Source organism: Macaca mulatta, chromosome 2, assembly GCF_049350105.2.
Source record: "Macaca mulatta isolate MMU2019108-1 chromosome 2, T2T-MMU8v2.0, whole genome shotgun sequence".
Taxonomy (NCBI): Eukaryota; Metazoa; Chordata; class Mammalia; order Primates; family Cercopithecidae; genus Macaca; species Macaca mulatta.
In genome coordinates, this window is record NC_133407.1 from 103,730,539 (window position 1) to 103,787,319 (window position 56,781).

General features: G+C 41.8%; 1 protein-coding gene across 5 annotated transcripts; it reads left to right on the forward strand.

Annotated features, from left to right (window-relative positions):
* The first annotated feature begins 212 nt into the window (after nucleotides 1-212).
* ENTPD3 (ectonucleoside triphosphate diphosphohydrolase 3) lies at nucleotides 213-40,249 on the forward strand. Of its 5 annotated transcripts, none has more exons than XM_077991001.1 (12): nucleotides 213-292; nucleotides 629-751; nucleotides 1,079-1,130; nucleotides 3,632-3,759; nucleotides 12,363-12,480; nucleotides 24,263-24,413; nucleotides 27,119-27,278; nucleotides 28,276-28,509; nucleotides 34,452-34,724; nucleotides 34,893-35,003; nucleotides 35,440-35,577; nucleotides 38,896-40,249. In XM_077991001.1, the coding sequence occupies exons 2-12, from the start codon at nucleotides 749-751 to the stop codon at nucleotides 39,130-39,132; spliced, it is 1,605 nt and encodes a 534-aa protein (XP_077847127.1). In that variant the 5' UTR covers nucleotides 213-292; nucleotides 629-748; the 3' UTR covers nucleotides 39,133-40,249.
* The last annotated feature ends 16,532 nt before the right edge of the window (nucleotides 40,250-56,781 follow it).

Consider the following 56,781-nt stretch of genomic DNA (forward strand, 5'->3'; position numbering starts at 1 on the left):
GGCTCTCGGGGCAGGCAGGGTCGGTCTTTCGGCAAGAGGCGCGCTCTCTCTCCCTTCCCCTTCCATCGAGGGCTGGGTGTGAAGGTGAGAGCAACCAGAAAAGAAGGTGAAGAGGCCCTTGGCCTTGACACGGACGCGGGAGGAGGTCCCAGGCCGAGGCCGCCCCGCCCCCGCCGCCGCCCCGCCTCACCCGGCGCCGCCTCCCGTGTTCTAGGTTGACACCTCCTCAGCGCTGGCCGCCGGCAGCCTCTGCGGCAGCGCTAGTCGCCTCCTCCGAATCGGCTCCGCACAGGTAAGGTCAAGGCACCCGGCGCCTGAGCTGCCAAGGAAGGAGTCGGGGGTGCTGCGTGAGACTAAGAGTTAAGGGGCAAGGAAACAAAATCGGATTTCCTCAGAGGGCCAGAGGAAGAGACTGAAGCACGCGAGCCCTAAATCCTTGGGCGGGGGGAGGTGGTCCCTGCCATGCCCACGACGGGTGGGCGCGTCTTTACCGACTGCCTGCACGGATCCGCAGATGTGCTGGGCGCTTAGATGCCTGCGGCTATGCAGAGACGCAGTCCAGAGCGCTGACCCCAGATCCTGGTGGGGGCTGGATCCCAGGGCCCCGACATCCCTTTGCAATTTCCAGCCAGCAGCTAAAGACTCCCCTCCCGGGGCTTTAAAGAGAGGCTCCAGGCTCGCGATCCACGAACACACAAAAACCTTCCTTGCTGATGTTCTGAAGAAAAGCCCCGCCTCAGCCCTATGAATGGTAATAATAGGGGGAAGATTTATTCTTTCTTGGGTGTGTGTACAGGTGGAACAATCTGCAGAAAAAGACCTTTTTTTCGGAAAATCTTTTCAGTTTGAAGTTTCAGCAAATCTATGTTTGATTTCCTTGCATTTGGGGAGATGACATGGAATTTAAGCTCCAGCTTTGGGGCTGTCTCTGAAGTCCTGGGTTGGGCTGACCTTTCCCGGGATGAGGTTTTGATTTGGAGGAAGTAGAATGGGTTTTGTCTGAACCTGTGCTCGTTCTTTAAACTTCTGAGGTCGGGGGCCGTGGACTTACTGACATCCTGTCTTCTCTCACCTGCAGCTGGGAGAAAAGATGTTCACTGTGCTGACCCGCCAACCATGTGAGCAAGCAGGTTAGTATCTCTCAGCAGGCAGCAAGCGTGGTTTTGCCAAATCGCAAGAGAATCCCAGGTTCGGCCCACAGTTTTTCATCCATATCCCCTGCAAATTATTGTTTAACTTTGTTGGTTTGAGACTCAGTATTCAACTGGGTTTCGTCACTGGCATTCCTCAAATAAAAGTAATGCTCTTCATCAAAGCCACACAAAACAAGGACTAACATGCATGTTTCACTTAAAAGGTTTTTCCGGTTTGTATAATCCATTAATTTGGCCCTTGTGGTTTCCCTTACCTAGCTGTATGTAAGGTTTGCTTTAGAATACTGTATTGTTGATTTTGTGATCAATTGTAAAGTACTTGGATCTTTCCTGTATTCCCATCCAAATGTTGCTGGCACAGTGCCTACAACACCCCCACCCCTCACCGTGGGTCAGTGTTGTTATGATTGATACTGCAGGCAGGAGTGCGGGATTTTCTCAAACTCGCAGGCACCAGCGCGCGCGCACACACACAGACACACACACACACACACACACACACACACACACATACACACACTTCTAAGCTTGCCCCGCCTGTCTCTAGAGTACTTTTTGGAGTTGCTCATGTGGAAGCCCAGAAGCCTCTGGCTTCTCCACGCTCAGGTAGGTACCTTGCAATTACCATGTTTGTCCAGCCCTAATGACAGCGCAGCTCTAGGCTGCATTTCCTAAATGAATAAGACCTGGTCTTGTCCATTTTGCTTTGTAATAAGCTTTTCTGCTGGGACAAGGGTTTGCTTAAGGTAATCATAGCTTTTTACTTGAAAACTGCTGAAACACAGAAGACTTAGGAGGCCAGCCACGTAGCTGTGGTCAGGAAACTGCATACATATCACACACTCCTTCCCCATGGATAGACATTCTTTAGTCATGCCCCTGAACTGGGTATTCTTGTCTTCTAAAAGGATATGATTTTAGGATAGTAAGGGCAATCTATGTGAACTTTTATTTTTGTAAAGGGAGATTGCACGTGAGGAGCTGTTTTCCTTTGATTTTTAGGTTTTCCCCCGAAACACTTTGAAATGTTAACACAGAGATTGTAACATCACTCATATAGACTAACCTGTTACATTCCTTCCAAAGGAAAAGTTTAACTTGGCAGATTAAATTTCTACCACATTTTATTAGGGGGAAAAAAATCCCTTAAACTTCTATAGCTGACACTGACAAATGCATTCTTTGAAAGCTGATGCAAAAGTTCGCCTCTGTGGATTAACTGGTTCCTGGCTGGTTCTTGTACTTTTATTTGGAATCACAGAAAAGTGATATAGGACCTCTTCATATGCTCTGCAGGTCAACTCCATGGCAGTTGGCTCTCCTTTCCATTGCTATTACCCACAATTCTGTAATGAGTAACCTTGTGTCTAAGTCATTTTACACATGTGGAGCTGGTTCTGTGGGATATTTTTCCAAAAGTTTGATTGTGAGTCAGATGGCATGCTTATTTGCAGTTCTGATAAATATTGACAAACTGCCCTCCATTGATGCTGTACTAGTTTACACTTTCAATGACAAGGTAGGAGGATTAAGGTGTTAAGTGACCAACTTTGACACCAAGAAGTGTCTGTGACTGCAGCTACACTGCAGGGGAATCAGCTGAGATGGAAAGAGTTAGTTGTTCTGAGCCACGAAGACCTACTGCGTGACTGCCCTCCTGTAGCAAATGTTGTGATGTGACTGAATTTGTGGGCTGAATCTAATTATATCCTGGGTGCATAGACACGCCCTTTTTTTCTTCTGGGCAAATGTCTTACAGAAATAATGAAAGGGTAAAGCATAGGTTATGATGATCTAGGAATAATGTTCTGGAATAAGACAGGATCTATCAAATTGCTGTTCAGTTGATCTTCCTATAATGATGAAAATGTTATATGGCTGTACTGTCCAATATAGTAGCCACTAGCCCACACGTGGTTATTGAACACTGGAAATGTGGCTAGTAAGATTGAGAGACTGCGTTTTTATTTTATTTTATTTTAATTAATTTACATTTAGATAGCCAATTGATTAGATATATATTGGAATTCGATGAATCTAGTGATCCTTCTATTAGTGTTCATCATATTTCAACCATTTGGGTGTCATTTATGCTTATGTCCCAGTAGTTCTACCAAGACTATTATTATTAAGAAAGAAAGAAAGAAAGAAAAAAGAAAAAAGTAAAACGAATGTTATTGTAATTCATCTCAGGGATAACCACAATATCAGAAAACTAGACCATGCATACCTTCCCTGCAACACTGTTTTAGTACACAATTTGTGAGGAAGGGCAAATGCGTACTGTTTGTCCTTCCCCCAAAACTGGGGAGAAGGGGAGCTTATTTGCTACTCCGTCTTAGAAGTGTGGGTCTCGCTAACACCAAAGAAAGTGGTTTATGCATGTGATTATGGGGCCAGTCCATCGATTCTACAAAGAATACCAGTGCCTGGTTTTTACCTTCCCCTCAAGTGCCTTCTGGGTCTTCTCGTTTTAGGCCTCAAAGCCCTCTACCGAACTCCAACCATTATTGCCTTGGTGGTCTTGCTTGTGAGTATTGTGGTGCTTGTGAGTATCACTGTCATCCAGATCCACAAACAAGAGGTCCTCCCTCCAGGACTGAAGGTAAGTGTGAAAGGACTGGCAACAAAGGGAAGAAATGGGCATAAAGGGGAAGAAATCAATTATTCCAAAACCATGAGTTAGAAGAGCAGAAAATCCTTTCCCCCACCCTCATTTCTGGCTTCAGCCAGGAGAAGGCAGTGTAAGACTCAAGGGAGAAGGTCTGGACATGCTGGGTTTGTGATATTTGAGGCTACAAATTGAGGGTAGTGACACCTTCTCCAAAGACTGTGCTGTCTTGCTTTGACTTCTGACTCCAAAGCTAAAATTTGTAACCAAAAGTTGCAGATGGCTATCAAAGATTTACCAGTTCAGCCAGGTGCAGTGGCTCATGCCTGTAGTCCTGGCACTTTGGGAGGCTGAGGCAGGTGGATCGCTTGAGCCCAGGAGTTCGAGACTTGCCTGGGCAACATGGTGAAACCCGTCTCTACCAAAAAAATAAAAAATAAAAATAAAAATAAAAAAAATTTACTGGTTAGTACAGTTTCCATTTTGACCAGTTTATTTGTTCTCCCAAGCACACAACCCTGATAATGAGTAAAGACCAAGGCTGAGCACAGTGGCTCATGTCTGCAATTTCAGCACTTTGGGAGGCCAAAGCAGAAGGATTGCTTAAGCCCAGGAGTTTAAGACCAACCTGGGCAATTAGAGAGACTCCATCTCTACCAAAAAAAAAATTTCCAAAAAAAGGAAAAAACAAGTCAAGACCAGGAGACCAAGGCACCTCTTCTGGCCTAGGCTGAGTGAACAAAAAAAATCAAGAACTTGAGAAGGTCTCCTTGAGCTCTATTTGTGCTGCTACTCTTGAGTCTAGAACATGTGCTGTGATCCTTCCAATACTTCGCTCAACAACCCCGCCCCCACCAAAAAAAATTACTCAGGACCTTGTGCTTAGTCCCAGAGGCCCCTCTTAGCTCTCAACAAGTCCATCACCAAATGATCTTTAGGCTCAGAATCATAATACATCCCCCAAGCTTGGCTCTGAGGATGCCGTTGGAGACGGGAGGTGATTCCATGAGAGGCTGATAAAGGAAAGGTGAAGCGAGTTGATGAGTCCTTCAATCATTTTAGGTAGGGGTCAGCAAACATTTCTCACAAAGGGTCAAATAGTACATATTTTAGGCTTTGAGGTCCATTTATAGTCTCTGTTTTATAACTCTTCTTTGTTTTTCGACTCATTAAAATTGTACAAACCCTTCTTAGTTGTGCCGTAGGGACCAGGTAATTCAGCCATGTTCTTTGAATCTCATTTAACCTTTACACTTGACCTCGCAAGTCTTTTCCATATCTTCCTACTGTTAGTGGCTATTCAAAGGTAATATTTGAAATACATAGACTTTTTAAAAGAAAAGAAACTAATATTGTTTTGGACTCTAAGGATGGGTTTGAGCTAACATTCTAAGGTGGCTTTTCTAAAAGATTAGAGTAAAATCTCCAGTAGATAATATAATAGCATTTAGTTCCTTGATAAGATATTTTATTTAAGAATCTCAGCCCTCATTAATAACACAAATAAAAAAGAAAAAAAAAAAACAACCTTATGCAATCACCCAATAATGAGAAGAAAGCAAATTACCCGATTGTCCAAAGATACTAGCTAAGGCCTAAAAGAAGCTGTTTTCCCAAGCTCCAGGCACTGCCTTTTATAAACTACGTATATAAAATTGGGACTTTGGGAGGCCGAGGCAGACGGATCATGAGGTCAGGAGATTGAGACCATCCTGGCTAACATGGTGAAACCCCGTCTCTACTAAAAATACAAAAAGTTAGCCAGGCCTGGTGGTGGGCACCTGTAGTCCCAGTTAGCTACTCAGGAGGCTGAGGCAAGAGAATGGCATGAACCTGGGAGGCGAAGCTTGCAGTGAGCCAAGATGGTGCCACTGCACTCCAGCCTGGGCGACAGAGCGAGACTCCATCTCAAAAAAAAAAAAAAAAAAGGACTGCAAGTAAGAGTAATATGTTTTTTATTTTGAGACAGAGTCTTGCTCCGTCCCCTAGGCTGGAGAGCAGTGGCGCGATCTTGGCTCACCACAACCTCCACCTCCTCAGTTCAAGTGATTCTACTGCCTCAGCCTCCCAAGTAGCTAGGATCACAGGTGCCCGCCACCACACCCAGCTATTTTTTTTGTTGTATTTTTAGTACAGACCATGTTAGTACATCACTGTGTTGGCCAAACTAGTGTTGAACGCCTGACCTCAGGTGATCCACCCACCTCGGCCTCCCAGAGTGCTGGGATTACAGGCATGCGTCACCGCGCCCAGCTGCAACTAAGAGTAATATCTCTTTACACTTCGTATAGTGCTATTCAGTTAAGTGAGCACTTGTCCCTGATTATGTCACTTAGGTCTTATGCCAACCATAGAAGGTGGGCCGGGTTTGGTCAGTGAATGACAGATCCTGAACTGAAACCTGGTCCTTTGTGTTCCCAAGGCCAGGGCTCTCTTCACTGTCTCCCACTTCTCCCTGACCCTGAGTTCCGAATGGAGATCCAAGTGGAGGGAAGGGATTGACCTCAGATAGGAGAACACTTCTTGCTTTGCACAGGAGTGAAGGTAGGGAGGCTGGATGCAGATGCAGGAAGGTTTGTTGAATTGAGGGCGAGGAGTTAAGCCTAATACCACCCTTAGACCCTGATAGCTGGGCTGCCTGCCCTGGGCCCCACATTTCAGAAAGACCAGCTCTAGCTGCACTTCAGGGTTATCTCTCTCTATGACCCAAAGGAATATGCTTACCCAGAGCCCATACTTCCCCTTCTAGAACATACTGTGGTGCCCAAGACTTCAGAATCTAGGGTCTTCATGGACCTCCAGAAGGTGGACATCACCAGTGGTCTGAGGGGTGGCCAAGAGGCAGCTGCTTACAGGGAGTGTAAACAGAGCATAGCCGTGTGGTCTGAACTGTCCCCACACAGATGCATGGGCTCTTTATTCTGTAGATTTGCCAGGGGTGGGAAGAGAACAGGTTTGGGAAAGTGACAGGGCAGAAGCCTCTATTCATAAAATTTTGTCTCTAATCCTACAAATGTTAGAAATGGGCTGGTTAAGGCAGTTGCCAGCTGATGGCTTCTACTTGTTCTGGACAGTAACAGGCAAGCCCTCTGTTCTTGCTGGAAGACTAGAAAATGAGTAGAGAAAATCAGATGGAAGACTAGTAAAATGAGTAGAGAAAAATAGATCCCTGGGCAGTCTAGAGGGCACTGTTGAAGGAGAAGACCACACATGTTGAATGCTAGTGTCTTAGGTTGGGCTCTCCAAGTCAAAGACATACATGCAAGTAGATCATCTGGGGATGATCCCGGGAAACACTGGTGTGGGACTAGGGAGCTGAGATGGGCAGGCAGCCAAGAGAGGGCCTGTTATGCAGCAGGTCAGCACTGTGGGCAACTGGGACTCAGTCCTGCTTGGGACCCTGTGAGATGGTACAGAGACCTCAAAGTTGTCCCATATCAAGGGGCATACAGGCATGTACCTCCCAGATATCCCACTCAAGGGCATATTTATCTACCAACTTCCATCAGTCATTAGCTGAGAGGCTGCTCCCTGGATGTTAACTCTCTAGTCTTTCTGGCATATTTTGTGATCAGGTAGACTCGGGCCACTAGATAAAGCCTTCAGGCAGGTGGAAGATGGATGGTTGTACATCACAGTAGTAAGGTCTGAGGGGATGTGGGCAGAGAATTGCCAGTGACTACTCCATGTAAATAATATTGTTACTATCCCTGTATTGCAGATGAGAAAACAGGAAAAGAAAGGGCAAATAGCTTCCTGTAGTTACACAGATTGAAAACAGCAGAACTGGTGTAAAGGAAAGAAAAGAGAACAGACAACAGTGGTCTTAAACAAGGGTTTGGAGGAACCAGGAGACACACCCTCCACCAATTAGCAGGCAGTTCAAAGAGGGGATTTTAAATCTCTTCTGAATCTTGCTAACAGACCCTAGCCACCATTGCGAGGGGCAGGAAATTGTAAAACATGGGAAGATGAGCTCGGAAGGTCCATTCTGCTTAATTGGGTGGATTAAATGTGAGAAAAGACAGATGTTCTGGGCCAGTTGAACCAGAAACAGAATGACAGCTTTGGAAGAGAGTGTTCCACATGCAGTTTTTCTCAGGATATGGAGAGATCTGTCTTTTTTTGTTTTGAAGAGCATTGCAGGTGATGAAGTTGAGCAAATACGAGGGATTTTACATTATTTGTTATGTTTATTTTTTTATACCATGAGCCCTGTTTTGCTTTTGTGTGCAGCTGACAGTTGGTTCTAAAGGGCCAGCTCTACAACAGCCTATCTGGAGGGCTCTGAAATGTTACAGGGGATTCTCATGCAAGGTCATACCTGGCTATTAAATCTAACCTTGGCTTGCCTAACCTTGGCTTATGTGAGGTTATGGGCAGAACTATTAAAACGCAGTCAAGGGGCAAAAATGTCCAAGTCTCTTGTGTTACTGGTCTGACTTGCTCCACAAGCTTGAAGAGTAAACATGATGCCATCACTTGTAATTTTCACTCAGCCCCCACTCCCGCGCTTTATTATCATGAAGTCCAACACCTTCCTCTTGAGGCTTCGCCCTCCCTACCCTTTAGAACTTTAGAGCTTCTCAGCCCAGTAATCAATACTATTGAACTGTCTCTTGCAGCCATGTGATGTCACTGCTGAAGATGGGTTCTGCACAGTCTTAAAGTTTTAAGGATGGGCTTTTCCACTGTGACCTGCTCAGTCCACATTAGTTCCCCACACTAGGTTCAAGATCATAAGCCATTTTAGTCTACACTCCCATGCTCAGCCATTACTCTCCAAAGCACAACCACTGGCCCAGTCTGTGTTGAAATCATTCCCTCATTGAGCCTTGCTCATCAGCGTGGATTTCTGGTGCCTTGTAGCTCACCCTGGTCTATTTCTTGGAGAGCAAGAGTTGAATACTTAGTTTCTTTTTTCTTTTCTTTTTTTTTTTTCAGAAAAACTCGGGCTCCTTATAAAAATGGGTCCTCTTTTCCAGCCAGATCTGCACACCCCTTAACTAAGAGTTTACTTTCAAGGGACTTTTTGTTTAAATAAGAAAGTCTGCAAAGCGCCTGATTACTGAACAGTCACACCATTAGACTTGGTTTCCTTGGAGCTCAGTGAAAACATCATGGCTCTGAGTACAAGTTTTAGAGTCCGTTAGACTCAGGCTTGATCCGAGGTCTGTGATCTTGGGCATTTATGTACTACTGTAAGCCTCAGTTTGCCCATGTGTTGAATGATATGATATGATATGACATGACATGACATATGTCTTATACAGGCAATAACACAAAGCACTTTCTGCAGTGCCTAGAATAAGTGCTGGACAAGATTTATTACTACTACTATTCTTATTATCATAGTAATAATGATAATAATAATAAACAAATCTAAGAAAGTTGACCTTATGACTCTGCTTTTGCTATTGCTTTAGACAGATCACCCAATCCTTAAGTGTTGGACCACGGAGACTGGCCCTTTCAGTTAACATTAATTGCATTCACTGTTAGATAGAGAGTAATTTAGCCAATTTCCTGATTCTATACATTTCTAAACTGAAAGACTGTTTCCTTTTAGTTAACCCACTGCTTCAGATCCACATTCAAGCCATGATTTTTTCTGACACTGCATTAGACAGAAGATTACTTATTACTTTTTATCCAAACATCAACTGGCTAGCTGAACTGAAATTGATTCCCATCCCCTCTCCCCCAAAAGAATCACACTGAGTTTCACTGTTTAGGCAAAAGAGCTCTGAAAACTGGTTAAAGACCATTTTTCCCACTTTCAAAAATGTGAGTAAATGATGGTAGGGCTAGAAGAGTGTGAGTCAGTAGAGGTGGGCCTACATCAGCAGGTGCCGGAGGGACAGTTGTTTCTCCAGTCTCACAGAGCAAAGTCTGGGTGCCGCAGATCCTGGTGAAAGCTGGATCCCAGCTGGAGTTACAAATGATAATGGATTCGATTCTTCTCTGATCTTGGCCCAGCAGCCCTGAGCTTCACACACAGGGAAGACATGCACCCTTTTAGAAGGGTTGGAATAAAGATTTGAGGAAAGGAAGGTGATAGTTTTTCACTTATTCTCTCTCTCCTCTTGTTTTATGGGTCAGCACCAGGTGTGGCAGGGCCAGTTGGAGTGGTGGTGATCAGGAGGGAGGAAAGAAAGCAGACCAAGAATATAGAGGCCCGGACCTCTTTAATTTAGTGCCTGGTTTCCTTCTTGCCTTCAGTTTCAACCTGTTCTTTAATCTCATTGTGAGTCGCTGACTGTGACAGATTATGAACAATGCCACCCTTGTTCCCCATGAGGGATGTCAGGTCAGGATCCCGATCAATGTTCATCATACTGAAGGGCTGAGATTAAGAGACTGTCCAAATTCGCATACCAGTGGACACAGATGTTCTATTTCAAAATAATGGAGAGGCTATGATTCAGGAGCTGGAGCAACTTTTTAAAAATTTGGTCCCATTTCAAACAAAACAAGCATTTGTAATACAGATAATAAAAAGTTGGAAACCTCCTAAATGTATAGGATCAGGAAATTGGTTAAATTACTCTGTATCTAACAGTGAATACAATGAATGTATGAAAATGGTGATATGAATCTGTTTCTACTGTCAGGAAGACATGTTCATGATATACTTTTAAGAAAAGAGCATTGCATGGTCAGATGCGGCGGCTCATGCCTGTAATACCAGCAGCATTTTGGGAGGCCGAGGTGGGTGAATCACTTGAGCCCAGGAGTTCGAGACCAGGCTGGGAAACATGACTTAACCGTCTTTACAAAAAATACAAAAATTAGCCAGGTGTGATGGTGCACGCCTGTAATCCCAGCCACTCGAGAAGCTGGGGCTGAGAATCGATTGAGCCTGAGAAGTTGAGGCTGCAGTGAGTCATGATGGCACCACTGCATATATACAATGATATATGTATATATCCAGATACATATATACATATATCATTAGAAAAGATATAACAAGGGCTAACGCAATATCTGGATTTGAGGGATACTTTGTTTTCTTTTCTGTTTTTCTTGTTTTGTGATTTTATTTGTTTATTTTGTTTGACTGGCTTTTCTATATATGCTAATAGCCTGCATTTATGAGTAGCCACTAAGCATCAGGCATATAGCCTTCTATTTACTTCTGCAAATAAGTCCTCTAAAAATGAGGGAACCCGGAAAGGTCAGGCAACTTACCCAGGCCAGCATCATAAAATCAAGAATCTATCTGAGTCAGCCTGCCTCCAGACCCAGCTTCATCATCTTCTGTGGGACAGGCTAGGTTAACCCAAAGGTGGTGGAGTGGGGGACTTCAGGCCACCCTGAAGGCCTCTGGATGCCCTGGGATGACTGTGAGCACAAGCAGATACTCGGCTTCGATATGCATTGCTAATTCCAAACTCTATAGGCTACTAATACATGCTCTTTCCTGGTCAGGTTTGGTCCAGAGCCTGGGCTGGGCCAAACCTGCAGGTGAAGCTTTCTAGTGCCTGCTCAAGTTGGGCAAATCGGTCCAGGACTCTCAGCCTACTCTCCTGCACACAGGCAGCCCCAGCACTGCCCAGCAACACCTGCCTGTTCGTTTGTTGACATACACATTGCCAAAGTGGGATCAATATGTCAATATTATTTTATTTTGCTTTTTTTCTCCTTAATTATGAATACTTTAATTCTGAGCACTGATGCAGGTATTAACATGCCTCAGCCGGGCACAGTGGCTCACATCTGTAATCCCAGCACTTTGGGAGGCCAAGGCGGGTGGATCACCTGAGGTCGGGAGTTTGAGACCAGCCTGCCCAACATGGTGAAACCCCATCTCTACTAAAAATACAAAAATTAGCCAGGGATGGTGGCAGACACCTATAATCCCAGCTACTTAGGAGGCTGAGGCAGGAGAATCTCTTGAACCTGGGAGGCAGAGGTTGCAGTGAGCTGAGATCGTGCCATTGCACTCCAGCCTGGGTGACGAGAGTGAAATTCCATCTCAAAAAAAGAAAAAAAGAAATGCCTCTGCCATGTGAAAAACTTCCTATAGCTTCTTCCTACGCTTTCATTTTGGTTGTTTATTTTTAGACTGATAAACCTAGAAGTTTGGAAATATAGGGCATCCAGGTGACTATTCATTTTCCTTCTGAGATGAAGATGGCTTTTGTACCTCCCCCCAGAGGTCTAAATGAGGAAGAACCAGGCAACCCGATTGTATACAAGATCTATGAAGTACAATTCTCAACCTTGGCTGAGTGTTGGACTCACCTGGGACTTTTAAAACCTGTTGATGCCTGAGTCCACTCTCAGAGATTCTGATTTAATTGGTATGGGGTGTAGCCTTGGCACTGGGGGATTTTTTAAGCTCTCCAGGTGATTCTAATGCATGGCAAAGTGATAATTATTTCCTGGAACCTGCCCTACCTTTCTTCATCCTCTTCCTCCACAATCCAAGGAGACAAAATTGGTTTGGAGGAAATAGTTTTTCTTATTGATCAGTCCTTCCCTAAGTGAAGCAGTGCGGATTAAGGTACTCAGGGTTTTCAGTGGCCCACCGAGAAAGCAGTGATCAGAGGAGTCCCGCCCATTTCTGACTCTCCCTTTCCCTTTTTATTCAGTATGGTATTGTGCTGGATGCCGGGTCTTCTAGAACCACAGTCTACGTGTATCAATGGCCAGCAGAGAAAGAGAATAATACCGGAGTGGTCAGTCAAACCTTCAAATGTAGTGTGAAAGGTAAGGACTGAAGTGTGTCTGGGAGTTGCAATGGGAAGCAAGGTGAAGTTCTAAGTGTCTTGGAGGCCTGGAGAGGTCCTTAGATGTTGCTGGGAGGCAGGGAATGAGCATTGGACTGGGAGCCAGGAAATAGGAGATCTTGTGCTAGTGCTGCTACTCATCAGTGGAATAAACTTGCTCTAGTCACTTCCCTTCTCTGGGCCTCAAGTTTTTAATCTGTATACATGGGAAGGGGTGGCGTCAAGAACTGTGGATGGTCTGAGATTTTACCCTGCCATATTTTCATGGGTGCTGGAAGACATAAGACTCCTGGTTCAGAAACAAAGGATAATTTGTTACTCACAGGAGTAGCCCAGAGTATCAGCATTTTCTTACACTGGTACTGATTCCCAATTTGCCCAGGATGATGGAAAGAGGGACAGAGAGTATGCACTCATGCAATAGGTTCTGTCATAGGAAAGGAAGTCTGGGATTTTAGAGAAGCATTTATAATGGGCAGTGAGCATGTCTGCCTTTTGCTGTGGAGGGAAACACAAGGAACACATGGAAAGCTGTCTTCCAACAGTGATAAGGAGTAGTCGTGTGTACTGACGGGCAGGCAGAGAGAGAATGACAATATATAAACAAATGGACATGGCTCTGTTCCAGTAAAGCTTTATTTATGGACACTGAAATTTTGAATTTCATATAATTCTCACATCATGAAATGTAATTCTTCTTGTAAATTTTTTCCCAACATTAAAAAATGTAAAAACTCTCTTAGCTCACAGGCTGTACAAAAAAAAGGTGGTATACTGGATTTGGCTCATGGGGTGCCAGCCCTTGAAACGGAGTATTAGCAGCAATGATAATAAATGATCCTCCATGCAGCTCCCTGCCTTTTCCACAGCATATTCTGAGTTTTATATTAACTGTTTCCTTGTTCTTTATAGTTTCGTCTTATGTATGTAGTGTTTCTGTTTTTTAAAACAAAATCAAACATGTATTCATATAAATGGAATCAACATATTTTATGCTGTATTTGCTTTGTTCACTAACAACATTGGATTTTTAAGATTCATCGGTGTTGGCCGGGCGCGGTGGCTCAAGCCTGTAATCCCAGCACTTTGGGAGGCCGAGACGGGTGGATCACGAGGTCAGGAGATCGAGACCATCCTGGCTAACACGGTGAAACCCCGTCTCTACTAAAAAAAATACAAAAAACTAGCCGGGCGAGGTGGCAGGCACCTGTAGTCCCAGCTACTGGGGAGGCTGAGGCAGGAGAATGGTGTAAACCCAGGAGGCGGAGCTTGCAGTGAGCTGAGATCTGGCCACTGCACTCCAGCCTGGGCGACAGAGCGAGACTCTGCCTCAAAAAAAAACAAAAAAACAAAAACAAAAACAAAAAAAAAGATTCATCTGTGTTGATATGAGTAACTATCTTGCTCATTTTTTTTTTTTTTTTTTTTTTTTTGAGACAGTCTCCCTCTGTTGCCCAGGCTGGAGTGCAGTGGCACAGTCTTGGCTCACTGCAATCTCTGCCTCCTGAGTTCAAGCGATTCTCCTGCCTCAGCCTCCCAAGTAGCCGGGATTACAGGTGCCTGCCACCACACCTGGCTAATTTTTGTATTTTTAGTAGAGATGGGGCTTCACCATGTTGGCCAGGCTGGCCTCGAACTCCTGACCTCAAGTGATCCACCGGCCTTGGTCTCCCAAAGCCCTGGGATTACATGCATGAGCCATTGCACCCAGCCTCATTTTTCCTTGTTGATAGGCATTTGTATTTTCTTGGTTACTTAATATCTTTACATATATTTATAGCTATTTCTGTTTTCTGTGAAATGCATGTTCATGTCTTTTGTTCATTTTTCTATTGAATTATTGAATTTTTCTTACTAATTCATTGAAATCTTTATAAATATTCTAAATATGAATTCTTTGCCATTAATATTATCATATTATTGCTAATATCTTCTCACAGTTTGTAGTTTGTCTTTTTAGTTTGTGATGTCTCTTGATGAATAGAGGTTCTTGATTCTTATGTAAATACAACCATCAATATTCCCTTTTGTGGCTTGCTTTTTTGTATGTTTTATTTAAGAAATCCTTTCCTATCTTGAGGTCATACAGACATTTTTCTATGAAAAGTGTTATAATTTTGCCTTTTACAATTAAGTAATTAGTTGAAGTAATCGAGCCTAGTTAGGGAGTGTGTATAATTAGGAGTGTGTATAATTAGTCCAAGTAATCGAGCCTAGTTAGGGAGTGTGTATATGTGTAAGCCTTTTTCAAAGCCACTTATCTTCCTCATTCGAGCATTAGGATTTTTGAGTTGGCCTGTAGCCTCCCAACCAGGGTGTTCTGAATGTGCCCAGTGTATCCTTGAGCCCACAGGACCACAAGTTAGAGACTCCAGACCTGTCCTCCCAGCCCAGCAACCTCCTTTGTTTCCCTCAGTGAGCTGCCAAAACATTGTAAGTTCATGGGGATCATGGCACTGAAAAACTTGGGGAGCAGAGTTAGTCTTTCTCACTGGGAGACCAAGAGTCTTCTTTGGATAATCAGTGAATTCTGCATCCGCCCTCCGAGGAGGGCAGCCAGGAGCTTGCCTACCCTGATGCACAGGTGTTCCAGGTTAGGATCTCCAGAAGCAGATGTAGAGACAGATTATGGAATGCAAGGTGGTTATTAGAGATGCACCATTATAGCAGAAAGCAGGCAGAGAGAAGGATTGGACAAAAAAAGAAGTCAAACTTCAACTCAGGCCTGATGAAGCTTCAACTGATCTGTTATGCTGCACTGGGTTGAAATGATGTGAAGTGGCTTGGCTGTAATACCCCTGTTGCTGCCACTCATCGGATGTTTGCCACCCTGGAAAGAGCAACATCTTGAGCAAGGCAGCTCTCTGCAGCTCAGGCAGACCCTGAAGAAGCTGACAGCTGGAACAATAAGTCTATTTGAAGGGGTATTTGCACGGCATGTTTTTGGGTTCACTACACAGGGGACTTGGATATTTTCCCTTCTTCTTTTTTTCTTTTTGAGATAGGGTCTCACTCTGTCTTCCAGGCTGGAGTGCAGTGGCACAATCATGGCTCGCTGCAGCCTAGACTTCCTGGGTTCAAGCAGTCCTCCTATCTCAGCCTCCTGAGTAGCTGGGACTACAGACAGTGCCACCACATCTGGCTAATTTTATTTTTTGTAGAGATGGGGTCTTACTATGTTGCCCAGGCTGGTCTTGAATTTCTGGGCTCAAGCCATCCTCCTGCCTCAGCCTCCCAAAGTGCTGAGATTACAGGTGTGAGCCACTGCACCCAGCAGATATTTTCTGAGTGTTGCTTGCACTGTTATCCACAAGACACAGGCAGCTGTAGCCCTGCTGTGACCTCAACCAGCAATTCTCTATCTGCTCGGGTAACTCCTGAGCAATTTCCTCACCTTCAACCATGAAATAGGACAGCAGGCTGCTCCTTTCAAAGAGACTACGTGCTCTGAGTAAAGAGAAGAGAGTGTAAGATCGAGATTAAGACTTCACCTCATCCCTACTGTGTGAACCTTGGAAAGTTATCTAACCTCTCTGAGTCTTGACTTCCTCATCTCTAAAGTAAAAAACGTAATAGTAGTTATACCTACCCCATAGGAGTGATTTGAAGATTAAATGACATAATATATGTAAAAGAAATGCCTGGCATACAGTAAGTGCTCAATAAGCATTAGCTGTTATTCGTGGGGCACCACAATCCAGAGCTCCTGGTGGATCCTCTTACCACTTGTTACTCTGTCCCACAGTTACAAGATCTCTGTTTTTAGACCCAGGAGGGCAATTCAATCAAGTTAGTCTTGACAGCCTTACGACTGTGGGGAAAAATAAGACTTACGTGGGGAGGTGTTACAGCAGTCCCTCAGGGGAAGGGTTCCTTGGCCCACCCTGGATGGCATATGTGATTTGAGGAGGCACAGAGTCATGGAGGCCACAGCACATCCATAAATGATCTTCCCTTCTTTGATCACAGTAGTCTCAGGGATCCATATATACTCTGAGTGAACAGAAGACCACAAACTAAAGCTTAAATTACAGAGTTGAAGTTCAGCAAGTGTCATCCCCTCAAAGACTTGTGGCTTCTCCAAGGATAATTTGGGTTTCTGGTTCCTCTGTTGCAAACTTCCCAGGACTCCCCTGTCTTGGCCAAACAGAAGAGGGTGATGAATGCTTGCTCACCCAGCAGGGATTCCCAGATGCCTAGGCCCTCAGAAATTTCTTTCTAGTAGGTATCAACCCCCAGTTGCTACTGTTTTCCATGAGTTCATTGCCTTTGCTGGCGGTTTCTGTGCTGGTGTCTGTGCCTCTGGCTGCTTGTGGCGAAGCCACCCCCTGGAGGTGCTGGATTCTCTGCATATGTCTCATCTCATCTGCAGTACTCATGCCTGCTGCTGCCTTTCCCCACAAGGGACATTCACAATGTCTTTCCTTTAAACCAGTAACTAAAAATTACTTAAGCTCCACTAGAGCCTAAACTTAACTATCTCCTACATTAAAATCCCTCAAAGAGTTGCATCAGAAACCAGGTCACCATAGCATTAAAAAACATCCTTTGCCACTGGGCGCAGTGGCTCATGCCTGTAATCCCAGCACTTTGGGAGGCTGAGGTGGGTGGATCACCTGAGGTCAGGAGTTTGAGACCAGCCTGGCCAACATGATGAAACTCTATCTCTACTAAAAATACAAAAATTAGCCAGGCGTGGTGGTGGGCGCCTGTAATCCCAGCTACTCGGGAGGCTGAAGCAGGAGAATTGCTTGAACCCAGAAGGCAGAGGTTGCAGTGAGTGGAAATCACACCACTGTCCTGCAGTCTGGGTGACAGAGTGAGACTCCATTTCAAAAAAAAAAAAATCCTTTGCCAATAGTTGGCCGGAGCTCAAGCTGAGGCGCGTGTCTTGGCTTCTGTTTCCCCTCAAGTAAGTTTTGTGACATCTGTTTAACCCTCTCTCCCCATATTGAAATAGCAATTTCCGTGCTCCTCTCATGGGACCAAGTATCCAAGTCCAAGTATCCTAGGAGCCTGTGAATCCTATCTCCTTTTCCCTCTGGGAGGCTTAATAGACCTTATGCAAACAGGCTCTCTGGTGACATACTCCCAAGGTTTCACCATTCTATCTTGCCTCTCACCAGCCGCTATCCAGAGACCAGCTGTTGCAGATTATATTTTGTTTAGCCCAGATTGGACTAGCCAATCTCCTTACTGTAGAGATGTATGGTGGTTTGAAAGTCTCATTGATTGATTGATTTAATAAATATGTATTAGGTGCCTGCTGTTTGATACGAACTGTTCTTGGCACCAGGAATTCAGAAATAAACAATATATACAAAATCTGTGGTTATGTGTTATGAGACTTGCATTCCAATGAAGAAAATAGACAAAAAAATAAAGGGCATATAACGAGTGTCAGGGAGACATGATGTGAAGAGAAATCAGGCAGGGTGGGAAATAGAAAGTGATCATGCTGTTTTGAACAGGACTGTCAGGGAAGTATGAAGAATATGACAGCTAAGCAGAGACAAAAGTGAGATGAGACAGTGAGCCATGTAAATGTCTGGGAGAAGAACATGCTGAGCAGAGGCATGGTAAGGGAAAAGGCCAAGCGTGGAAGCTGCTCAGCATTTTCTAGGAAAAGCCAAGGGGCCAGTGTGGCTGGAAGAAAGATGAGAAATGAGACTGAAGCTATAGCCAAGGCCAGCTCCTTGGAGGGCCTTGAGGTGTCATAAGGGTTTGACTGTGACTCAGATGAAGTTTCTTCAAAGTATATTGGGAAGCCATTAGAAGATTCTAACCAGGGAACTAATATGATATGACTTCTGTTTTTAACGGATCGCTCAGTTGATATAGAACATGTAGTCAGGGGCTAAGATGGGAAGCGAGGACACCAGTTAAGTGCTGTTAAATCAGTATAGGTGAGAGATTAAGTGATGGTCAATTTGTCCTTGACTGGTGCTTCTCAACACAAGGTGAATTTGTCTCCCAGGAAACATTTTGCAATGTCTGGAGATCTTTTTGATTGTCATGACTAGGTCTGTGGTGCTGCTAGCATCTAGTGCATAGAGGACATTTCTCATCTTTCTTCCAGCCACACTGGCCCCTTGGCTTTTCCTAGAAAATGCTGAGCAGCTTCCACGCTTGGCCTTTTCCCTTGCCATTCTACAATGTTCTAAGCATTGTACAATGCACAGAACAGCCTCCACAACAAAGAATTATCTACCCCAAAATGTCAGTAGCACCAAGGTTGAGAAACCTTGGTTTACGAGGTTCTGGGGAAGGGGGTGAGAAGTGCTTAGATTTGCAAGGTATTTTGAAGGTAGGACCAACATGATTTTATGATGGACTTGATGTGAGGCATCTGAGTTGATACTGCATGAGCAAGAGTTTGGATATAAGCAACTGTGTGCATCACAACACCATTTACTGAGATTGGGGAACACTGGGAATGGAGCATACTGGGGGCAGGGCAAGACTTAAAGAGTTTGGTTTTGGGCATATTAAGTTGGAGATGGCTATAAATCATGTGAGTCAGGGGACAGCAAACTTTTTTCTGTAAAGAGTTAGACGATAAATATTTTAGACTTGTGGGCCATATGGTCTCTGTCATAACTGCTCAACTCTGCCCCTTTAGCATGAAAACAGCCATAGACAATGTGTAGATGAATTAGCATGTTTGTATTTCAAAAAAAAAAAACTTTACTTATGGACACTGACATTTTCTTATAATTTTCATGTCATGAAATGCTGTTCTTCATTTGATTTTTTGCCAACTACTTGAAAATGTAAAAATTATTCTTCACTCGCAATCCATACAAAAACAGGTATTGAGTCAAATACCTTCCTCACTCCTGATCTATATAGTGAGTGTGGTTGTCAGATAGGCAAGTCAGGAGTTCAGGGGATGGGGAGGTTGAAGAAATAAAGCTGAGGGTCATCAGAATACAGATGATATCCAGCCCCAGCTCATCTAGGGAGTGAGTAGATACTAAAGAAAAGAGATCTGAGGACTTAGCCTTACACACTCCAGTACTGAGAGGCTGGGGAGAGGAGGAGGATCCAGCAAATGAACTTAGGAGGAATGGCAGCCAGTAAGGGGAGAAGAAGTTCAGAACCCAAATCCAAGGTATTTGAAGAAAGAGGAAGTGCACAATTAGGTAAAAAGTGATGGGGAGCTTATAACCTAAGAAGTTAGACAGACATGATATGCCCTCAGTGTGGTGATGTACAGTAGGAAAAACCTAGCACACCTAGGAAGTGCTCTTGCCAAAAAATCAAACCTGAATCTGATCACATTTCTAGAAATTAACTCCCAGTTTATAAAAAACACAGGAGATAAAGGAACATGTTCAATGACACCTCACGGATCCAATCAGCAAAATCCAAAATGAGAGAGCTACTCCATTAAAATTATTTCTTTAATAAATAAATGGCAAGAAAAAAGGGGGTCATGAAGACTGTTACAGAATAAAGAATCTTTTTTTTTTTTTTTTTTGAGGCGGAGTCTCGCTCTGTCGCCCAGGCTGGAGTGCAGTGGCGCGATCTCGGCTCACTGCAAGCTCCGCCTCCCGGGTTCCCGCCATTCTCCTGCCTCAGCCTCCCGAGTAGCTGGGACTACAGGCGCCGCCACCACGCCCGGCTAATTTTTTTGTATTTTTAGTGGAGACGGGGTTTCATTGTGTTAGCCAGGATGGTCTCGATCTCCTGACCTCGTGATCCGCCCGCCTCGGCCTCCCAAAGTGCTGGGATTACAGGCTTGAGCCACCGCGCCCGGCCAGAATCTTAAAAAACATCCAAATGCACGTACAAGGTATGGACTTTGGTTTCTTCATCACACTATAAAGAAAAAGTTAGTTATTCTGGGAAATTTGAACACTGACGTGTCTTTAATAATATTAAGAACTTTTTTAGGAGTGATTTTTTTCTTAGGTATCATGGTTATACTTTTCAGAGTCCTTCCCTCTTCAAAACATATACTAACGTGTTTGCTGATGAATTAATATAATGCCTGGGATTTTCTTTACAATAATTCATAGAGATGGAAAAAAGAAAGCATATAGATGAAAATAAGGTGGGCTGTGTATTGATTAACTGTTGAAGCTGAATGATCAGTGTATGGGGATTCATTTTACTAGTTTCACAGAAAAGAATTATGAGGAACGTGAACACTTACCTGTGATGTTCAGCACAGTTTTGTTGTTTTTATTGGCATTGTGGAAAGAAAACCCTGTTAAATAACCTGTCACATAAGAATATGCCTGAGAGCTTAATCTGACATTTTATTTACTGAGAGAGTTGTGTCTTTTTTAAAATAACTTTCTAATTACAAAATAATATATTTTCATTGTGTGAAAATCAGAAAACATAGGTAAATAAAATGGAACCAGGCACAATGGTGTGCACCTATATTCCCAGCTACTCAGGAGGCTGAGGCAGAAGGATCACTTGAGCCTAGGAGTTTGAGACCAGCCTGGGCAACATAGCAAGACCTCATCTTCATCTAAAAGTAGAAAAGGAAGTAAGATCATCCATAATCCTTCACACCAGAGGGGAAAATAATTCTTTTTTTAGGATTAATATATTTTTGTATTAAAAATTATTCATACAGGCTGGGTGCAATGGCTCACTCCTATAATCCCAGCACTTCAGGAGGCCAAGCAAATCAACTGAAGTCAGGAGTTTGAGACCAGCCTGGCCAACATGGTGAAACTCCGTCTCTCCTAAAAATACAAAATTAGCCGGGTCTGTTGCTGCATACCTGTAGTCCCAGCTACTTGGGAGGCTGAGGCAGGAGAATCACTTGAACCTGGGAGGTGGAGGTTGCAGTGAGCCAAGATGATGCCATTGCACTCTAGCCTGGGTGACAAGAGCAAAAAATTCCGTCTCAAAAAAAAAAAAAATATATATATATACACACACACACACACACACACATAAAAAATATATATATTTATTTAATTGTTGTTATTAGTGTTTCTTACAGCTACTTCAGTTCTGAACTCCTGAGATCAAGCCACCAAGCTCATTAAGCCCAGGGCTTATGGTGCTGTCATTTGTCTGTTGTAGGAGGTCATTCCCCCAGGAGAGAAGATTACATTAGAGGCTCTCTCCTTGGCCAAGGTTGGGAAAGCCTGTCCTTGCTTCTCTGGCACTGTCGATGAAATCCACATGTCTGTGCATCTTAATGGACACATCCAAGTAAAACTTGTAATTAGAGAGCTCAGGGTTTTTTTTATTGGTTTGTGGTAGTTAGAAGATGGGTGGGAAAGGTTAAGAAAGGGCCGTTGAAGGAGGCAGTGGCTCTACCAATTCCAAAGAAGGAAGTTTCCAGAGGGACCATATTCCCTCCATCTTCCTTGTCTGTCCTATACTTAGTCTTCCTTCAAGTAGGACTTATTTAAACTCAGAGCCTGGACTGGGAGAACAAATTAAGTTACATTCATGCAATGGCATGCAATGCAACTGTAAAAAGAAATGAAGAATATTTATATACTGCTATGGAGTGGCTACTAGGAAGTATTGTTGAATGCAAAAAAAAAAGTGGAGAAAGGTATATATAGTAAATTACCATTTATCTAGAAGTTGGGGTGATTAAAAATATATGTACTTGCTTATTTTAAACAAACATTGGTTAAACTTTTTTTAAAAAAGAAACTACTTACAGGAAGAGGAGACAAGGAGAGAATCTAGATGTCTCTGAATATACCTAGTTTTGTAGATCTGATGTTAGAACTATGTAATTATTTTAATAACTATAAAACAATATCGCTTTTTAAAAAGTAATTCCTAAAACTCAAAAGTAAAATGCAACAGGCCAGGCATGGTGTCTCACACCCGTAATCCCAGCAATTTGGAAGGCCGAGGAGGGTGGATCACTTGAGGCCAGGAGTTCGAGACCAGCCTGGCCAACATGGCGAAACTCTGTCTTTACAAAAAATACAAAAATTAGCCAGGCAAGGTGGCATGCGCTTGTAATGCCAACTACTTGGGAGGCTGAGGCACAAGAATCGCTTGAATCTGGAAGACGGAGGTTGTAGTGAGCCAAGATCACACCACTGCACTCCAGCCTAGGTGACGGAGCGAGACTCCATCTCAGAAAAAAAAAAAGAAGATATCACCATTTGCAACCCCTAATGAAATAATGGATCTAAGCCATTTTCATTGATAATGCTAACAGCACAGAAAAAGAGACAACCAGACACTGTGCCTCCTATTATAAGTCCACACTAATCCCTATATATTTTTTTAAAAATTCAAACCTGATCTGATCAAGCCTCTACATTCAATTAACAATTTATAGAAATACAAAGGACCAAGAAAGATGTTCATTGAATTATGAGGGTACAATCGACAAACTCAAGACTGTGGAAATTCTTCAGGATAGAGAAATTGCAATAAAAACTTTTAATAATTAGGAGGAAAAATAGAAAGGGAAGGCAGAACCAATAGACAGAAAGAGACTTAAGATTGCACTGTACGGAATTTATTGGGATCCTGACTCATACAAATGAGGAAAGGGTGGTGGATGGAGGAAGAAGGAGGGAGGAAGAGGAGGAGAAGGAAGAGAAAGAGAGAGGATGAGAATGAGAATGGATATGGAGGCAATGTGAACCATGACTAGATAGTTCATGATATTAAGAAATTATTTTTTTGGCCAGGCATAGTGGCTCACGCCGGTAATCCCAGCACTGTGGGAGGTCGAGGCAGGTGGATCACCTGAGGTCAGGAGTTCAAGACCAGCCTGGGCAACATGGTGAAACCGTGTCTCTACAAAAAAAAAAAACAAAAATTAGCCAGGTGTGGTGGTGCACACCTGTAATCCCAGGTACTCAGGAAACTGAGGCAGGAGAATCACTTGAACCTGAGAGGTGGAGGTTGTAGTGAGCCGAGATCATGCCACTGCAATCCAGCCTGGGCGACAGAGCAAGACTGCCTCAAAAAAAAAAAAGAGAGAGAAAAAAGAAAAAAAAAAGAAAAGAAAAATAAATTATTTTTAATTTGTACAGGTATAATAATTCAACTGTAGTTAGGGCTTTTTCAAAGAATTTTTACTTTTTGTGATACACACTGAAATATGGGAATTAAATGACACATCTGCAGTTTGCTTGGTGGGGAACAAGTGGAAGACTGTACAGATGAAATAAGAGTCGATTATTGTTGAAGCTGGGAGATAGATGCATGAGTTTCAATATACTATTCTCTCTACTTTTACTTATATTTGAAATTTTTATAATGAAAACATTTTTTTTGTTTCCTGAAACGGAGTCTGGCTCTGTCGCCCAGGCTGGAGTGCAGTGGCCGGATCTCAGCCCACTGCAAGCTCCGCCTCCCAGGTTTACGCCATTCTCCTGCCTCAGCCTCCCGAGTAGCTGGGACTACAGGTGCCCGCCACCTCGCTCGGCTAGTTTTTTGTATTCTTTAGTAGAGACGGTGTTTCACGGTGTTAGCCAGGGTGGTCTCGATCTCCTGACCTCGTGATCCGCCCGTCTCGGCCTCCCAAAGTGCTGGGATTACAGGCTTGAGCCACCGCGCCCAGCCGAAAACATTTTTTAAAAGTAGGCCCTGGCTTACTTTTTTCACAATTGTAATTCATTCCTTTAGAGGTTGCAAGTAGACTGATCAGTGTGACCATATAGGACTTACCACATCCAGCTGTTTTCAACCCCCTACCAAACCCCAATAATTTTCAAAGCCAGTCTGTTTTTTATTTAAAGGTTGTATTACCGCTGTTGGTTCCTGGAAATGCTGACAGATGCTGACTGCTTGCTTTTCAGGCTCTGGAATCTCCAGCTATGGAAATAACCCCCAAGATGTCCCCAAAGCCTTTGAGGATTGTATGCAAAAAGTCAAGGGGCAGGTTCCATTTCACCTCCACGGCTCCACCCCCATTCACCTGGGAGCCACAGCTGGGATGCGCTTGCTGAGGTAAAGGCTAAGTGGCACAAAGGGGCCCATTTGACAAAAATAACCAAGAATGTGTTGAACCTTGCCAAGAATGTAAGTCTATTTCTGGGAACAACCCTCGCCCCCCAAAAAGAAGCCATATTCTGCCATAAATTTGGGCTTTAAAGATTGGGAAACTTTTAGTCTTTATTTTAATACCCAGAAAGAAACAGTTCTAAAATTGTTTCCCTCTCACTTGGTGATTTTACTGGGAACTTTGAAAAAGAGAGAGGTAATATGAAATCCGCTCATGGGATATAACTCTACTGCTTTGGAAAAGTAGCTGTTTTGACACTTGGTATTTTGACACCTGTGGACAACCAGCTAAGTTTGGTAGTAAGTACAACCCATAGCTATGTAGCTTCTGCTTGTGTACAAAAGACCACTGAAATCTGCTTTAAAACAATGGCATGTCTGCACCTCAAATCAGTCAAAGCTTTTGGAGTTGTTATGAAACAAGCATCTCATTTCACTCACTCAATTAGTTACTTCTAAATTTGTAGTCATGGCTTTTGGCCCAGTTGCATGTTTTTGAATGTCTTTTTTCTTTTTTCTCCATTATAGCATTTCCTTGACCTTGAAATTTAAAAAAAACAGTTTCCAAAAATAAACATCAAACTTAAATCTACTCAGAGTAGAGGCTACTCCAAGTGTTGGAATAAGGTTTTATCACAAGAAGACATCACTTATTCTGCTTCAAAGGCACTTTATGATTCCAAGCATGCAAAATTATCTATGTCGGAGTATTAAGAAAATAAAAAAAGAACAAACAGAGCTCCTTTAACATGATAATGAAAAGAAATCATGACGTGCTCTCCGTTAGACTGGGCCTTTTCCTTATAGTCTCATAATTCTCATTTCTAATCTGATTTCCTGGTTGACCACATTGAATGTGAAAAGAAGTCAGATTTCTTTGCTCACTCTTGGAATCTGCAGTGTATTTCTAAATTATTTCATTTACGTGTAATAGAAATGACTTAAAAACTCCTTCCTTTTGCCTTTTCTTTCTTATAAAAACAGTTCTTTCAACAAGGGTGGAACTGAAACCTTGTAATCTCAGAGAACACAGCAAGGCAGCCCCTTTACAGGCTCTTAATTCCATGGACCTAAAATCCTCATCTGCTGTAGTGGATGCTTCCTTAACACGACATGTGTGGAGCTACTTATAGAAAAGTCAGCTGCAGGATGTGCTCATGAAGTTTTCAACTTGGAGACTGAATGCTTAGGGCTTAATTTGTGAAATCCTTCTGCTTTCACTCTATTCAATTCACATTTTCAGGCTGAATTTCCCATTTCAGAATACATTAGGATGCTGTTTACCCTCCCTGGGATTTGACTTCAGGTAACAAGTTTCAGCACAGGACCTGAGCAATACCAACAATATGAATGGGATAAGTGACTACAATCAGAGAGAAATACTGGTCCAATTCCATTAAATGTCTGTAGAAGTTACTCTAAAATATCTTTGCTTTACCAGTAGTGTTTGTACCTATGTAAACTTCTTGGTTGAACTGGCTCTGACCTTATGACTTAAGTAGACTTCTACTACTCTAAAAACAAAAACAAAACAAACAAACAAACAGCTCTTAAGAACCTGACTTTTTTTTTGGTTGCTTCCCCTCCCTCCCCCAGTCTTTCAGTGAGAAATAATTAAAAGGCTCTGCAATTTACAGCTCATGACAAAAACCACGGAACAGAAAACTCACCCCTTAGGAAAAAGTGAATGTCTCCTTTGAATAAATTAAGTACTAACTTTTTCTTGTAAAACTGTTTTCTGATGATGATCTATTTCTTCTGAGGAACTAGCTGATATTTTAATTACTAGACAAGTAAAACAGAAAATAAAACAATTAATGAGAATTAGCTGGGATGAGAATTGATGAAACTGGGAAAACTCTGAATTATTTTCCAAGCAGTGATAACTGGCCACTGAATTGGAATGGATCCTGCTTATAGCCTTGCTCTTTCTTCTTCCTGATTGTCAGCCAGTGCCCCTGGCTGTCTTAACCCACGGATGAAAGAGGAAATAATCTCCCAAGCGAGCTCTTTCATAGCGTAAAATGGCAGCGATGGATGCCATAACATTCTGTCACTAGGGATAGAATGCTGTGTTGCCACTTGTCTAAGAGTCAGCACACCAGTGGTTTTTCAATCCAGTGACAGCCATGATGACTGTCATATCCCTTCATGCTAAAGCCCTCCCAAAGACTGAAGCAGAAACAGCTGAAAACTCAATGTTCTTCCTTTCCCCTTTCCTACTAAGCTCCCCTTCCTTCTTGTCAGATGAGGGTTCCTTCGTATGGTGCCTTCAAGAGATTATTTATGCCACTCTTATGCCTTCATCAATCTCCTTTCCTCTGCTGATCTGAGAGAGCAATGGCAGTTAAATAGGAGGCTCTTTTGATACATGAACAGATGATATAGGTGGGGAGAACAAATTGTACTTTTACTGAAAGCAATTTTCCTACTTGGCAGCTTGACAGGTAACAAGTGGATCCTGCCTTCACAGTTGCCCCAGAAGACTTCAACTTGCAAAAGGGATTGTGGTGTACAGCACACATCTGGAAAATCATTCATCCCCACCAGCAGGGAGATGGGGAAGTTTGCATTTTCACCTGAGTGAGACTATATATTTTAAGACTCTATTGTCTGGGCACTCAGACTTGTTTGTTTTGTGCCTTGCATAGGTTGCAAAATGAAACAGCAGCTAATGAAGTCCTTGAAAGCATCCAAAGCTACTTCAAGTCCCAGCCCTTTGACTTTAGGGGTGCTCAAATCATTTCTGGGCAAGAGGAAGGGGTATATGGATGGATTACGGCCAACTATTTAATGGGAAATTTCCTGGAGGTGTGTGGAAACAAATGCATGGTTTTTAATCTTACTGTTTATCCTATCTCTTGTGAGTGATAGCCTAAGTAGAGGTACACACCATTAGGGATATCTGTCCTGTATCACTCCTATCATGTAATGCATTAGGGAAATACCTATGAGACAATAGCTAAGAAAGACCTGTATAGCTGGGGAGAAAACATGGTCATAAATAGGACTAAATGCTTGGGAGGGAGGGAATCTCATCACTTTACTAGCTTGTAAGAAATTGAAGGGGGTGGGATCTAAATTTAACACTAGGCTATGGGTCTTTGGGAGGGCAGTTGAATAATCCTTCAGAGAGGCTCCATGACCATTTGAAATTTACAAAGCCCTCAGGAAGTCTGCATCCCTAAGTCCCCAGAGACAGGAGGAAGTCTTCACTCTGTGTTCCCAGGTCTCCTCACAGTCCAGTCCCTGCACTCCCTGCTCCCTTGGTGCAGAGGAAAGTTGATTCCAAGAGACAACTGCCATGTTACAGGGGGCACAAAACGGGAGTTACTCAGAGCATATCCAGCCCAAGACCTATTTTGTTCCCCTTCAAATGTATTTTAAATTTTTAAATAGTTACCAATAATTAACGTTTGGGAAATTTCACATAAAAATCCATACTTCTAGCTTCTTCTGACCTCCTCACTCCTCCCCAAAATCGGAGGAACTGGTCACAGTAGATGCACATTCCTGCCCGGTAATGGGAACAGAGTGTAATTCGTGGACTCTCCAGTTTGCCACAGACCCCACCACTCCCTGTTATACACCTAATCTACTTCACTCATTTATTACCTACCTATGTTACTTGCCCAGCTCTTGTAAGCACGTGAATTCACCACCTCTGAAAGAAAAGGAGAGAATTGGCCTCACATGCTCTCTCTGTCCTACTTCTTAGTAATAGGAGACGAGGCTTGGGTGGAGAACTTTGGGCAAACAGAGATGGTGCCTTTGGCTTTCTTTCTCACTTCCTTTTCCCACTGTGCAGAAGAACCTTTGGCATATGTGGGTGCACCCGCATGGAGTGGAAACCACGGGTGCCCTGGACTTAGGTGGTGCCTCCACCCAAATATCCTTCGTGGCAGGAGAGAAGGTGGATCTGAACACCAGCGACATCATGCAGGTGTCCCTGTATGGCTACGTGTACACGCTCTACACACACAGCTTCCAGTGCTATGGCCGGAATGAGGCTGAGAAGAAGTTTCTGGCAATGCTCCTGCAGGTACTTGAGTCGGGGGTAGGGGGTGGCAGGTGTTGTCTTGAGGGTTTGAGCTGAGGGGAGAATGCCCTGCCTTCTGGAGTCTGTCCTCTCCACTTCAATTGAAAGGTAGATGGAAATAACCCCATTTTCCAATTTACTCCTGGGGGTCCAAGTCCCTTTCCCCTCTCTCTCTCTTTCTTCCCCTCCCTCTCCCTCTCATGTTGCCCACTCCCAGTGAATTTGAGTAAGAAGTCTAGGGAATTTCCAGAGCTTCACATGTTTTGTAAATGACTCAAGACCTGGAATCCCTTTATGGACACAAACTGTTTTAAACCGGGAGCTAAATAAGCCTGAGATTTTTGAGACTCCCCTGGGTGTAGACAAAATAATATTAGTGGTCACAAGAGAAATGTGTGCTGAAGGGGGAGAGGGCAGAGCCTTCCCAGGCTTAGCCTCCTTTTAGATGGGTCTATATTAGGCAGGCTTGATACCCTTTATACGGTGGAACTTTAGAGCAACCACATTCCATCATGTTGATCAGTAATTCATTTGGTAAGTGTTTCAGAGCCCAGAAGGCTAATTCAGGCATCAGCTAGAAAGTTGTTGCTGATATTAAATTCAACATTATGTAGTGTGTGTTCATGAGGGCACTAACTCCATAGGTGAGACCCCAGACCCAAACGCTACTGCTCTGGGGACATCAATCTTAGCCATGGCTAGGTGGCTGAGAGGATGGGCCTTGACTACCTAGAGGGGTATGAGGAAATCAGAAGCCACAGATTCTGGCTTCTTACAGGACTCGAAGGCAGGGGAATTAGCCTAGGAACAAAATGGACACAACATCAGTAGGTTAACCCACATTCCTCCAACCTACTCTGATAACTGAAGACAGGAGCAGACTCTATCCTGCAGAAGAGTTGAGGGGGATCACAAAAGTGCATCTTCAGCAGGACTCACAACTTCAGACCCCTGCATTTACCCAGTGTTCATGCAGGGTGGGTTGTGGGAACTCAGCTTCCACTTCTGGCCCCTCCTCCAAACCTCTCCCCAATCCTCCCTGAAACGGCTGAGGCCCTGGGACACACGCATGGGACATTTATTGTCAGGAGAGTCTGAGCACTGCCTGGAAAGAACAGATGTGAGAAGCCTGCAGACAGCCCTCAACTACCCTTCTGTACTAATCCGTGCTCACACTGCTATAAAGAAATACCTGAAACTGGATAATTTATAAAGAAAAGAGGCTTGTTTAATTGGTTCATGGTTCTGTGGGCTGTACAGGTTTCTGCTTCTAGGGAGGCCTCAGGAAACTTACAGTCATAGTAGAAGGCAAAGGGGAAGCAAGCACTTCTCACATGCGGGAACAGGAGGGAAGACGCCACACACTTTTAAACAACCAGATCTCGTGACAACTCACTCACTATCATGAGAACAGCAAGGAGGAAATCTGCCCCCATGACCTAATCACCTCCCACCAGGCCCCTCCTCCAACAGTGGGATTACGATTTTACATGAGGCAAAGCCAAACTATGTCACCTTCCATGGCTCCCACCCCAACTTCCACTTCTCTCCCCAGTCAGCCAAACCAAGCCCTACAGGTAACTCAATCAATGCTCCCTATCAGGGGTCTCAATACTCATCACTCATCCCCACTTGCTCATCAAAGTAGTTCAACCAACATGCTTCTTTCTTGCTGGGAGAGAAGCTCTAGAAAATCCTCTTTTCTCCAGCTCCTTTTACTTCTAGCAATGCTTAATGTCCTTTGCTCCAGCTTTGACTCTAGCAGGAGTAGAATGTGGAAGCTCAGGTGAAATCCTCCTTTTTCCAGGGTGAGTGGGGATCAGAGAGGCTAATCTTCTAAATTTGGCTGGCCCTGTGGAATGTGTGTTTCTGTCTGTCTGCATGTGTCTGTGTGTTTTTGTACTTATACAATGTTTACTAAAGAATGATTATCTATATATCCAGCAGTCCACAGAAGAGAAGTAAATACTTTACCTTTCTGAGGTCTGATTTAGGCTTGAGAATGCCAGTCTCCAAATGTGAGCCCAGCACTGGGGGTGGAGGAGTGAGCACCCATCCTCTCACAGTCAGCTCACAGGAACAGGGACACATGTCTTCAATTTGCCTGGTAACCTCTAGATGCCTGATAGGGTGACTCTGCCCTCGGAGGCTTCTGACTCATCCAAGAGGAGAGATTCAGATGAGATGAGGATTACTGACAAATTCATGTCAAGACCTGCCTGACCAACAGTTTCATAGGTCAAATATGTATTGCCAAGCCTTGACTTGGAAGGTTCACACAAATTATTGCATCATAAACACTGACTGAGTAAATTCCATCAGTCTGGATCTTGTTTCCTCATCTGTAATATAAGGAACTACGTAGTGTGGTGAGAATGATAGCTGGATATGTACTTTGCAAATTACTTTCATATTAATAAGTCTCCAGTCACCTTGGAGCTGAAGTCTCATTCTGACAACATGTTGGATATTAGGAATATGTATTCACTTTCTTTCCATTTTTAAGTAAGAAATTTGTCTTCTGTTTTTAATGTAATATATGTTCAGTGAAAAACATTTAGAAGATGCACACCAAAAACTATAAAGGATTTCTTTAAAAACGGAATTAACCACTATTAATCATACTATTGCATTTTCTTCCACTTTTTTAATGTATGAAAGTATAAAAACTTGGCTTCATATGGTATATATAATTTTATATTTACCTTTTATTTTACCTAACCATATATTATGGTCAATTTCCTGTGTTGTTAATGTCCTTTTAAAATATTATTTTTATGAGAGCATAGTATTCCAAGTACCATAACTTAAAAAGAAAAAGAAATTGACCATTTGATTATGAAAGAAAGTACATTCTTATTGTAAAAATTTAAAGCCATACAAAGAGTGTTAAAGTCAAAATGAAAGATCCTCCTTCCAATCCCATTTACTGAATGCCATCACTGGTCAAAGCTTAATATGTTGTTCTTCTACACTTTCCAGGTCAGTATATTAACTTATTTTCTTTACTATTTAATATCCCATAATGTATCAATCATTCCCTTCCTCATGGACATCAGGCTGTGTCCTGTTTTGTTGCTACGACAATAATATAATAAGCCTTCTTACCCATATAACCTTATGAACCAGTGATTTTATTTCTGTAGGATAGGTTCAAAGGACAGGTGTATTTTTTTTATTTAAATGAACAAATAGGTAATCTTCCAACAAAATTAAAACCATGCAGATTACCACCCATGTTGTGATGACTTTTTGAAATAAGCTTCAGGAATTCCAAAACATTCTAATAATAAGTACTTAGATAATGAGGATCTGTTTCTGGATTTTCTGTTCGATACATTCATTGTTCTATTTTGGGACCAATATCATGTTGTTCTACCTGCAATAGTCTATTTTTCTACTCTCAGATGTTTATCTTGAACTTCAAAGTCATTTGAAGCAGTAACAAAAAAGAAAGTTTTTTGTTGAGATTGTGATTGTAATTACATTGATTCATACATTAATTTGGTTAAAATATGCTTATTAGTGACATCAACAATTTCTATCCAGAATTATACAGTGTATTTCCATTTATTTAATTCTTGGCTTGTATCCTTCAATAAAATGTATAGTTTTCACCATTGGTTCTGTACCTCTGTTGTTAAATGTATTTTCTTTGTGTGTATTTTTTAAACTTTCTGTCACTAATGAGAATAGTTTCTATCACTGTTTTTTCCAGTTTTAACCAGTTTAACTCTAAAATCAGATTATGCTATAGTTTTCTAGTGGACTTTTCTCCCTCGAACCCGCTGATTGACTTTTTCATGACAGTGCCCTTCAACCACTAAGCTCGGTGAAGACTGTTGAATGCTGAATGCCTGAACTTGGCACATTGGCCCATTATATGTAAAGAATGCCACAACAAAAATTCAGACACAAAAAAAAGAAAAGAACTAATATTTACTAAGTTTTTCCTATGTACTAAGTCAGAAATAATTTATGTTATCTTGTTTCTTCTCTGGACCAAGCCAGAAATAATTTATAGTTTTAAACATTTTAAAAGTATAAGTCTCCCTTCAGACTATACTAGAAAAGAAAAAAAAGTATAAATCAGATTTGGAAGTAGACACTAAATAGCCAATTGATTGATTCGATATTTTTTTCTTTCAACCAATATTTCAGCTATTGGGTGACCCAAGTATGATATGCTATAAATTATATGTAACGGCTTTTGAAAATCATAAATTGTTTTCATACCATAGAGGCAGAAAGGGGCCTGTTTGCCTCTTTCTCAGTCAAATGAAGATCTTTCTGGAAAACACTCATTTGGGTTCTATTTGATGAATGTTAAGCTTTTATAGGATTTTTGCAGAATCTTGTCACTGACCTTTGTTAAACAATTGCATTACTTGAATATGTACCTCAGTTTCCTCATTAGTAAAATGAAAGGGTTGGGCTAAATGTCTGAGTCAAGATTTTACTGTAGGGTGACCAGGTGCAGTGGCTCACACCTGTAATCCTAGCACTTTGGAAGGCTAAGGCAGGAGACTCTCTTGTGCACAGGAGTTTGAGACCAACCTGGGTAACATAGGGAGAACATACCTCTACCAAAAAAAAAACTAATTAAAAAAAATTTTTTTTTTAAATTTTTTTGAGACGGAGTCTTGCTCTGTCACCCAGGCTGGAGTGTAACGGTGCAATCTCAGTTCGCTGCAACCTCCACTTCCCGGGTTCAAGTGATTCTCCTGCCTCAGCCTCCCGAGTAGCTGGGACTACAGGTGCATGCCACCACGTCTGGCTAATTTTTGTATTTTTAGGAAAGATGGAGTTTCACCATGCTGCCCAGGCTGGTCTCAAACTCCTGATCTCAAATGATCCGCCTGCCTCAGCCTCCTAAAGTGCTGGGATTACAGGTGTGAGCCATCACACCCAGCTAAAAGAAAAGATTTTACTATAGGGGAAGCAGTATGCCTTAGTGGCTTAAGTTGAACATAGTTCAAATCCAATTCCTTCAAAAAGAGAGTTCATAAACTGAATCAACAACATTTAGGATTTTAGCATAAAATAGAGTATTTTGCACCAGTAGATTAAAGATTGAATAGTCATATGGAAAAAGTAAAGCCAAGTCTATCTGAATCTTTAAGTCAAATAAATTGCAATGGATAAAAGATTTATATGTGACAAGGTTATTTGTTTGTAATGGCAAAATGATTGGGAACCACCTCAGTGTTCATCTAGATGATATTCCTTAAATAAAGTATGATTTATTTGTACAGTGGAATACTATGCAGCTACTAAAAAAATAGGCCACTCTGTAAGTACAATGAATGGAAATATCTCAAAGATACATTTTTAAGTGAGAAAAGCAACGGGTACAATGGGGTATATAAAGTGCTACCATTTATGGCTTTAAAAAAAGAAAAGCATGGGAGAAAAAAATATATTTGCATGTGCATGCCAGATCATTGGAAGGATACACAAAAATTGGCAATAGTGATTGTTTCCAGAGAGAGGCCTGATGGCTGCAAGTGGATGAGAAGGAGACTTTACTTTCATATGTTTATTTGTACCTTTTGGATTATTTTGCTAGGTGGATAGATGACATTCTACTTAAAATGATACATTAAATATATCCATTTTCTCAACATGTGAAGTTCATAAAACCTGGTTCACAGGGCTATCATAAGAGCTGGATCAGATAATGTGAGAGAGAGCCTAGCGCTATGCCTGGTACAAGGTAATTGTCACACACACACACACACACACACACACACACACACACCCTTTCCCCCCACCCCCACTTGAATTATCTAGACAACCTATCATCAAAGACATGCTGACATAGAATGGTATTTTTTGTTTTTCTCTTGGCATTGGAGGATAGTGATAGAGAGAATTTGCAAAAGGGAGATACTTGGCTATCCACAAAAAACGTGGTTTCTAACACCTTACTCTTATACCTACAGAATTCTCCTACCAAAAACCATCTCACCAATCCCTGTTACCCTCGGGATTATAGCATCAACTTCACCATGGGCCATGTATTTGATAGCCTGTGCACTGTGGACCAGAGGCCAGAAAGTTATAACCCCAGTGATATCATCACTTTTGAGGGAACTGGGGACCCATCTCTGTGTAAGGAGAAGGTGGCTTCCTTATTTGACTTCAAAGCTTGCCATGATCAAGAAACGTGTTCTTTTGATGGGGTTTATCAGCCAAAGATTAAAGGGCCATTTGTGGTAAGAGCAAAACCTGAAAGATTCCTTTCTTTCCCCGTTGAATATTTATTTCTCACTTTTCTGTTTCTCCTCTGCTGACCTGTTAGCCACCTTCTAATTCCTCACCCATAAACCTTTCTATTATACCCATTCTGAGAACTAATTTCCTTCTGTATTACTTATTTCCAGGCTTTTGCAGGATTCTACTACACAGCCAGTGCTTTAAATCTTTCAGGTAGCTTTTCCCTGGACACCTTCAACTCCAGCACCTGGAATTTCTGCTCACAGAATTGGAGTCAGGTCAGTATTTAAAGAGAAAGTATCAATGTCAGTACAAAAAAATATATATATGGTAGAATCTATTCTATGTGTGTATATTCTGAATTTAGCCTTTATGCTCTTCTATTTCCATCACATCTGTAAAATAAAAAGAATAAGGGAAGCTACTCCCACACCTGTGGTGTGAATTAATGTTATAACTACATGCACAATGGTTAGAACAATATTTGGCATATAATAATAAGCACTCAATGAGTTTAAAGATTAGTATATTGTGAAATTATATAGTGATATCTTCATAATTATATTGAATAATTATATGATTGTATTATAAAGTCTTTTCTATTATGAAATTATGGATGATAAGATTCTTTAAAACATGACTTTTAACCCAAGGTGTTCATTTTAAAACATACTTGCCTGCCCTGCCTCTAAGATGTTTTAAACCTCCTTTCAGCTCCCACTCCTGCTCCCCAAATTTGATGAGGTATACGCCCGCTCTTACTGCTTCTCAGCCAACTATATCTACCACTTGTTTGTGAATGGTTACAAATTCACAGAGGAGACTTGGCCCCAGATACATTTTGAAAAAGAAGTAAGTCAAAGCACAAATCATTTTCTCTCTTTTTCCCAACAGAGAGATTTGTATGTATGTGTGTGGAGCAAATGTAGAAGGTAAAAGGGTATTAACGAGTTAAACTCACTGGGTGGAAGCTGATCAGACTGATCCCTTGTGAGTTTCCCAGAAGAGGTCGTGGAGAATTTAGTGGAGTTGCTCATGGGTGTCCATTCTCCTGGAAAAGACTGGAGGCCAAGGGCCAATGGACTAGGAGGTCCTGGAGGGCAGAGACTTGTCTTGGTATCTTCATATTCCCAGCACTCAGCACAAGGGATAGAGCCTAGAAGGTGCTTAGTAAATGTTTGTTGAATTCGTAAATAAATATGAATTCATAAATAAATATGAATTAAGGATATGAGACTTTTCATCCTGAAAAGAAGCTTTAAATGTAACCATTTTTAAAAGAGGATAGCAACTAATTCTTCTCCATTTTATGCAGATGGCGGAGTAAGATATAGGCCTTAGAGCCTGACGGATTTGCATTAGCATTAAATAAACATTTTCTCTTTGAATGAACCTGAAGTCATTACATTCACTGACAAAGATTTGGGGGATGGAGAAGATATTCTTAGCTCAGGGTTTAATATATCTAAAAATATGTATATTTATAGATATCTATAAATACATACATATATATATATGATGGTCAAGTGACCAGAATGGTCCAAAGCTGGAATCACAGCTGTCACCTGGTGACAGGTGAAAGGACCTCCATACCTTGTTTCAGGCAGGGCTCAGCCTTGCAAATATGTTCAGCCAGCACTATGTTCCCCAGGTTCCAGAGAATTTTCTCATTTCAGGAATAGCTGATATGAAGCCTGAAGGATGTCTGGAGTCAGCCTGTTCAATACCAGCTTCAGCAATAATTAGATTAAATCAATCAATATCCTGCATTAGGTCTCTGACTCTCTACTTTTACATAAATAAAATTGAGTCATCTACAAAAAAATAAGGATGTCTGGAGACACAAGGACTGTTGGTAGCATGTACTCTCTAAGCTTTTCTTCTAATGAATCTAATTACCAGTAAAGTATATTATAAGAATTGAGAATGACTTTCCATTTGAATGCCAGTTTGAGTTGATATAGTATCTAAGTTAAAAGTTCCTTTTTTCTAATTATAAAGAATGTTATGTCCAGCCAAATTAGTAATTAAATGTGAAGATGTAGGCTGGGTGCAGTGGCTCACACCTGTAATCCCAGCACTTTGGGAGGCCGAGGCAGGTGGATCACCTGAGGTTGGTAGTTCGAGACCAGCCTGACCAACAAGGAGAAACACTGTCTCTACTAAAAATACGAAATTCGCCGGGCATGATGGTGCATGCGTGTAATCCCAGCTACTCAGGAGGCTGAGGCAGGAGAATCACCATAACCTGGGAGGTGGAGGTTGCCATGAGCCGAGATCATGCCATTGCACTCCAGCCTGGGCAACAAGAGCAAAACTCCATCTCTAAATAAATAAATAAAAATAAAAATGTTAAGGTGTAAAAAGACTTAAGAAGATTTGCTGCACAAAGACTTACATTGAAAATATTTTTGATGGAAGTAATAAAATAAGAAGAGAAATAAATCCAAGACATGTTACAAAAATACTGGAAGTAAGAATAAATGATGTTGTGGCTTAAAATTTACATTAAAAAGGCCAGGTGCTGTGGCTCACACCTGTAATTCCAGCACTCTGGGAGGCTGAGGCAGATGGATCACCTGAGGTCAGGAGTTCAAGACCAGCCTGGCCAACATGGTAAAACCATGTCTCTACTAAAAATACAAAATATTAACTGGGTGTGGTGGCATGCGCCTTTACTCCCAGCCACTCAGGAGGCTGAGGCAGGAGAATCACTTGAAACTGGGAGGTGGAGGTTGCAGTAAGCCGAGATCTCACCATTTCACTCCAGCCTAGGCAACAGAACAAGACTCCGTCTCAAAAAAAAAAAAAAAAAAAAAAAGATGTTAAAAAAACAGAAAACAAACACTAAAGAAAACTATAAAAATAAATGCCATTCATATGACTCAAGTATAGAAAATACCCAACATGATAAGGGTGTGGTAAGGAGTTATAAGATACAGGGACATAAGAGTAACCTAAAATTCAAATTCTCTTCTTGTCAAAGGGAACATAGAGGTATCTTTTTCTTTTTCTTTCTTTTTTTTTTTTTTTTTTTTTTGAGACGGAGTCTCGCTCTGTCACCTAGGCTGGAGTGCAATGGCGTGATCTCAGCTCACTGCAGCCTCTGCCTCTTGGGCTCAAGCAATTCTCCTGCCTCAGCCTCCTGAGTAACTGGGATTACAGGCACCCACCATCATGCCTGGCTAATTTTTGTATTTTTATAGAGACAGGGTTTCACCACGTTGGCCAGGCTGGTCTTGAACTCCTGACCTCAGGTGATCCGCCTGCCTCAGCCTCCCAGAGTGCTGGGATTATAGGCCTGAGCCACCATGCCTGGCCACAGATATCATTTTTAAGGCAGGAAAGAAGAAAAAAATATATATATATATAAAAGCACTAATTGAAAATTTAAAAGTAAGATATTAGAAAGAAGTGTAAATATATTAATAATCACAATAATTATAAATGGACTAAACCTACCAGTTAAAAGACAGATGTCAGATTGAATTTTTAGAAATCAAGCAGGTGCCATTTATAAGAGAAACGTGATTCAAGCATAAAGACATGGAAAGATTGAAAGATAACTTTTTTAAATTATCAAACACTACCCAAAAGAAAGCTGGTGTAACTATTTAATATCTGGCAAAGCTGTCTTTAAGACAAAGAGCCTCATTCTAGACAGCAAGGGTTACAACATAATGATAAAATGTTCAATTCACTATGAAGATTGTAAAGGTGAAACATTTATACACCTAATAAAACACCCTAAAAACATGTAAAGCAAAAATGGATAGAACAACCAGAAGAAATTGACAGTCAGCTTCCCATTTGGGCTGATTTCCTATTCTTAGAAACTGGTCCTGGGATCAGCAAACCACTCATTAGCCTCTTTCTCTAGCCACAAACACTCTTGTGCTCCTGGACAACAGGAACACTTTCACTATTATTAACTGTGCCTTCTTCACTCTTGGCTATGACAAGATTGTGAGGATTTGTTCTTTTGACTATTTCTTCTGCAGTGCTGGAGGTGTGATTCCCCAAGTCTTTGTGGCTACAGTGTGGTGTCTTAACTTGGGCAAGTCCTTTGACCTCTTTGGGCCACAATTTCCCTTGGGAGCTTTGTGAGGTTGATAGTGGTATGCCTCTGGTATGTAATTGTAGCCTTGAGCCTTGTCCTCTACTCCACAGGTGGGGAATAGCAGCATAGCGTGGTCTCTTGGCTACATGCTCAGCCTGACCAACCAGATACCAGCTGAAAGCCCTCTGATCCGTCTGCCCATAGAACCACCTGTCTTTGTGGGCACCCTTGCTTTCTTCACAGCGGCAGCCTTGCTGTGTCTGGCATTTCTTGCGTACCTGTGTTCAGCATCCAGAAAAAAGAGGCACTCCGAGCATGCCTTTGACCAGGCAGTGGATTCTGACTGAGCCTTCAAAGCAGCTCCTGGAGTCCAGTGGCTGCTTAGAGTCAGCCTGGGTGGCACCAGGCAACACAGGTAAAGTGGCTGCCTTCAGGAAATACAACTAACTAAAATCAAACACCTAGGTCACGTGCCTCTCAAATACTGATTTCTGCCACAGTACCTCTTGGGGCGTCCCTTGGCTATTCTGTGCATATTGCTCTTCAGAGACCTCACTACCCATGTGCTGATCTATTGGGGAACAGAGAAGAGACAGGCCACCAAGATCAGGCTCTTTATTTTAAGTCCCCCAGAGGAAGAGTAAGTTGAGAGGGTATCAGCTTAATGTTGAAGAATTGACCTCAGGGCTCAGTTTCTATTTCCCTCCCTCAGTATTCTTCCTGGCAGGATACCCATTAAGCATTTGGCCCAATCAGATATCCCATTTTATAGTTTTTTTTTCCCATTGGTCTTTAACTAAGACTTTCTTGTAGCAATCTCATAAGCAGTGAACCCCTCAGATCAGTAGAATATAGTATCTGGGGGAGAAGACTTATTTCCCTCAGGGCAGTGGCCACAGCCAGGCTTCTGTCATATAGGTGGATCCCGAAGCACAGAAACATAAAAACGGTCTCCCAGAAAACTATAGACCATTCTCCAAGTGGAATTCCCACTTAGGGCTCTGGTCACTAGATTGCAACCTTTGTGTTTGTCATCATCCTCATCTCACCACTGTATTGCTATGCCCTCCCATAAAAACACATTTATCCCTAGCAAGATTGTTGCATTCCAGATTTTACTGCCTTTGCTAGGCTTTTGTTTAGCAAAGGGCTGCCTTTCCATTGTTTTCATGGTGTATATATTTTTGTCACCATTCCCACAGTATACTTGATGTTGTCATAGAACATCCTACTTTATGATTTACTAGCCAATTACTTTCCTAGATCATAGACCTCTCTGCATAGTAGTCATAGGTCTTGACTTTGGGGAAAGAAAAGGAAGCTGCAGGAATATTTATCTCCAAAGTTGAATGAGAAAGAACTCCAGCAAATCCAATGGCTACAAAGTAAAAATCAGCATTATTTCATATTGCTGTTTCTTAGCTGAATATGGAATAAAGAACTATTATTTTATTTTGACTTGCAGTGGGTGTGTGTGTGTTAACTTACATATGGTAGTCTTCCTCCTAAGGACTCTAGGTGATATTTATGAGAGAAAATGTTTTCCCTAGTGAATTAAGAAACCCATTCATTAATATCACCTTTATTCCAGAGAGTTCAAAGTGCTTTTACTTCGATAAACCTTTGACCGCTTGAGATTATTGAGTCAAGCATTTCTGTACCTTATTTGAAATTCTAAGCCTCTGTGAGGCCACAACCTGACACTCAAATCTTATTTCTCATCCAGAATGGCTACTCCTATCCCAAACTGTACCTTTGCTCACATCATCCTCCCATCCTCCCACCAATACATGATTGAGAAGCAATCATGTATATTTCTCAAGATCCAGTTCCTTCCTGTAAGTCTTCCACAAAGCTTTCCTTGCACACACATACTATGCTGTATCTCCTGGACCACTTTTTCAAAACCAGCCACATAAGTCCTCATATTGTCATTTATCTTGGTGTATGTGTACAGCTTATTTCTAAAAGAGACAGTAGGCTTCTTAAGGGCAAAGCCTATTGTGCATCACTCCTCATTCATTCAACAGACATCTAAAAACACCTATTATGGCTGATACCTTTTAGGTGTGATCTTGGATTTGGACATATGATATGAACATAGTATTTATTCATATTTGTTGATTGAGGTTGTTTCCATGAGTGACTAAGAATGGGCAATAAACCATAGAGATAGCGGGGAAAAAACAGCATCCAAATCACCAAGAGTTTGCAAGAAAAAAAAACTTGTCTGTGCAAGAAAGAGAGTAAAAGCTCCAAGAAGGCAAGTCCTAGTCAACATTTCTAACTCATTTAGGAAGTTAGAATAAGCTGAGGTACTTTAGGTTTTCTGACACACACCGAAGAATTTTTGACTGGGTGTAGTAGCTCACACCTGTAATCTCAGCCTTTTGGGAGTAGCTGAGGCAGGCAGGATTGTTTGAGCCCAGGAGTTCGAGAGCAGCCTGGGAAACGTGGCAAAACCTCTTCTCTCCAAAAATTACAAAAATTAGCCAGAAGCTGTGGGCACACTTGGAGTTCCAGCTACTTGGTAGGTTGAGGTAGGAAGAGTGCTTGAGCCTGGGAGGTGGAGGTTGCAGTGAGCCGAGATCATGCCACTGCACTCTAGCCTGGGTAACAGAGCAAGACTGCAAGACTCTCTCTCTCTCTCTCTCTCTGATTCTCTCTCTCTCTCTCTCTCTCTCTCTCACACACACACACACACACACACACACACACACACACAAGAATTTTTATAGATAGACCATTGTGAAATCCGTAGTTCAAGTAGCATATCTAGCACTGTTACTGTGGTGAACAGAATTCTCCTTCGCCCTCTGGTGTTACTCCAATTATGTGGTTACATTGTCACATGGCAAAAGGGTTTTGCAGATGTAATTACAAATCAGTTGACCTTAAAATGGAGAGCTTATCCAGGTAGGCCTAACCTCACCACATGAGCTCTTTAAAGGCAGAGCATTTTCTCCAGAAGAAGAAGTCAGAGATTCAAAGCATGAGAAGAATTCCACGTGCAGTTGCCAGCTTGAGGATGGAGGGCGTCATGTGCAAAGGCCCGAAGTGCAGCCTCTAGAAACTAAGAGCAATCCCTGGCTGGCATCAGCAAAAAATCAGAGACCTCAGTCCTGCAGCTGCAAGGAGCTGGATTCTGCCAACAACCTGAATGAACTTGGAAGCATATTTTCACCCAGAGCCTTCAGATAAGAGTCCAGGTCAGATCATATCTTGATTTCAGCCTACTGAGACCCTAAGTGGAGAACCCAGTTGAGCCCACCGTGACTTCTGACTTACAAAACTATAAAGTAACAAAAAGATGATGTTTAAAGCCACTAAATTTGTGGTAATTTGTTACACAGTCACAGTGAACTAATACAACTATGGAACCCCAAACCCCAAAGCTCCAACCAAAGCGAGTCTTTTGATGTGAAATATGTGGTGAAGATAAAAGTGATGAGTATCACAAATGGTGTCTATTCCTAACTACAACTATGTAAAAAAAAGCATGGGTTCAGAGGTAAAAGTACATGCCAGCATTACCCAGCCACTGAGTGCTTTGGGGGATAGGGATTGGGGCTTGAGCTTTGGGCCTGGACGAGTCTAAAACCCACTGCATAACTTTTCCTTTCACACAGAAAGGCAGTATCATATAGTAGTTAGGAATCTGGCTTTAGATTTCTGTGGTCTAACATACCCATTCACATACAGACACCTGATTTATAACAGAGGTGTCACATCAGAGCAGTGGGAAAATGCAAGACAGTTGGATATCTTAATGGAGAAAAAATGAATTTGACCCTTTCCTCACTCCACTTGCAAGAATTGTTTCCAGGTAGCTTAAAGACCTAAGTGTGAAAAACCTATAAAGGTTTAGAAGAAAATGTAGGAGAACAGTTTTAGGATCCTGGGTAAGGGAAGGGTTTCTTAAACACTACACAAAAAGCATTAACCATAAGAAAATACTTAATACATTAAAATGTAAAACTTCTGTTCCTCAAAAAACATCATTAAAAGAGTGAAAAGACAAGCCACAGAGTGGAAGAAGGTATTCACAACACATATAACTGATAAAAGACTACTTTCCAAATTATATGAAGAACACCTACAAATCAGTAAGAAAAAGGAAGATGATTTAATTTTTCTAAACAGGCAATAATCTTGAAAATACACTTTTCAAAAGGAGACATCTAAATGTCCAATAAACATATGAAAAGATGCGCAATCTCATTATTGGGACAATGCAAATTCAAACTACAGAGAAATAGTACAACATGCTTGTTCGTTTGGCAAAACTTAAAAGTCTGACAATACCAAGTGTTAGTGAGGATGTGGAACTAGAACTCTCCTATACTGCTGTGGGACTGTAAATTAATGCAACCACTCTGGAAAACTGAGGTATTATCTAATAAAGGTGAAGATATGCACATAAAATGACCTGGAAATTCCAGTCCAAAGTATATACCTTAGTGATATATAGTCTTAGATATACCAGGACACATGCCTAAGAATGTTTTAAGCAGCAACCAAGATGCCTATCCCACGGAATAAATGAATAAATAAATAGCAATATAGCCATACTAGAAAATACTGTACATCAATGAAAACAAAAGAACTACATAGTAAAAAGGTTTTTTTTTTGTTTGTCTTTTGTTTTGTTTTTGTTTTTGTTTTTGTTTTGAGATGGAGTCTCCCTCTGTCACCCAGGGTGGAGTGCAGTGGCTCGATCTTGGCTCACTGTAAACTTCACCTCCTGGGTTGAAGTGAGTCTCCTGCCTCAGCCTCCTGGGATTACAGGCACCTGCCACCATGCCCAGCTAATTTTTGTATTTTTAGTAGAGACAGGGTTTCACCATGTTGGCCAGGCTGGTCTCGAACTTCTGATCTTGTGATCCGCCCACCTCGTCCTCCCAAAGTGCTGGGATTACAGGCATGAGTCATTGCATCTGGCCTAATACAAGGTTTAAAAACAGGCAAAACTGTTTAGTAAACGTTTAGGTAAACGCTAAAGAAAAGCAAGGAAATTATTACTCTGAAATTTGGGAGAAAATGGAGGCTGTGTCTGGAAAAGGATAAATGGGTGTCTTAGGCTGCTTGAACTGCCATAATAAAATACTATAAATTGAGTGGCTTAAACAACAGAAATTAATCTTCTCAGAGTTTTGGAGCCTCGGAATTCCAACATCAAGGCATCAGCTGACTAATTCCTGGTGAGGGCTCAATTCCTGGCTTGCAGATGGCGGCCGTTATGCTGTGTCCACATGGCCTTTCCTCTGAGCTCACAGGGAGAGCGAGAGCGAGAGCGAGAGCGAGAGAGCGAGCGCATTCTGGGATATCTTGAGGGCCACTCCTTCATAATCTTGTCTAACCCTAATTATCTCCCCTCCCAAAGGCTCTATCTCCAAATCCTATATTGGGGCGTTAGGGCTTCAACATATAAATTTGGGGGATCACAAATATTCAGTTCATAACAACAGGGCTTCTGGGATGACAGTGTTATTCTACAACTAGGTAGTGGCTACAGATGTTCTCTTTTTCAACCATTTATACATTATCTGTATGTCCTATACTACGATATAAAGTCACAGATCTGGGTTAACTCAAGAATTTTCTCCTTATTACCTCTACGGTTTTCATCATGTCTTTCAGTCTCCTTGAATCTTGACTTCCTCATATATAAAACGGGCATAATACCTACCTCATGGGATAGTTAAGAGAAAATACAGCACTTAGCCAGTGCCTGGCATGGATATAGCCAATAAATACAAGTTTTAAAACATATTTCTTTCACCCATTTACTTGTTCATTATTCACTCATCACACTTTCACCAAAAGTCTACTGTGTGACAAGCCATGAGTTAAATGACTAAGGGTGTAATAGAAATGAGACAACTGTCTTTTCTCTTGAAACATGAGACTTGAATGCCCTCTGTTGGAACTATGGAAAAAATTCTTCCCAGCTTGAGCCTCCTGCCCTTTTTTTTTAACCTCTCTAAAGGTATTAGAAAAAAAAATCATTAGTTCAAAAATATTTTTAATAGTATAAAATAAGGAGATAATTGGAAATCTGAACATGGAATATTATCAAGGAATTCCTGTTAATTTTTGTTTAGGTAAAATAATGGAATCGGCCGGCCGCCGTGGCTCTTGCCTGTAATCTCAGTACTTTGAAAGGCCAAGGCGGATGGATTACTTGAGGTCAGGAGTTCAAGACCAGCCTGGCCAACTTAGTGAAACCCCGTCTCTACCAAAAAATACAAAAATTAGCCAGGTGTGGTGGTGTGCGCCTGTAATCCCAGCTGCTCAGGAGGCTGAGGCAAGAGAATCACTTGAACTTGGGCAGTGGAGGTTGTAGTGAGCAGAGATCATGCCACTGCACTCCAGCCTGAGCGGAAGAGCGACACTCTGTCTCAAAATAAGTAAATAAATAAAAAAATAATAATAATAGTATCATGAATTTTTTTTTCAAGAACCCTTGCTGTTTAGATCAATGGTCTCCAACATTTTTGGCACCAGAAACCAGTTTTGTGGGAGACAATTTTTCTATGGATGGTGGGGAGCTGGGTGGGGAGGCACAGACGGTTTCAGGATGAAACTGTTCCACCTCAGATCATCAGGCATTAGATTCTCATAAGGAGCAAACAACCTAGATCCCTCACACACGCAGTTCACAATAGGGTTCGCGTTGCTGCTGATCTGACAGGAGGTGGAGTTCAGGTGGTAATGCTGGTTTGCCCACTGCTCAACACCTGCTGTGCGGCCTGGTTCCTAAACAGGCCACGGACCAGTACTGGTCTACTGCCTGGCTGGGGGTTGGGGACCCCCAGTTTAGATACTTGCTGAACTGTTTCCAGATGAAATGATATGTCTGGCATATCAGCCAAAGTTCAACCAGAGAAATAGAGCCAGTATGAAGAGATCTATTGCAAGGAATTGGCTTGTGAGACTATGGGGCTGGCTAGGCAAGTCCTAAATCCGTAGGGCAGGCCGTCAGGAAGAGCAGGCTGGAACCCTCAGGCATGAACTAAAGCTGCAGTCCATAGATGGAATTTCTTCCTTCTCAGAGAAATCTCAGTTCTGCTCTTATGAACTTTCAACTGATTTAATCAGGCTCACCCAGATTATATAGGTTAAGTCCCCTTAAAAATCTACTAATTATGGGCAGTAATCACATCCACAAAATACTTTCACAGCTACACCTAGATTAACGAATAACTGGGTGCTATAGTCTAGCCAAGTTGACACATAAAATTGACCATTACATCTGTGAATTGATTCAAAATCACAGGGGAGGGAGAATGTAGGGGTAGAACTGGCCCATACTTTGATGATCCTTGAGGTTGGGGTGATGAGACATAGGGGTTTATTATAGTATTCTGTCTGCTTTGTGTATGTTTACAATTTTCTAAATAAAAGTTAAAAAGTATATTTTGAGGCCGGGCGTAGTAGCTTACGCCTACAATCTCAGCATTTTGGGAGGCTGAGGCGGGCAGATCACCTGAGATCAGGAGTTTGAGACCAGCCTGACTAACCTGGAGAAACCCTGTGTCTACTAAAAATACAAAATTAGCTGGGCATCGTGGTGCATGCCTGTAATCCCAGCTACTCAGGAGGCTGAGGCAGGAGAACTGCTTGAACCCAGAAGGTGGAGGTTGCGGTAAGCTGAGATCATGCCAGTGCACTCCAGCCTGGGCAACAAGAGCGAAACTCTGTCTCCAAAAAAAAAAAATATATATATACACACACACACACACACACACACACTCAGAATCTCACGCTGTATATTTGATATTTTTCTTTCCAAATCTTTTTCTTTACACATTTGTACATAGTTAAGATCATGCTGAAATTACAAAGCTATATTTCATTCTTTCATAGCATTATATTATTAGCACTTTCAGATCTCATTAAAAATTATTCGCAAATGTCAAACAAAATGATTAAGAACTCAGGCTTTGACATCACAAAAACCTGGTTCACACATCCTGGTTCTGCTGTTCATTGTTGTGTGATCTTCATCTAAAATTCTTAGGTTTTCTATGCCTCAGTTTCCTTTAATATAGCCATTCAATTCAACTGCTTGTTCATTTGTTCATTCAACTAATGTTGATTGAATTCATCCTCTGAGTAAGATCCTGTGTAGGTGGTGTAACTCCACCAATTAACAATGTAGACAAAGTCCTTGCCTTCAGGGAACCAACATTCTAGTGAGGGAGAACTAAATACACTAACCAACTAAATACACACTGTACAAGGGGATTATAAGTGATCTGGAGAAATAAAGAAGAGTATGGGGAAAGGAAAGTGCCAGAAGCATGAGATGGGGATTGCTATTAGGTCAGAAAAGTCTTTTCAGATAAGGTGATATTTGAACGAACACTTAGAGAACGTGAAGGAGTCGGCCATTTGAATATCTGGAGGAAGAGCATTCTAAGCAAAAGCGACCACAAATACAAAGGCCATTGTGATTGGAGCAGAATAAATGACTGGAAGATGGGGGAGATAGGGTAAGGGAGTTAACAGGGAGTAGACTGTGCAAGGGGACCCCATTGAGAGTTCTGAACAAAGGAGGGGTATCTGGCTTCTGTTTCTTGTTACAGTGATAAAAAATAAAGGAGACAAGGGCAGAAACACGAAAACCAGTTGGTGGGTGATTTTAATAATCCAGATGAGAACTGCTGATAGCTTGGACCAGGTTGGTAGCAGTAGAGGCTGTGAGCAATGGTCAGACCCCAGATATATGTGAAAGTAGAGCCCACAGTATTTGCTGATGAATGTATGTGGAGTGAGAGAGAAAAAGAGGGGTTAAAAGTTATTCCAATAGTTTTGCTTGAGTGACTGAAAGGATAGAGTTGCTATTAAATGATATGTGAATAAAGCAGGGAGAGAGGGCTTAGTAAGAGAAAGGTTAAGATCCAGACTATTTTCTTAAAAAAAAAAAAAAAAAAAAAAAAACTATACCAGCACATATCCATAGCATGGAGAGAAAAGAAGAAAAGAAAAGAATAGTAACATTTTGGCACTCGAAAGCCTGGTGGACCAGGGGTAACTGACTTAGCAGAGGCAAGAAAGCACAGTCCTAAATCAATGAGAAAATAAAAAATCAACCAATTTAAACAGTAGTGTTCTCAAAAAGCTCAGGAATCTGTGGCATCAGGTACAGCTGCAAGTTGGTTAGTGAGCACAAAATAAAGATAATTAAACTGTTTAAGAATAGTTATTCTGGCTGGGTGCAGTGGCTCAGCCTGTAATCCTAGCACTTTGGGAGGCTGTGGTGGATGGTTCACGAGGTCAGGAGTTTGAGACCAGCCTGGCCAACATGATGAAACCCCGTCTCTACTAAAAATACAAAAATTAGCCAGGCAAGGTGGAGCACCTGTTATCCCAGATACTAAGGAGGCTGAGGCAGGAGAATCGCTTGAACCCGGGAGGCAGAGGTTGCAGTGAGCCGAGATTGCACCACTGCACTCCAGCCTGGGTGATGGAGCAAGACTCCTTCTTGAAAAGAAAAAAAAAGAAGAAGAAGAAGAAGAAGAAAAATAGTGATTCCGAGATCTGTTCTACTCCTTGCTGATGAATGACTGCCTCTTCCCAACTCAAGCAGAGGAACTGGAAGGCACAAGGCACAGTTAGGGGTGGAGGTGTCATACCAAAACAACAAGATTAAGGAAACCAAGGCATATTCAGTGTTTAGACTCCAAGCCCTCTAACTCCATCAACTCCCAGGTTCTAGGTTAACTCCACCCTTTAGTTAGGGCTTTAGAAGATTCTTCCTTTGTGAGGAATCCAAGTAGTCCAGGAGAAAGGACACAAATGTGCTGGCATTTGGAGTTCACTAGTCAGATTATCCTACAGTGAAGCTTGAATCAATAACTCCAAACTTCCAATCAGCTTTTTATCCCCTCACCTTAAATAGAAAACAAACGAGGTGCCAGGAATGGTGGCTCGCTCACACCTGAAATCCCAGCACTTTGGGAGGCCAAGGCGGGTGGATCACCTGAGGTCAGCAGTTCGAGACCAGCCTGACCAACATAGTGAAACTCCATCTCTACTAAAAATACAATCATTAGCTGGGCATGATGGCGGGTGCCTATAATCCTAGCTTCTGGGGAGGCTGAGGCAGGAGAATTGCTTGAATCCAGGAGGCGGAGGTTGCAGTGAGCTGAGATTGCACCACTGCACTCCAGCCTAGGCAACAGAGGGAGACTCCATCTCAAAAAAAAAAAAAAAAAGAAAAAGAAAAAGAAAGAAAGAAAAGAAAGAAAGAAGAAAACAAACAAGTATTTAAGGACAGCCCCCATTGTTGTTCTAGTCGGGCATCAGGAAGATATGCACTTAGATGTTTGTGCTCTATCAGCCATTTTTACCCAGAAGTCTGTCTCTCTTGTTATTATTACCTCCCTCTATCTTCTGTCATCTGCTTTCTTCTTTTCTATATAAAAGTAGAGTTCCAAGAAGCCCATGTTTTTATTTTACTTTATTTATTTATTCATTCATTTATTTTAGAGATGGGGTCTATGTTGCTGAGGCTGGACTTGAAGCCCTGGGCTCAGGCAATCCTTCCTTCTAAGCCTCCCACGTGGACAACAGGTGCACACCACTATGCCTGGCAGGTTCCTGCTTGTGTCTCTTTGCTCTTGTCTGCTTAAAAGTCACCTCTGAATCATCACTAGAACTTGACTTCTCACAGATGAAAAGGCGGTATGATGAATACAAGTAAAGATTGGGATGATGCACTTGAAAGATGGAGGAAGGGGCAAGTAAAGGAACACAGGTGGCCATGAGAAGCTGAAAAAGCAAGGAAACAAATTATCCCCTCAGAGCCTCCAAAAGGAACCTCTAAAAGCCAAAACGTTGACTTTAGCCCAGTAAAACTGAATTCAGACTTCTGACCTTCAGAACTGTAAGAGAATAAAACTTGTTTTAAGCCATTAAAACAAAACAGAATTTGACCTCTCACAACAGAGGGGAAGTCTTACTGCCTTTCTCTAGATTTCAGAACCATGGTCAGTGATCCAAATACACACTATGAGGGTGACACGGGCTCCATCACACACTCCTGAAGGGAGTGTAAATTAATCTAGTGTTCTGAAAAAGTAGCTATAATATGCTGCAAGATTTTAAAAGTGCATATTCTTCAACCCAATAACCGTATTTCTAAAAAGTAATTCTAAGGAAACCTTTTTTAAAAATATGGACATTGTTATTACAGACACATATTGAAGTATTTATGGACACACTGATAAAATGTCTGGGATCTGCTTCACATTAATCCTGTTTGGTGAGCATATTCACACTTTCTCATAGGAGAGCCACTAGGCACATATGGCTATTGAGCTAGTCCAGTTGAGATATGCTATGAATGTAAAGTACACACTAGATTTTGAAGACTTAGTACCAAAAAAATGAAAATATGTCATTAATAACTTGGAAACTGGTTATATATTAAAATAATATTTTGGATATATTGAGTAAAATAAAATATATTATTAAAATTAATTTCACAGGCGGGACACAATGGCTCACACTTGTAATCTCATCACTTCGTGAAGCTGAGGTGAGGTGGGAGGATCACTTAAGCCCAGGAGTTCCAGACCAACTTGAGCAACACAGGGAGACTCTGTCTGTACAAAAAATTTAAAACTTAGCAGGCCTCTTGGCACATGCCTGTAGTCCTAGCTACTCATGAGGCTGAGGCTGGAAGATCGGTTGAGACCAGGAATTTGACGCTACAACGAACTATGATTGCACCCCTACACTCCAGCCTGGGCAACAGAGTGAGATCCTGTCTTAAATAAATAAATAAATTTCACTTCTTTAATATTTTTCAAATGTAGCTACTAGAAAATTTTAGGTTACAATTAAGTTATGTTTTAAATTACAAACATGGTTTTCATTTGTAGGTTACATTATATTTTTATTGGACAGCACTGGTATAGAATCCATATACTAGAGTTAAAACAAGATTGTCCACTAAACATGAACATGTTTGGATACTTGACCAAAAATGGCTATTGTTGAAACTAAATAATGGGTACGTGGGAGTTTATTATACCATTTTCTTTACTTTTGTACATGATTGAAAATTCCATGAGTCTGGGCACAGTAGCTCACACCTGTAATACCAGTACTTTGGGAGGCCAAGACAGGAGAATTGCTTGAGCTTAGGAGTTTGAGACCAGCCTAGGCAACATAAAGAAACCCTACCTCTAAAAATAAAAATAAAAATAAAAAATTTAATTAGTTGGGTGTGGGTCACGTGCCTGTAGTCCCAGCTTAATCAGAAGGCTGAGGAGGGAGGATGCATTGAGCCTGGGAATTCAAGGCTGCAGTAAGCTATGATTGTGCCACTGTGCTCCAGCCTGGGTGACAGATCAAAATCCTGTCTCAAAAAATATATATATTACATAATGAAAGCTTTAAAATATGTGACTAAAGCCATTTTCAGAAAAATACTCATCCCTATTTACATAATAGTAGAAAGTAAAAAGTAAGCCTGATCTTCAATAGCCGTAGAGGAATGGCTAGGTGAATTATGTTCATCTGTATGCTAAAAGAATATGACGCAGCCATTAAATAATAAAATAAAATATACCATCAAACATTTGAATGCTTACTATATTCCAGACTCTGTGCTAAACAAATTATATGCATTACATCACTTAATTTTTATAACAGCTTTCTGAGTTGGATAAAATTTTTATTCTCCAACCTCTCCCCTTGACTCCAAATTAATATATTCAATAGCCTGCCAAAACCCATCAGCTAGAGTATATGGATAAAGAGCCCAACAAACTGAAAGAAAAAAATGAATTGGAAGAAACAGAAACTATGCAAGAAAAAAATATTTTAAACATAAAAGGAAACTCATTAATATTATGAGAAAAATAAGGGACATTATATTAATGAAATGAAACAATTTTTTTTTCTCTCTCTTTTTTTTTTTTTTTTAAAGACAGGGTCTTGCTATGTTGCTCATGCTGGCCTTGAAAACCTGGGCCCAAGCCTCCCACTTCAGCCTTCCAAGTAGCTGGAACTACAGGCACACCCCACCATGTCTAGCTCAGAAACTATTTTTTAAAGGAAAGATTAGATATTCAGAACAAAGAAACAGTTCTTGGAAATTTAAAACATGATAGCAGACATTAAGAACTCGCTAGAAGGGTTCAAAGATAGCACTGAGGCAAACTCTCAGAGAGGAAAGAAAAAACACAAAGAAATGGGAAAAAGAGCAAGAAAACAAAATTCTAAGACTAGTCCACCAAAACTCCCATCTGAATAACACAAGTTTCAAAAAGAAGAATCACCCATGAAATACATGGAAAATTTTACCCTGAACAGAAGGATATGGATGTGATTGAAAGGGCCCAGTCCAATAAATAAAAATTACTTTACACCAATGTACAATGCTATAAAAATTCAGAACGTTAAAAGAAAAAGAATACCCCTTATAAATTTCCAGAGAGGGAGGAAAAAAAAAAAAAGGCCACATACAAATGATGAAGATGAGAATGGATTTAGTTTTCTCAACAATAACTCTGGAAGCAAGAAGCCAATGGAGTAATGCCTTCAAAATTCTGAGGGAAAATTATGTCCAAGCTAGAGTTCTGTATCCAGCCAAATGATCAATTAGGTGTGAGAATAGAAAAGAGACATTTTCTGACAGCTTCCTTTTACAGGGAGCTAACTGGAGGGTGTGTTCCACCAAAAGAAGAGAGTAACCCAAGAAAACGAAAAGGCACGGACTCCAGGAAAAAAGGAGATCCAATATGGGAGAAAATGGGAAGGAAATCTCCAGAATGGTGATGAAGGTGTACGGGGAACCAGCCAGAATGAAGTGACTTAGTCACCTCTAAACGAAATATCTTAAAGAAGATGAAGTTGATAGAACTTTACATCTGGGCCAGGCATGGTGGCTCATATCTGTAATCCCAGCACCTGGGGAGGCAACCTAGTAAGACCCCCGTCTCTATTAAAAAAAAAAAATTAGCCAGGCGTGGTGATGAGTGCCTGTAGTCCCAGCTCCTTGGGAGGCTGAGGCGGGAGGGTTACTTAGAGCCCAGGAGGTCGAGGCTCTACTGAGCCATGATTGCACCACTGCACTCCAGCCTGGAGGACAGAGTGAGACCCCATCTCAAAAAAAAAAATTGTGTTATACTCATGCAATGGAATATTACTCAGCAATAAAAAGGATAGAACTCCTAATACCTAGAATAACATGGATGACTCTTACAGACATAACGTTGAGCTGAAAAAACCAGACCCAAAAAAATACATACTGTATGATACAATTTATACGAAGGCCAAGAATAAACAAGAGGAACTTATAGTGAGATAGAGGCACAATAGTGGTTGACTCCAGGAAATGAGGTAAAGAAGAAAGAGGGAACTTAATTCGGCCACATTCGAAACCAGCCTAGGTAACATGGCAAGACCAAGGCTCTACAAAAAAATACCCCCCAAAAAATTAGCCAGCCATGGTGGCTGCACCTGTAGTCCCAGCTACTTGTGAGGCTGAGATGGGAGGATAGCTTGAGCCTGGGAGGTGGAGGTTGCAGTGAGCTGAGATCATGCCACTGCACTCCAGCCTGGGTGACAGAGTGAGACTCTGTCTCAAAAAAATAAAAAATAAAAAATAGAAGGGTAATTTGTTGACAAGAACTTCCAGCCCAGGATTTTATATAAGAAGGCTGTTTTCTGTGTAAGCAAAGCAGTTTCTTTTAACGTTTTATGGTTTCTCCTAGGAATATGCCATTGATGAAATTATGAAAAAGTTTTAGGCTGGGAACAGTGGCTCATGCCTGTAATCCCAGCACTTTGGGAGGTCGAGATGGGCAGATCGCCTGAGGTCAGCAGTTCAAGACCAGCCTGGCCAACATGGCAAAACCCAGACTCTACTAAAAATCCAAAACTTATCTGGACATGGTGGTGGGTTCCTGTAATCCCAGTTACTTGGGAGGCTGAGGCAGGTGAATCGCTTGAACCTGGGAGGGGGAGGTTGCAGTGAGCTGAGATCAAGCCACTGTACTCCAGCCTGGGCAACAGAATGAGACTCCATCAGAAAAAAAAAGAAAAGAAAAGAGAAAAGAAAAGAAAAAGAAAAAAAAAGATACTTGGCTGGGTGCAGTGGCTCATGCTTGTAATACTAGCACTTTGGGAGGCTGAGGTGGGCAGATCACTTGAGGTCAGGAGTTTGAGAACAGCCTGGCCAACATGGTGAAACCCCGTCTCTACTAAAAATAAAAAAATTACCCAAGCATGGTGGTGCACACCTGTAATCCCAGCTACTCCAGAGGCTGAGGCAGGAGAATCACTTGAACCCAGGAGGCAGAGGTTGCAGTGAGCCAAGATCATGCCACTGCACTGCAGCCTGGGTGACAGAGAGAGACTCTATCAAGAAAAGAAAGAAAGAAAGAAAGAAAGAGAGAGAGAGAGAGAGAAAAAGAGAGAAAGAAGAAAGGAGGGAAGGAAGAAAGGAGGGAAGGAAGAAAGGAAGGAAGGAAAGGAAGGAAGGAAGGAAGGAAGAAAAAAAGAAAGAAAGAAAGAAAGAGAAAGAAAGAAAGAAAGAAAGAAAGAAAGAAAGAAAGAAAGAAAGGAGAAAGAAAGAAAGAAAGAAAGAAAGAAAGAAAGAAAGAAAGAAAGAAAGAAAGAAAGAAAGAAAGAAAAGAAAGGAGAGAAAAAGTTTTAGACCCAATTTATACTTTCCATGTATACCTCCTCATAGGCTAATTTGTCCTCAGTTTGGGGGTTTTTTTATTGTTTCTAAAATGCTGATTCTAAAAGAATACTTACCTGCCCTAAAATGACATTTTTTGGGTTTTCAACATAATCCCCAGCTGGTGTTTTGTGACGTTGCAGGAACAAGCCCATGTTTTCCTGTATACATTTCAGTGACTACTTATGACTATCACTTCCACCCTATTTTAACTGTGCCATTCCACATAAAGTCTTAAGATTTACAATTTCACCTCCTACAGCTTGCTGCTGCCCACAGAATATGTGTAAAGTAGTAAGTACCCATTTCCTGATATTTGCTTTTGCTTTTTTCCATAGTAATAGTTCTACAACATCTGATTTTTAGCAAGGCTCAAAGCCACCAGAAGCAGAGACTCCATTTCCCAGCATTGCTTGCAGGTGTGGTAATGAGGCTGAGTTCTGGCCAATGGGAAGGAAGCAGAAGTGTCCTGACGTGGCAACCAAGACTCTTCCTGAGAGAACAGTGGACACACATCTTTTGCCCTTTTCCTTTATCCTGCTGCAAAGTGTAAGGGCAAGATCTGTAGGCCTGAAGTAATGAGAATAAGAGCCACCTCATGGATGTTTGTGATGTAGGAAGAGTGAGCTGGATCCCTGAGCTGAGGGACCAGGCCAGCCCAGGACCTCCACAAAAGAGGAAAATAAATGTTTAAGTCATAGTTATTGACTCTATAACTCATTGCTAAAATTGATGCACACTAACTCCCCTCTATAGTTGCTTTCCAGATGCCTTTTCTGGGTCTGATGCTACCTCTAATGACCAGAATTGAACGTAATCAATTCTTGTTCAGACGTGACCTCTATGATTTTGTTCAAGTTTCCTGGGCTCTCCATGTCCTGCTCCTGCTGAAGCTCCAATCTGTGGATGTATCCTCGAACTCATTCTTTCAAAATGGTCAGTAGAGATTTTTATTTTCAAATGCCCAAGGGGGGTTGTTGTGCACAGAATGGACTATCAACAGTTACTAGCCATTAAAATAATATTTAATTTTTAAAGTCTTATGTTTAAAAACCTAGATTTTCTTAAGGCTTTTATTTCAACTTATAAAGTTATTATTCTGTTTTATAGGTAGTAATTTTTATGTAAATTAGAAACAATAACTTTAGATTGCTCTATGATGAATGTTCAAATAAGTCAAGTCTAAGAGATTAAATTTCCAGAAACATTAGTACCACTTAAAATCATGATTAATTAAATCCCCTGAAAATTTTAAATCTACTACATTAATGTCATACTGGTGGCATCAGTGGCCGATCTAGAGTGGCCACTGCCAGGACATCGGCTGCAGCAGGGAGGCACTGCTGGGGTTATACACTCCACGGAACAGGCAGAAGCCCCGCCCTCCCCAGGTGCTGCTGCAGTTGCCCAAGCCCGGCTGCAAACCCAGGCATCTCTGTGTTCTTGGGGGCCCAGGAAGGCCCCCCTGCGAAGTGTCTGCTCCCACTGCCTGGCCTCTCCCTGCTCCCAGTGCCCGTTCCAATTATGGAGCAAGGTTGGGGCTGAACCCGGGCACTGTCACAGCCCAGCCAGGTGGGCACACACTCAGGGTAGCACTGACACGCCAGCTCCCTGCCACCTTGGCCCCTTCTGGACTTTGGGCACTGACGCATACGGGAGGGAAGCCAAGCGGGGGCTGAGGACAGGTGAAACATGATGAATGTGTTAGATGCTCTTAAACATTAGAGATACTTTAATAAAAAATACTCAGAGATTGGCTACATTTAACAACAAAATGTATTATTATGGGTGTGATTTACTAAATGATGGCTCTGTGTTTTCCTTGTGTTGCAGACTCTCTCACCCAAGTTTAGGAGTATAGCCTGGATCACAGGTGAGCCGAGATGAATGGGTCAAAGGTATAGGATAGCAATATAATTACCCACAGGTCAGATACAGATATTTGATTCCAGGACGCAGGATCTGGCTCCACGTACATCATGGATGATTCTACCTAAACCACAACTTAAAACACAGAATCTCTATTTGCTATTTCAACAAGCTGCTCCAAACCTTTCAGACGGGATTTAGCTTCACAATTAATAAACTACTTAACCCATTTATTCAACACATATTATTGAGTGCAAGCAATTAATGAGGCAATGTTCGAGGCACTTGGGTTACAGCAAAGAACAAGACGTTTTCTGCTTTCCTAGAGATTAAATTTTAGTAGGAACAGAAGGAGGGAAGACAACAAAATAACGATGTAATAAAGGGATAAATTATTTTGTGTCAGAACTGAAAGAGGATA

Bases quoted from the DNA above. Each gene is read 5' to 3' on its own strand.
- ENTPD3 (XM_015131264.3), top strand. The intron at 1,131-3,631 runs GTTAGTATCTCT...TTCTCGTTTTAG, and splicing joins CCAACCATGTGAGCAAGCAG to GCCTCAAAGCCCTCTACCGA. The intron at 28,510-34,451 runs GTACTTGAGTCG...TTATACCTACAG, and splicing joins TTCTGGCAATGCTCCTGCAG to AATTCTCCTACCAAAAACCA.